This window comes from Cervus canadensis, chromosome 9, assembly GCF_019320065.1.
Source record: "Cervus canadensis isolate Bull #8, Minnesota chromosome 9, ASM1932006v1, whole genome shotgun sequence".
Taxonomy (NCBI): domain Eukaryota; kingdom Metazoa; phylum Chordata; class Mammalia; order Artiodactyla; family Cervidae; genus Cervus; species Cervus canadensis.
The window spans coordinates 1842393-1905824 of NC_057394.1; the positions used below are offsets into that span (position 1 = coordinate 1842393).

Here is a 63432-nt window from a genome sequence, read left to right on the forward strand (position 1 = left end):
TTTTTTCCAGTTGAAATACAGTTGACATACAATATCATGTTAGTTTCAAGTGTGCTGCATAGAGGCTTGACATTTGCATATGTTATGATCGTCAGGATAAGTCTATTAACCATCTGTCCCTAAACAGTCATTACAGTATTATTATGCATATTCTTTACCTTGTTTATTACAGCCCCAAGGCTTAATTACCTTATAACCGGAGGTTTGCACTTCTCAATCCCCTTCAACTATTTTGCCAACTCCCCTCCCCTCTGGCAATCCCTCCTTCACTCTCTGTATCGATGAGACTGTCTTCATTTTGTTATGTTTGCTTTGTTTTTTTTTAGGTTCGACATGTAAATGAGATCATACAATATTTATCTTTTCTCCATCTGACTTATTTCACTTAGCACAATACCATTATAGTGCCTGCCTTCTTATCCAGTGTGTATTAAGCCACTGTATTGAGCTATGATCATGAACGTTTTCTCGTTCCCTCCTCTTTCTTACATGAAGTCTAGCACACGGGAGGGATTTCACTTCCCTTCTTTTAACATAACAGCATACACTGTAAAGCTCTCTAGGTCCGTTTGTAGGAAGCTTCCTCATTGTCTGTCTTTTTTACAGCTGCATGGTTATCCACTGTGTGGACATCATGTAGGTGATTCAACCACCCTTCTATGCATGGGCATTCAGCCTCTTTCCAACATTTTGCAAACAGTGCTGAGATGGGTAACTGATGCACATGTATTTTCATATTGTCAGAAGGAGTCCTTCAGGACAGATAGCAACTGTGGAGAGAGAAAAACACTGTGGAATTAAACCACAGTTGTGCAGCAAATCTTGATCACTGTGCTTACTTTTTCCTGCAGACGAGGACAAAGAAATACTTTATCAGATTAAAAGCTTAGCGGCTCTGGAAAGAATCATTGAAAGTCTCCGGAAATCTTTAGGTAAAGGGAACCAGGGGCCACCTTGGCTATAGATGAGTGTGGAGGATCGGTCCTTGAGCTGGGGCTGTCCCCCCTGGTGAGAAGGGAGGTACCTCATCCACTCCAGGGACCCGTGTGAGCCGTGAGCAGCTCTGGACAAGCAAGTGACTCTATCCTGGGGGACCCTGTAAGCCCCACTCACGAGTCTACAGTCCAGGAGTCACCGGGCCGCTAGCAGGCTTCCCGCACTTCTCAGCTGAACTGAACTGAGCAAGGCCGAGCCTCTTTCCCAGGAGTGATGCGGAGGAGGGCTTCACACACACCCCTCCCCAAGCCCGCCCTGTCCCCGGTGACCAGGCCCAGGAAGGCAGACACGCCCCTCTCCACAGGCACCTTCCCCTGGGGGCCGGCCTCCCGCCCCTCCTGGGCCGCAGCCTCCTCACTGCTGAAGTCACCCGCGCTGTCCCTCTCCGCTTCTGCCTCCGGCCCCACTCTTGTCCCTGGAACTCTCCAGAACACCTCCGAGCCTCTCCCAGGACGGCCTCGGGCCTCCTGGCCTCTCTGAGTCAGACCTGGCCACCACGCTGAAGGTTCCAGGCAACTCCTGCAGCATCACACGCGCCACGCACCCACCCGCATTCAACCTCATCTCCCGTGGACCGAGCCCGTGCCCCGCGCCAGGCGCTGGGCTCAGCTCCCGGGATTATCTGCCCCCTCCCCACCCACACGCAGAAGGGCTTCCCCGCTGGCTCGGCTCTAAGAATCAGCCTGCAAAGCAGGAGACGCAGGAGACGTGGGTTCAATCCCTGAGTCGGAGAGATCCCCTGGAGGAGGGCATGGCCACCCACTCCAGTATTCTTGCCTGGGCAATGTCATGAACAGAGGAGCCGTGTGGGCTACAGTCCACAGGACCACAAACAGTCAGACACGCCTGAAGAGACGGAGCCCGCGCCCGCACACACACACACACACACACACACACACACACACACACAGCCCCACCGGGAACTGCTGGGTGGTGACGTGTACTATGGCTGCTCTTCCAGGGCCTTACTGTCCTCCGGCAGCAAGACTGCCGTCCTGTCCTTGGCTCAGCGCCCACGAGGACAGGGTCTAGGCTCAGCACTGCGACCTCCCAGGGGTTCAGGGTGAGGCAGGGCCTTCCCTCCTTGGACTTTATCAAATTAAAAGCCGCTGGAGGCCAGAGCTGGTCCCGAGGCTCCTCCCAGACCTCGGCCAAGGCCTCTTATTCCCCCAAAGTTGCTGGTTCTCCATCCGATCCTCGCTCTCTGACAACCTCCCCTAAATCCACGTTTCCCGCTTTCCCTCCAAACAAACATGCCCCATAATCTGGGGCTCTGTCCCGCATCTGTGACACCCTCTGAGGCCGACAGGGCTGGTGCCCAGCCCAGCACTGGAAACTCGGAAGGCCCGGGCCGCCTCTGTCCCCCTCCCGGGACCTGCTCTTCCCCTGTCTCTTTCCAGCCATCTGGTTCCTCTGGGGAAACTGAGCGGGACCCTGCCCTTCCCTGAGGGCCTGGCCCAGCTGCCAGCCCTCGGGCCTTGTCTGCAGCTAAGAATGCAGGATTTGAAGCTCCCTGACCTGGGTCAAATCCCCTTTGGGCACCCAGTGACTTGGGTGACCTTGGGGTGACTTTGGGCAATAGACAGCACACAGGAAGCCTCAGCATCTTTGTCCTCCAAGTGGGTTCTTCAGGGCAGCTGCCTCCTTGGTGGGGCAGGGGGCTGAGGGGGCTGATGCTGGCTGAGCGTTTAGCCCAGGGTCTGACACGTACCCGCTCGACTGGACCAGTGGGAGGGCCGCACCGCTGGCGACCCCAGGAAGGCATCTGTCCTGGGTCAGGGACCACAGGCGAGGGGATCCAGCACCGCCCTGCAGCCCTCTGCCCCATCAATGAACCGGGAGCCCTATCTCTCGGCCCGGGCTCTCCTGGGTGAGTGAGCCATAGGGGGCGGGTCTGAAATGCAGGCTCACAGGAATACCTAGAATTTCTCAAGAAAATCTCCTCTTTCCAAACAGGGAGCTCACTCATGAAAAGAAGAAAGAAGTATAAACATTTGTTCAGGGGAGGCAAATATCGCAAGCGGAGAGAGAGCCTCTACTGAAAAACCAGGACTGCCCGAGGGACTGCCCACTCCCCTCCACCGCTAGGAAGGAAGAAGGAGTAGAGTTACTAACCATTCTGTATAAAGAAGAACCGTTTATTCAAGGAGTGCCAAATAAAATGAACCTATTTAAATATTAAGTTAGAGGCAATGTGGTTTTTTTTTCCTTAAACAAAAAAAGAAATGAAAATCTAATTGAGCCTGAAATATAGGAGCGTCCAAAGCTTCTATTGCCTACCAGGAGGAGCTTTGGAAAAAAAACGTAACCTCAGAGACTGTGCCACCATCAGTTTCCTCCAGAGGAGCAGAACCTGCAAGATGGGAGTATAAACGTAGAAAGATCGTAAAAGAGTCATGAAGCGTTGGATCACGTGATCGTGGAGGCTGACAAGTCCCCAGAGCTGCATCCAGGAGAGACGACGGTGTGGTTTTAGTCTGAGACTGAAGCCTGACAGCCTGGAGACCCAGGAAGAGCCCATGTGTCAGTTCAAGTCCAAAGGCAGGAAAAGGCTGGTATCCTGGTTGGAAGGCCATCTGGCGGGAGGAGTCCTCTCCTACTCTGGAGAGGATCAGATTTCTGTTCTATCTGGGCCTTCTGCTGTTCAGACCAGGCCCTCCCACTTCATCCAGAAACAACCTCATAGAAACACCCAGGATAATGTTTGACCAAGTGTCTGGGCACCCCAAGGCCCAGTCAAGCTAACGCATGAAATTAACATTCACATCTGTCCATGAAGACCAGAACCTATGACGTCCTGACAACCAGCCCTTCCACGCCCCGCTCCTGCCCAGCATCATGCAATCCATGAAGACCAGAATCTATGAAGTCCTGACAACCAGCCCTTCCATGCCCCCCTCCTGCCCAGCATCATGCAAGGGGCACGGCCGGGTATACAATGTGTGCACCCCATGGCCTCGTGAAGGATCAGAAAACACACTCTGGGTTTCTGTGACGATGAACCCACGTTCCAGGGAGCCGTGTGGTTTGACCCTCACGGGGGGCCGAGCCGATACCGCACCTCCCCGGGGCCAGCTGGTTCACGGCCACGTCCAACCCGAAGGGTGCCTAACTGTTTTGAATCTGATCCCTGAGTGAAACCAAGATCCCTACAGAGAGGAAAGCTTTCAGGTCCCGAATGACCCAAGTCCACGTAAATTTCACTGCATTGGAACTCTGTTTTATCAGAATGCAGGTGGCTGTGGCACAGAGACCGAACACGCTCCAGGAGCCGGCGACCCTCGAGACAGTAAGGCTTGTCACCACCACGGCTTCAGCTGCAGAGGTCTTGTCCCACCAGTGTTTTCTGGGAGATGGTGAAAATTTTTTCTCAGCAGCTGTCAACACGTCTTCAGTGGTTTTTTGTCCAAATAGGTTTTGGTTGTGGGCAAGATCAGCACTGTGAGGTGAGCAGGCTGGAAAGGGAGATTGCCGCATTTCTCCAGGAAGGCAGGTTTGGGGAAAGTTTATGAAGCTTGTCTTAAAAACAGCCACGGAGAGAGAACTTCTGGTCCAAGGTGCAGACTTGGCAGCAGACTGATGTTGGTTCTAAAACACCACTTTCAAAGGCAGCTGGAGACAGAATCATTGATGTTTTCGAACTGTGGTGCTGGAGAAGACTCTTGAGAGTCCCATGGAGAGTAAGGAGATCAAACCAGTCCATCCTAAGGGAAATCAGCCCTGAATATTCTTTGGAAGAACTGATGCTGAAGCTGAAGCTCCATACTTTGGTCACCTGATACAAAGAGCCAACTCATTGGAAAAGACCCTGATGCTGGGAAAGATTGAGGGCAGGAGGAGACGGGGGCAACAGAGGATGAGTTGTTTGGATGGCATCAGCGACTCATGGACATGAGCTTGAGCAAACTCCAGGAGGTGGCGAAGGACAGGGGAAGCCTGGCATGCTGCAGTCCATGGGGTCGCAGAGCTGGACATGACTTAGCGACTGAACAACAACAGAGATAGAATCAAACTAAACCATCTTATTTGTGATTTGCTGGCTGTATGCTTTTCTCAGTCAGACAAGACCCTTACCCCCTCTTTCCCAGATGTCATCAAGATGACTGTAAAACGGAGGACTGGGGGACTGGAGTCAGAGAACAAGGCCTTAATCCAACCCTGAGTTCTCAGACGAGGAAGCTGAGGCAGAGAGAGGTCCCAAGACTCGCTGGTCACCAAGTAAGTCGGTGGCCAAGCAGGAAGCAAAGAGCTCTGATTTCCAGCCTCTCTCGTTTCCACAGCCCCATTCTGCAGCCCCCTGATAATAAATGGACACTTCACAGACATTACTTCTGCTTCTGTTTCCCACGTGACTCCCGTATCAGCTTACTCGGATTGCCACCCCAGCATCGGATGGTGGGGCGGCCTACACAGCAGCAGTGTTCTGTCTCCCAGCCTGGCGTCTGGACGTCCCAGGTCAGGGGCAGCACTGGTTCCTTCTGAGGCCGCTCTCTGGCCTGCAGATGGCCGTCTTCTCCCTGCGTCCTCCCATGGTCTTTCCCCCGTATGTGTCCAAACCTGTTAGAATGGATTAGAGCCCACCCTAATGATTACTCCTTTAAGACCCCATCTTCAGATACAGTCACATTCTGAGTTCCTGGGTGTTAGGGCTTCAGCATGTGAACTTCGAGGGGACACAGCTCTGCCCAGAACCCCCCATTTGTGGCATATTCTGAGGTTTGTGCACTGTCTGCAGGCACAGAGTGCCATCCAGCCCTCATCACAGCGTCTGGGAGGGAGAAGTCACACTGACTCAGAGACATTAAGTGACTTTCCCATTGTCACAGCATCAAACGGCCCGCGGTGGACCCCACACGCCAGCAGGCCTTCTAATCTGGAGGCCAGGGTCTTCTCACTAAATGTTTTGAAATCACGCCCATCACTGTTTGCCCATCAGGACATATTGATATAATCACTTTCCTCAGCACTGCTGCCCCCAGGTAGGGAAGATATTATAAAGCCCCTTTCATGACCTTCTGCAGATGAAACTCAAGTTTGACCTCGACCTTCCCCGGTCCACCTCTGAACCTTATGTTGTCTTTATTGTTCAGTCGCTAAGTCATGTCCAGCTTTCTGTGACCCATGGACTGCAGTATGCCAGGCTTCCCGTCCTTCACTGTCTCCCAAAGTTTGCTCACACTCATGTCCATCGAGTTGGTGATGCCATCCAGCCATCTCATCCTCTGTCACTCACTTCTCTTTTTTTTTTTTTTTTCATTTATTTATATTAGTTGGAGGCTAATTACTTTACAATACTGTAGTGGTTTTTGCCATACATTGACATGAATCAGCCATGGATTTACATGTGTTCCCCACCTGAACCCCCCTCCCACCTCCCTCCCCATCCAAACCCTCTGAGTCATCCCAGTGCACCAGCCCCGAGCACTTGTCTCATGCATCAAACCTGGACTGGCGATCTGTTTCACAATTGATAATATACATGTTTCAATGCTATTCTCTCAGATCATCCCACCCTCGCCTTCTCCCACAGAGTCCAAAAGTCTGTTCTATACATCTGTGTCTCTTTTTCTGTCTTGCATATAGGGTTATCGTTACCATCTTTCTAAATTCCATATATATGTGTTAGTATACTGTATTGGTCTTTATCTTTCTGGCTTACTTCACTCTGTATAATGGGCTCCAGTTTCATCCATCTCATTAGAACTGATTCAAATGAATTATTTTTAATGGCTGAGTAATATTCCATGGTGTATATGTACCACAGCTCCCTTATCCATTCATCTGCTGATGGGCATCTAGGTTGCTTCCATGTCCTGGCTATTATAAACAGTGCTGCGAAGAACACTGGGGAGCACGTGTCTCTTTCAGATCTGGTTTCCTCAGTGTGTATGCCCAGAAGTGGGATTGCTGGGTCATATGGCAGTTCTATTTCCAGTTTTTTAAGGAATCTCCACACTGTTCTCCATAGTGGCTGTACTAGTTTGCATTCCCACCAGCAGTGTAAGAGGGTTCCCTTTTCTCCACACCCTCTCCAGCATTTATTGCTTGTAGACTTTTGGATAGCAGCCATCCTGACTGGTGTGAAATGGTACCTCATTTTGGTTTTGATTTGCATGTCTCTAATAATGTCACTCATTTCTCTTGCACTCAGTCTTTCCCAGCATCAGGGTCTTTTCCAATGACTCTGCTTTTTGCATCAAGTGGCCAAAGTATTGGAGCTTCAACTTCAGCATCAATCCTAATCCTTTTAACATCTCTCAGTACAGCAGTTTTAGGATCCTGCAAGTGCCATGATTTAATATTTTGACCACACAAAACTGTCCCCAATCTAAGTGACAATATCCACAACAGCTGAGACAGCACATTGGGCCCCCAGCACAGAGTTGAGCTCCCGTTCCCTGGAGATCTGCTGTCCAACAGCGTAAATACACTCAACGTACAGAGTTGTACACTTAAAAGGGGTTAAGCTGGTAAATTCAATGCTATGGTTTTTCTAACACAATAAAAAAAAAAAAAAACAATACCTTAAAGTGTATAGCCACAGCTGCACTGTGAAGAAAGTGAAAAGAGCGTCCACAGAATAAAAAAAATGTTTTGTGATCACATATCTGATAAGTGACTTGTATCTAAAACATAAAAAGATCTATTTGTTGCTCACTCCATCGCTTAGTCACATCCGACTCCGCGACCCCGTGGACTGCAGCACATCAGGCTTTCCTGTCCATCACCGACTCCCAGAGCATATTCAAACTCATGTCCGCTGAGTCAGTGCTGCCGGCCATCCATCTCATCCCTTCTCCTCTTGCCTTCAATCTTTTCCAGCATCAGGGTCTTTTCCAATGTGTTGACTTCTCGTATCAGGTGACCAAAGACTGGAGCTTCAGCTTCAGCATCAATCCTTCCAGTAAATTTTCAGGACTGATCTCCTTTAGGATTGACTGGTGGGATCTCCTTGCAGTCCAAGAGACTCTCAAGAGTCTTCTCTAACACCACAGTTCAAAAGCATCAATTCTGCGGCGATCAGTTTTCTTTAGGGTCCAACTCTCACATCCATACATGACCACTGGAAAAACCATAGCCTTGACTAGATGGACCTTTGTTGGCAAAGTAAAGTCTTTGCTTTTTAGCATGCTGCTTTTTAGATCTATTTGTGGGGAGGGATAAATTAGGAGATTGGGATTAACATATATACAGTACCATATTTAAAACAGATAACCAACAAAGACCTACTTATGGCACAAGAAACTCTGCTCAATATTCTATAATAACTGAAGTGGGAAAATAATTTTAAAAAGAGTGGATGTGTGTGTATGTGTAACTGAATCACTTTGCAGTACACCTGAACTGATGGCATTGTTAATCAGCTGTGCGCCAACATAAAACAAAGATTAAAAGATAAATAAAAGATCTATTACAACTCAATAATAGAAAGACAAGTGACCCGAAAAAAATGGACAAAACCTCTGAACACACAGTTTTCCAAAGAAAACAGGCCTTCAGTCAAGCCTAGTACTCAGAGGGATGGTTAGACTTCCCTCAGTAGGAAAAAAACCTCAACTAGTCATGCTGACTTATTGTTACATGATATATTAGCTTCCAGCTTGCCAGAGCTGACCAACAGACACGAAATACAGGGTACATAAATGTAATTTAAAATTTTCCACTAGCCACACTAAAAATAAATAAAAATAAACCTTGATATCAACTTGAATAATGTTTTTTATTTAACCCAATGTAACCAAAATATTTCCACCTACAATGCGGGACACCGGGGTTCGATCCCTGGGTCAGGAAGATCCCCTGGAGGAGAACATGGTACCCCACTCCAGGACTCTTGCCTGAAGAATCCCCACAGACAGAGGAGCCTGGTGGGCTACAGTCCATGGGGTCACAACGTGTCAGACACGCTGAGCGACTAAGCACAGCACAGCACATACAAAACATAAGTCTGACATGCACTCAATGGTAAAAACTACCGGTAAGATATTTCATATTCTTCTATTCTTACCAAGTTTTTACAGCATGCACTTAACCGTTACAGCGCATCTCAACTGGAGCATTCGGTTTCCACTGGGAATACCTGGTCTGTATTTAGGTTTCAGAATAAGAAAGAAAAGAAAAGAATGTAAGTTGCTCAGTCATGTCCGACTCTTTGCGACCCCGTGGACTCTAGCATACCGGGCTCCTCCTTCCATGGGATTCTCCAGGCAAGAATACTAGAGTGGGTTGCCATTTCCTTCTCCAGGGGATCATTTCAGAATATTTACAGTTAAAACAGAAGCCACTCGTCCCCAAGTTGTTTTCAGGCTGTTTAAAAATATTTAACATTTTTTCCAATCACAGAATCAAGTTTAAGATTTTAAATTCAAATTGACAATACCAAAGGCTTTGACTGTGTGGATCACAATAAACTGTGGAAAATTCTGAAAGAGATGGGAATACCAGACCACCTGACCTGACTCTTGAGACACCTATATGCAGGTCAGGAAGCAACAATTAGAACTGGACATGGAACAACAGACTGTTTCCAAATAGGAAGAGGAGTACGTCAAGGCTGTGTATTGTCACCCTGCTTATTTAACTTCTATGCAGAGTACATCATGAGAAACGCTGGGCTGGAAGAAGCACAAGCTGGAATCAAGATTGCCGGGAGAAATATCAATAACCTCAGATATGCAGATGACACCACCCTTATGGCAGAAAGTGAAGAAGAACTAAAGAGCCTCTTCATGAAAGTGAAAGAGGAGAGTGAAAAAATTGGCTTAAAGCTCAACATTCAGAAAACTGAGATCATGGCATCTGGTCCCATCACTTCATGGCAAATAGATGGGGCAATAGTGGAAACAGTGTCAGACTTTATTTTTTGGGGGCTGCAAAATCACTGCAGATGGTGATTGCAGCCATGAAATTAAAAGATGCTTACTCCTGGGAAGGAAAGTTATGACCAACCTAGATAGCATATTAAAAAGCAGAGACATTACTTTGCCAACCAAGGTTCGTCTAGTCAAGGCTATGGTTTTTCCAGTGGTCATGTATGGATGTGAGAGTTGGACTGTAAAGAAAGCTGAGTGCCGAAGAATTGATGCTTTTGAACTGTGGCGTTCGAGAAGACTCTTGAGAGTCCCTTGGACTGCAAGGAGATCCAACCAGTCCATCCTAAAGGACATCAGTCCTGGGTGTTCATTGGAAGGACTGATGCTGAAGCTGAAACTCCAGTACTTTGACCACCTGATGCGGAGAGCTGACTCATTGGAAAAGACCCTGATGCTGGGAGGGATTGGGGGCAGGAGGAGAAGGGGACGACAGAGGATGAGATGGTTGGACGGCATCACCGACTCGATGGACATGAGTTTGAGTAAACTCCGGGAGTTGGTGATGGACAGGGAGGCCTGGTGTGCTGCGATTCATGTGGTCGCAAAGAGTCGGACACGACTGAGCGACTGAACTGAACTGATGAAGATTAAGTACTGTTGAACGTTTTTAAGTCTGTGCCATTTGGATCTTAAGTTCAATGAAAAGGTACTGGCTGGCAGTGCTGTTAGCTTTGCACGTTGAGAAGATCTAGGAGAAGTGAAGAAGCCATCAGGCTGGTTTAAGCAAGAGACTGATTGTAGATAAAGAAGCAGCGGTGGGGAGTGGGGGGTGGGGAAGGAGAAGGACCTGGCCCCTGCAGGCACCGCTGGGCGCAGGGCCACCAGGACCTGTGTGGGGATGCAAGCCGGAGGGGAAAGTGCTGACCCAGTGCTGGGTGTGAGCCAAGGCAGAGACATGGGGGTCCTCTGAGAAGAGAGGCAGAGAGCCCAGCCAGGGTGGGGGGTGAGTAGGGGTAGCACGTGTGGGGCACCCCAAGCATCTCAGCTGGGGCCAAGCAGAGACACCTGGCAGATTGCCAAACGCAGCCGCAAACTGGATTTAAACCCCAACTGGGGTCAGGGTGGGAGAGGTGAATTTAGGAACCATCTTCCTGGTCTTCCCTGGTGGTAAAGAATTCTGCCTGCAGTGCAGGAGACTCTGGTTCAATCCCTGGGTCAGGAAGATCCCTAGAGGAGGGAATGACAACCCACTCCAGTATCCTTGCCTGGAGAATTCCATGGACAGAGGAGCCTGGAGGGCAATAGCCTGCAGAGTGGCAAAGAGCTGGACACGACTGAGCGACCAACACTTTCACTTTTACTTCAGAAGGGCACAGGATGCGATGACATCCCAGGAAGAGAGCAGGGAGAGCAATGGATGACCCAGGACCCAGGACTGGGATCCTTGAACATCTGGAGGTGCGACGGAGAGCTGGGGAGTCCCTGAAGCCAGGTGGTCAGGGCCAACCTGCCGAGCGTCCGTGGAGGAAGAGTAGGATGGAGGGTTGATCACGGGCTTGGCGACAGGAAGGTCTGTGCTGTCACGGGGTGGGGGGGGGGCGCGGCATGCCGGGGGCTGACGCCCGGCTGGAACACTCGGAGGAGGGAACACGGGGCTTCTCTGACGTTGGACCCGGTTCGCAGCAGCTGAGAGGGTACACCTAGTGAAGCGCTGCCGTCCCAGGGCAGAGCGTCCCGGCTCACCCGTAGACCGTGTTGCCCCAGGTAGCAGGGCTGGAGCAACGCCGACCACGCGCTTATGGGATACTTCCACTTCCTGTCGGCCAACCGCCTGTCCACGGCCTTTGCCGGCTTCCTTTTGCTGTTCATCTTTCTCTTGTGGACTCTGTGTGTGCTGAATACCAATGCTTTGTCGAATGACTTGCAAACTCTTTCCTTCTGTCTGCTGCTTACCTTTCACTTTGTGTCTGGTGACTTTTGTCAAAATGAAGTTATCGATTATAATGTAGTCATGTGTGTTCTTCTTTGTAGGTAGCTTTGTGGGTCTTGTTAAGAAATCTTTCACTACTCTAACGCCATAAAGATGGTCTGCTGTCTGCTTGTGAACCATTTTCACTTTTGCTTCCACATTTCTAGTCCACACGGACCAGATTTTGAGTGTGGCATGACTCTCTGACTTACCCTCTTCTCACCCCTGGGGCATGGAGGCAGGCAGGGTCCAGTGAGCGACAGTGACGCCAGCTTCTGGTCCCCAACTCTTCTTGGGAGAGGAGCAAGCCCTCGCCACTGTCTCCGAACCTTTGGCAAGTGCCTCTCACATGACAGCCTGCTCTGCGCTGTGCTTCGGGGCGTGAGGAGGAAGGGGCCACCCTGCACCGGGGACGAGGGGGTCAGGGAAGGGCAGTGTCCAGGAGGGGCCATCTCCCAAGCGCCGGCGGTGCCGGGAGCCAGGCAGGCTCCAAGGGGACACTTGGAGTGGCTGGCTCACACCCTGAGCGGTGCCCGTGTCTGACAACAAGAGCCCTGGGTGCCTTGTCACTGTGACTCGGTCTCCAAGAGAAAAGACACACCTAACAGCAACGGCTCATGCCAGGGACACTGCGTCACTGAAATTTTATAAACTGTTGGTGGCGGGGCGGGGCAGGGGCAGGATAACACAGAGGCTTTGGAGAACAGTGAGTAACCTAGAGCCTCTCCATCTAAAACCCCTCCACACCCACAGCCTCTCTGACCCTGACCGGGACCCTTGTGCAGAACCAGAGGTAATAATGTTGATCTTCTTTAATGAATAAGCAGATCATGCCAACAGGCTGAGAAACATTCCTGCAACCAAGTGCGAAGTGTTAGCTGCTCAGTCATGTCCATGGACGGTCGCCCACCAGGCTCTAATGTCTATGGAATTCTCCGGGCAAGAACACTGGAGTGAGTTGGCATTCCCTTCTCCAGGGGATCTTCCCAACCCAGGGATCAAACCCACGTCTCCTGCATTGCAGGCAGATTCTTTACCATTGGAGCTGCCAGGGAAGCCCAGGGAGACCCCTGAACCGAGCTGAACCTTTCTTCAGCCTGAGTTGGGGGAGACGGGGCAGGGCTGGAGGACCGGCCACCGCGCCCTGGGCCGCCGCTCCGTCCACCCTGCCTGTCTCTGGCCGCCTCCCCCACCCCCAGCCCCACGTGGCCAGGAAGGGGTGCAGGGCTCCAGCAGAGTGGGACGACAGTGGCGTCCACGCGGTAGTCTTCCCGGTAGACACCTGGGGATCAAGAGACAGGAGCTTTTCTCTCCCACCTCGCCTCCGGGGCAAGGGTGCTTTTACTGTGACAGCCTCCCTCCAGTTATTTCATCAGGGGGCTAGGATCCCACTCTCCTCGGTAACAGAGATTCCCAGGCTGGCTGTGTCCTCTTGCTTCTGGAACATTCTTAAAGAACACATTCAGGGGTGGGCGTGTCAGGATGGGCGAGGATGACATGACAGACAGCAGGTGCCCATGGTCAGTCCAGCCCACAGCTGTCAGCAGCCTCTGCCCAAGGGCTCTGCCCACAGGGTGGCCTCCCGGGGACTTCCGGGCCACTCAGCCCCCCCACCCCCCTGCCAGGAATGGCCAGCACATTTAATAATAGCTGGGGCTCACTGGGGCTCTTCTCTCCCACGAGTTGGCAAGTTAAAGGTCAAGCAGTCGGGAGGGGCCTGCGGTCACTCTCAGCGGCGAGCGGGGCCCTGACCCCGAGCAGCCCGACCCAGCTGCCCATCTCTGGGCGCCAGCCCGCCAGCCCGCTGTTCCCCTTTCCTTCGGCAAACCTTCACCCTCCGTCCCCCACGGTTCTGCTTTCACGTTCTGCTTCTAGGGGAGCACAGAACTTCTGTTTCTATTTCATTGCAAGGGGACTTGTGCTAATCACTTTTCTAAAAAGATTTAAGGCAAACAGGACAATCGGTAAGATTCCAGAGCCTTCATGCTGTTTGTAGCGGAGATCCCTGGCCCAGGGCAAGGCTCTGTTTCTGAAAAGGAGGGGCCATCCATCAGATCTGAGTCTCAGCCTGCACTTCACGGAGCTCGCCCGGCTCCCGGGACTGCTGGCCCTTGGGAGACGGCCCCTCCTGGACACTGCCCCTTCCACAGGGTGGCCCCTTCCTCCTAGCGCCCCAAAGCACAGTAGAGAGCAGGCTGTCACTGAGAGCGGCACTTGCCAAGCTCAGCAAGTCTGTACTGAGGGTTTATAGGAATGGGGCGACTGTCCATGGTGTAAGGACAAGGCCTCTGAACCGGGCGGAGATGCCTGCCTCCCTGGATTCCACAGTGCTGGCACCCGGACCCGGACGCCCAGAGCTGCAGGAAACACATCTCTGCCGTCTGAGCCAGGCAGATGCAGCAGTTCTGATGGCAGTCCTTGAGTGGACTGAGGCTCTCAAGGCCAAGTTCACGCAGACTTGCCGTCTCCACAGGCGGACCTGGCAGCGTGGTGGGAGGCGGAGGGGCGGGGAGAAGGGGCTGCAGGGAGAACAGGACAGTAGGGGCTCTGATCCCGCTCTTAGGCCTTGGCGAGGCACCACCGCAGTGGGCCCTCCCGCCCCTCCCGAGCCACTGCACCCCCTCTTCGTCCCCCGTCTGCACCCCACCCCTCCCGTACTCAACACAGCAGAGCCCTCGAGGACTGACACTTTGAGGAACCACAGAGGCTCTGCGTGTGGTGGACAGCGCCGCCCACCTCCTCTCCAGCCTCGACTCCTGAGACACCCCATCCACTGGGTCCAGTTTCCAGGGTGACCACAGCGCCCAGAAGAGGCTCGCCGCTGCCCACCAAGGCTGTGGACTCCTCTGTGCATCTCTCACGGGAACTTTCCTCCTCTGAGCCCGGCCTGTGCGAGCAGTTCCTCACACACACAATCCCCTTTAGGAAAACACAATGCCAATCCTAAAGGTAGGGCTGGGTTTGGCTTTGTTTCTAATACATATACTGAGTTTTGGATCTTCCTTTTTTTCATCACATCTTCAAATACCCAATTTTGCTTACATTAAAGAAAAAAACTACCAAAAAAAGAAAAAAATTCTTTCAAATTGTTAAAGAAGACATTATTCAAAGACACTTGTTAAAGTGTAGAAAGGCAGACTTAATTCAACGGGAGCCTTCAAATGGGTGCAGGGGTCACCACAATGGGACTGGGGAGATCTCTTTTTTTCTTGCAGTCCAGAAGGATTGGACTGAACTCTGAATATGTCAAGGGTAAGTGGGGACTCAGGCCAAGGAGCAGGGAGGGTGTCAGTGGATGGGGAATTACTAAGAGGAGGATAACTAAGAGGTCAACTAAACGTCCAGGATTCTGGCTAAACTGACCTAACAGGATTCTTGCTGAAGGCAGGCCAGGGAGAGCAGATGTCACCTGGGGGGAGGATGAAGAACCCGGTTAGATATAGATGGTTATCAGAGATGGGGGAGTCTAGCCAAACCAACTTACATTCTCACTAAAATCGGACAATGCAGAGATGAACACACAAGTCCAAATGCTGAGGCCTTGCTGAAATTAAGGGGAGCCTGAGTAGAGTTCAGTCAAGGAGAGAACCCTTGTCATTTATATACAGTTGCTTTATCAAATAAAATCAAAGGATGTGAGTTATGAATATACTTTTCTCCTCCTAGGACATTTTAAAAACAACAGCCCTAAAGAAAATCCGTAATTAGTAATAATTGTAAGAGTTGGGCAAAACCTGGGACCAAACAACTGGACTATTGGCTTCAGCAGGACTCCCAAGACCACCCCTTATCTTTCTCATATCCACAGCCACCATGTGGCATGTCTTAGGCAGTCATCATCCTTTTGGCCTATTTCGGGACAGCTACTTAAATGTGTATGTGTGCTTAGCAGCTCAGTCCTGTGGGACTACTTGCAATCCCCTGGTTCAGTGATAAAGAATCTGCCTGCAGTGCAGGAGACCGGGGTTCGATCCCTGGGTTGGGAAGACCCCCTGGAGAAGGAAACGGCAACCCACTCCAGTATTCTTGCTTGGGAAATTCCATGGACAGAGGAGCCTGGTGGGCTACAGTCCATGGGGTCGCAGAGTCAGACACGACTAAGCAGGAACACACGTTAAAAGAGGTTGCACTCAGTCGCTCAGTCGTGTCCGTGACTGCCCTAAGGTCTGGGCAGGAGACGCAAGCCCACCCGCAGGGCCCGAGAAGGGCCTAGCCCCGCCCCGCCCCTCCAGCGTCGGCAGCGGCCCCGCCCCCAGGGATCCTGGCCCCACCCCCGACGCTTCAGGCCACGCCCCCAGCCCGCGCCGCAGGCCACGCCCCCGCGCCGCCCCGCCCCGTCCCTGTGCTCTCTCGGCTCGGCAGCGGGCGGGACGCGGCGGCCGCGCTGCTCTTGCTCCTTTGTGCTCGGACGGCGGCGGTGGCCTCTCGGGTCCTCCCTGAGGCGTCTTCTCTGCTCGCCAGTCCGCGATCTTACGTGACGGACCATGTCGGCGGTGGGAGCGGGCGCGGGCGTGGAGGCGGGCTTCTCCAGCGAGGAGCTGCTGTCGCTCCGCTTCCCGCTGCACCGCGCCTGCCGCGACGGGGACCTGGCCACGCTCTGCTCGCTGCTGCAGCAGACGCCGCGCGCCCACCTGGCCGCTGAGGACTCCTTCTACGGCTGGACGCCAGTGCACTGGGCCGCGCACTTCGGCAAGGTGGGCGCGGGCCCTTTAAGGCGCCATCTTCCGCGGCTTTGCTGCGGGGACCGGGGAGAAGGGGTCGGGGGCCGGGGCTTGGGGGTCGCAGGGCGTATCGGGGACGGGGGGCGGAAACCGGGGGTGCCGCGGCGGCGCCCCGAGGGGCCCGGGCGTTTGGTCGGCGGCGCGGGGGGGCGACCGCGGCCGCGAGGGGCGCGCGGGGCGCGCCGGGAGCGCCGGCGGAAACGGGCCCGGGGTGCGCGGCGCATGTGCGGCGGCGCAAGTTTCGGACGCGGGCTGCCGCCGGGAGGCGCCACCCTGGCGGCGAGGTTAGTCCGCAGCAGGCGAGGCCAAGGGCCGGGCAGCCCGTGATGGAGACGCGGCGCGCCGGCGCGAGTGTCTCTTGAGGGGAACTTCTCCCAGCGGAGCCTCCTCGCGCCGCTGTGACACGCCGCCCGGGAGCGTCTCTGAGGGAAGGTTCTCTGAGGGGAACTTCTCCGAGCGGAGCCTCTGCCGGGCCTCCTCGCGCCCGGGGGGGGAGCCGCCCTCAGTTCACGAGGCGGGGCCGCCACCAGAGCGCCGAGTTGGAGGGTTTCGAGGTCAGGCGGCCGCGTCCCCGGCAGCCTGTCGGACGCGGCGCTCGAAGCTTCTGGGGGCTCCGTGCCGCGTGTTGCCCGGGTTGGTCACGTCCACGGCTCGTCAGTTACCTCGGGACTGGGCGGAGCGGATGGTGATTTAGTCGCTCAGTCGTGTCCGACTCTCGCGACCCCATGGACTGTAGCCTGTCAGGCTCCTCTGTCCATGGGATTCTCCAGGCAAGAGTACTGGCGCCGCTTTAAATCTGACGAGAGGCACCGGCGTGCCCCGTCCGCGCGGTCCGTGGGGTTGCTTGACCCGAGGAGTGCTCGTCCAGGGAGGTCCGCCAAGCTTCTCAGAAGCGGCCGTAATGACTTATTTGTGCCCGCTGCGGTCACAGCCCAGCGAGAACTTTTGGGAAGCAGCTTCCCGGCCTCCAGGAAAACGAAGTCGGGTTTATTTCAGTGAGAGAAGTGAGAGGGAGTCACGACGGCGGGGCGAGGAGGCTAGTCGTCCGGGACCGTGAGATTCTCCGACACCCCGCGTGCCCGGGGGAAATCAGTGTCAACAAACAAGAATAAAAGCGCCTTCCGGTGCTTCTCCCTTCTGCCTGGAATGTGGATTTCCCCAGCCGGTCAATTAGCTAGGGAGCCATGTCCCTGCTGAGCGCATCTTGCTTCATTTTTACATTAAACTATAAAGCATTGGTTCTCGACATCTTAGTGTTGGGGGTGGGGGGTGAAGACACCCTGGTAACGGGCCTCCTAGGTGGCCCAAGGATAAGGAATTCGGCTGCCAATGCAGGGGACGGTTCCATCCCGGGTTGGGAAGATACCCTGGAGAAGGAAATGGCAACTCCCTCCAGTATTCTTGTCTGGGAAATCCCGTGGACAGAGGAGCCTGGCAGGCTACAGTCAGTGGGGTCCGAAAGTGTCGGACTCGACTTAGGGACTAAACAGAACCACCACCACCCTTGTAATAGGCAAGGCAGATTTTGGGGGGAAAGGTTCCCCTATTGATTCTGACCCTCGCTAGCCTGGTTGAGAAGACACAGCAGGGCAACCCCAAACGTTCTGTAAAACGCTTAGGGACTCTTCACAAAGGGCTGTTTGGAGTGTTTACCAAGGCACAGGTACCTTCAGGTATCTAGGAATTAAAAATAGCCATAACTGGAGGATGGCTATGATGATGGAGATGGTGAATTTCATGCATGTGTATTTTTTTATGCATGTGTGTTTGTTTTTTTTTTAAATTTATTTATTTATTTTTTTTATTAGTTGGAGGCTAATTACTTCACAGCATTTCAGTGGGTTTTGTCATACATTGATATGAGTCAGCCATAGGTTTACACGTATTCCCCATCCCGATCCCCCCTCCCACCTCCCTCTCCACCGGATTCCTCTGGGTCTTCCCAGTGCACCAGGCCCGAGCACTTGTCTCATGCATCCCACCTGGGCTGGTGATCTGTTTCACCATAGATAGTATACATGCTGTTCTTTTGAAATATCCCACCCTCACATTCTCCCACAGAGTTCAAAAGTCTGTTTTGTATTTCTGTGTCTCTTTTTCTGTTTTGCATATAGGGTTATCGTTACCATCTTTCTCAATTCCATATATATGTGTTAGTATGCTGTAATGTTCTTTATGCATGTGTGTTTTGTAATAAAAATGAAACCAGCTGAATTCACCAAGTCTCTACTTCTACAGAACATGAGTAGTACACTTTGGACACCAAGTAGTAGATGACCCTCAGAGACCGAAAGTTGTAACTGGAGCCTTTTATTTTAGTGCCTTCCCTTGTCTTTACTCTGACTGTTGGGTCTTAGATACAGAAGGGGCCGTGAGAAAAGGCTGTTAGGGCAGAAGTTAGGCCAGGACTCCGGACTGAGGGTTCTCAGCCCTGTCTCCCCCCACCCTGCCAGCAGCTTCCCTCCTTTGGTGTACACACAAGCCTTCACTATTCTCTGCCTGTGCAAAAGCCAGCCAACCATTTAGCATGTTGCGAACTACTCTCAGGGCATCGCAGGTGGCTCAGTGGTAAAGAACCACCCACCCCACCCCTATCCCGCCAATGCAGGAGACGTGGGTTCCATCCCTGGGTTGGGAATAGTCCCTGGAGAAGAAAGTGGCAGCCCGTTTCAGTGTTCTTGCCTGGGAAATCCCATGGGCAGAGGAGCCTGGCGGGCTACAGTCCGTGGCGTTGCAAGAGTCAGATGCAACTGAGCATGCACGCAAGCCTTCATTGTTCTCTCTGCGAGAGAGCCAGCTGAGCACTTAGCGCGTCGTGAACTGCTCTCAGCCCTCAATGTGTTCCTAGAAATGTGCCAACTGCGCACAAATTACCTAACCATTTTATGAGGCTTGTTCACTCCAGAGGACTAAACCAGATATCATTTAAAAACTATAATTACACCTTGTTTTTACAAGATGTCGTATTGAACAGTATCTTTACAAAATTCCAAAGCTGGTTTCCTTCGTCAAACCGCGGTTAACAAATTTAAGTCCGGGGACCTCTCAGTTCATACTAAGATTAACCACATTTGGCATGTCAAGCTATTTTTATTCTTGTTTCATTTTTGTTGACTTTGAGACCTGCTCATCTTGTTACTATTATTGGCCTTCATTTTTCACTCAGTACATTAATAAAAGCAATATATAAAAATATACCAAAATAGCACCTCTTTTTCAGCCTTTAATCTGATTCAGGTTTCTTGAAGACAAATCATATTTTAAATCTATACCACCAACTGTGAGTTCATCCTCACAAAATCATTGATGGCAGTGCTCTGTGCTTTGGAAGGTAACAGTGAAATTGCTGAAAGAGGATAAGAGACACGGGGTGAGACCCTTCCCCGCTGACTTCTGCGTGGTGGTTGGGGAGGAGAAACAGGCGATCGTCCTCGATCTGAGGACACACTGGGTGGAACAGTGGGCGTCTCTGAGGACAGAGGACCTTCCCTCACAGTGCTGGGCACAGCGTGGGCACTTGCTGAATACTAGAGTGTGATACTGGTGCCTGGCTGCAGAGTCTCATCTTGACTCCCGCCCGTCTGTCTGTCTGAGTCACCTGCCTGGGCAGAGCTCACCTGTGCCCCTCTCGGCCAGTTTCATCCTTGATGGGGGGAGGGGTCCTTACAGACGACGACAAGATGAAGTGCTCCCGTCTCGCCTGCCCTGCTCCGTCTTCTCCCTGAGATCTGGAGCTGGGCCTGAGTGTGGCCTGTGCAGGATGCAGAAAATCCAACCAACCACTCTTAACTGTTTATAATTTGTTAGAATAGTTCGTGAAGGTGGCAAAGCTTAGCTCTGATCAAAATCCTTGAATATACAATCTAGTCTCTTCTGATTTGGGCTTTTTTAAAAATCAAATTATAGTTGATTTACAGCATTATATTGGTTTTGTTAGTTGTAGGAAAAACATTTAAATTTGTATTGTGTCCGTCATTTTGACTTCCTATTCCTGTGTACCAGCTTTTTTACAAGAAGAGAAAAAATGTGTTTTTAAATAGGTCTTTTAAATTTTGTGATATTGGGAAGGCATGACTTTGTTAAATAGAAAAAAGTTTAGCAAAACACCACTCATCCCCACCATAGAATTTAGATTGAGTTATGTTACTAGTGTACTGACTCTTGTGCCTGTTTCATCCTCCCCTGCTCTTCCCCAAGTTGGAATGCTTGATACAGTTGGTGAGAGCCGGAGCCACCCTGGACGTCTCCACCACCCGTTACTCACAGACCCCAGCCCACATCGCTGCTTTTGGGGGACACCCTCAGTGCCTCGTCTGGTTGATCCAAGCAGGAGCCAGCATTAACAAACCGGTAAGGGAGTGCCTGTGATTGACGTGGTTTGTTTTTGTTTTCTCCTTCCAGCTGTAATTACACAGTGTTGAGTTTTACATTGAGGCCTTAATTAGAGTTTGAGATCTTTACCTGTGGGCCAACTGGAACTTAAGTTTATTAAACTATTTGTGGATAATTGGCCTTCACATAGCAATGCTTTCTGTTCAGAGTGCTTTCACCTGTTGTGTGGCCTACTGTGATCCACAGCGAGCTGCCCAAGGTCACAGATGGTGACGGAAGGAGTCTGGTCTTGAGCCTAGGTTTCCTGGCTCCCTCGCTCACAGCTGCCTTAGCTTCATGTCCACCATTAGTTGTGAGAACACACCTGTTTGAGCAGGAGAATGGCTGTGAAGTCATCGACAATCATCTGGTTACGTTAGCTTTGGCAGGTTTACCACCTGAGTTATGTCACTCCGGGTACTAGGTGGGGATGATGCCCAGACGGAGGGAGGTAGTCCGGTGTCGTGTAGAAAGTGACTCCTGGACACCAGATTGAGGAAAGGTGTTGTAGCAGTCGTTTAAGTCAAGGGTCAGTGAGAAAGGGGAGTGAGGGGTGAGGGCTGTTTATTCTCTTTGTGAGACTGGGTAGGAAGGAAGGGCTACGAGGAGAGCCTGGATTTAGGCCCATTTCTTGCTGTTCTGCTTACCTGTTACCCTCCACGCCGCCTCCTCTCAGACATGGTCCTTCTGTGCCTTGTTGCCGTTGTCCGAGAATTCAGGAGTTCCAAGTGGGCAGCCGTGTGTGGTTGTGGCGCTAGGCGTTGCCTGTCCCCACTGGTCTCCTTCCTGCTCCTGGACTCTCCTCCCTCTTCCTCCTGGTGGAAAGGGCGCGCCCTGCCTCCTGTCTCTCTGGCCTTGGGCAAGCTGTTTCCTTGGTTGTGACTCATTTTCCTTATCAGTGAGATAGGATAGTGTGAATAGCAGTAATTACTGTTTAGTATATATGTGGAGTTTTAAGTGTAGAACATTCTTTATGATGATTTTAATTTAGTTGTTACATAACATTTAATTTGGAGAGCTCTAGCGATGTCGTCGAATGCTGTGTTTCAAAGATTTTTAAGCCCAGAAGCCCCCTTTTCATATAATGATTTATAGCAGCTTGGTATTTTCCACAGACACCCCTTCCCTGAGCTGCACTGGATGGTACTGTGTGGAAGCCCTCCTCAGTTCTGCTCCCAGGGCAGACGTCCCCAGATCCCAGTCTCCTTGCAGCTCTCCTCTAGTGTTGAAACAGCCCACCTGGCTCCACACCCCCAGTCCTCTCACGGGCGGGGGTATTGCTCGGGTTTCTTAAGTGTCCTGACATGGCTCTTGGGAGGGCCTTGGCTGACTGGTCTCACATGTGGAACTTCGACCCGTCTGAGGCGCGGCTGCCAGGCTGGGCTGCGGTGACCGGCATCCCGAGGCCCAGGAGGCTTCCTGTTGGATCATCTCAAGGTAGACGGTTTTTCCTCAGTTCCCACATAAACATACATAGCTAGATCCAACTTTTTCTTATTGTTTGTGTGCATATGATTTTTGGAACCTAGTCTTCTTAATAAATTTTGTTTTAACTCATGTTTTAGTCTTAATCTTTTGGCATGTTAGTTACTAACCTTTCTAAGTTCATTTTCCTCAAGTTTAATGGAGACTTTGGCTGCCATCGCTAAGATTGGCACGAGTGGTTACTGAAGCATGGACGTGCTGTCTCGAGGCTCAGTGCTCTGAGATTACCCGAAAAGGAAGTGAAGTTAGTTTTTAAGTGGTATTTTTGTAGTCCATAAGTCACCTCTTTAATACCCCTTCTAGAATGGTGCTGGTGTTTGACACTGCCTTTAGTTTCTTACAACTAGATTAGAAATGAGAATTTTTTTTTTTTCCAATTAAAATTCAAGGTGACTTGTCTGCTTCAGATTTCTGGCACTTCTCCCTCTGTCTTTTGTGACTCAGAGTTTGCCAGCAGTAGTTCTAGAGTCATGTTACAAGCTGTTTGGTATTTTTGAAATATGACTGGTCTGAACTTGAGATGTGAGTAACCATAAAATGGCTCTTGACTCTCGTTCTGTTGTTGCAGTTTTCTTTAAATAGTGTTCATTCTGCCCTTCCCAGCTTATGTGGTCTCCTCGTATAACACAGAGTAGAAGCAGGGTAGTTTTGCTTTCTTCTCTGGCTTCTGTTGCTATCCCACCATCTTCTTGAAATAACATAGAAAACCTTTTTTCTTGTACTAAAGATAGTTTTTAAAATCCTTTTTTGTTTTCTTTAGTTTCTGTGTTATTTGGCAAAATCTCATCTAAATCTTAGTTCTGCTTTTCCTGGCAATACACGTAGGAGATTTTTTTACATGTCCTCCTTTTTACATGTCCTTAGTATGTGCCTCCTCTCCCCTCCCTTCCCTTTTCAGAGAATAGGGGTAGGTTTTTGTAGTTGTTTTAAGTCTGACTTTACCAAATAGTTTACTGTATAGCCTCATGATTTTCTGCTTCTTTCTTCAAAAATGGGACTATTCTGCTGGGAATTTTTATGTCGCTTTTGAACTTAAATACACATGCTTTTGCCTCCAGTAAGCAGCTGAGTCTTTCACGTTATGTTTTTTAATAAAATGCTCTACCCCTCTTTCTACTCCAGCCCTCACCTAGTTTCCCCCGTGCTGCGCACCATGAGCAGTTGCCCCACTCCTGCTTTGCGCCTTTTCCCTTACCTATGTGTGGTCTTCTGTACCAAGTTCACATTCAGTGATGATGGGATATGATGGTGTTTCTGAGGCAGAAAGTCCTAAATCAGTTGTTCTAATGGAAACAGCTTCTCTTGATTGCTGTCTTTCTTGACCTTTTATTTTACCCCAGAGTCTATGAATGAAATTGTATTTCAGATTTGTTTGGTTCTTTCATACAGTGTAGAATAATTCTTTTTTTTAATGACTGTATTATTCTTCAGAGTCATTTCCCTGAGTTGCTCACTTCTCTGCCTCCTTCAATGTTGTTTTCTGAAGGGTCAGTCAGGTTCTAATGCAGCCTTTCTGAAAGTCCTTAAACAAAGTTGCCTGTCACAAACAGCCTAAATTGTGTACGGAGCTGCCTGCGTCTGACTCCCGTGTTCTCTCTTCCTATTTTTTCTCGACCCTTTATCTCAGCAGTCTTGTCTAAAGTGTAGTCCTGATTGGCTCTCAGGATAAAACATCCGGGGCAGTGAGGGCACTGGGTGTGCCTGAGATGATGTGTGGCCTCTGGCTGTCCTGTGGGAGACTTAGATGAACGTGGGTAGACTAGACCAGACGTTGGATGTTAGGCCTGAATTACTAGCTTTGTCTGAGGACAATGATTTTGGGCTGTATATGCATTCGCACAGTGAAGACTTCCCTGGTGGCTCAGACAATAAAAGCATCTGCCTACAATGGGGGAGACCCAGGTTCAATCCCTGGGTCGGAAAGATCCCCTGGAGAAGGAAATGGCAACCCACTCCAGTACTCTTGCCTGGAAAATCCCATGGATGGAGGAGCCTGGTAGGCTACAGTCCATGGGGTCGTAAAGGGTCGGACATGCCTGAGCGACTTCACTTTCTTTCACCGTAAGAATTATTTCTAAATGGTGCCTATAGTGTCCATGCTGTCATTGCTGCGAAGGCCCCTTGATTGTTTTGTTCTCGTCCTCAGAGTCCAGCAGTGTGCTCCTTCCTTGGTCTGCTCTGCTCTTTGATCTACATTTCTTTGTGTTTTGCATCAAATTCGGCTCACCTTATTCTGTTTCAAAGAAGGCTGAGATGGTCCATGGCCTTCATTAATGACTCTAGAATGTGGATCTGAATGTCTTCACTGTTGTGTATCATTTTGTCATTTCAGGACTGTGAGGGCGAGACTCCTATTCACAAGGCGGCTCGCTCTGGGAGCCTGGACTGCATTAGTGCCCTGGTGGCTAACGGGGCTCAAGTCGAGTAAGCATCTTCATTTATTCATGCCAACCAAATATGTAGTCAGGGGTGCTGTGTTTAGAGACAGGCTTAGAGCAAGCACAAGTTCTGAGCTTTGTTTTTAACATTAGTAATATAGTTCTGCTTTTTAGATCAGTTGGCGGTAGTAAGCAGGTTGTTGTGTGGGTAAAGTTGACCACTAGCAGAAGGGGCCTTGATCACAGCAGCCTTGGAATTCCTGGCATGAGAGAGAGAGAGAGTGAGCGAGGGTACTAGGGTGGAGATGACAGTTAACTCGTTAAGTTTGGAGCCTGGCATTGTTGACTTTACCACCACCTAGCTGTGTCACTGTGGGTGAGTCTTCAAGCTTTGCCAAGTTTTAATTTCCAAATGAGTGCCTTGAATTGGATTACGTTATCTTTTCAGGCCTCTCTGGCTCAAAATATCTTGCAGACAATTAGCTTTTCTAAATTTTTATTTCCTCATCTATTATTAGATGTGAGAACATTTTATGTTTTAAAACCTAACTATGATTTTTAATGATTTTATAATTCCATGTAATATGGAACTATATACAATAAAGACTTCAAGCTCGTTCTGAGTTTTTGATACTGATGTCATTATTTTAGAATATCCTTGTCTTAGCCCAGTTTACATCAACTGGTCTATTTATAGCTTCATAGAACAATATTAGCATTTAAGTGTATTAATTTTAAAATGTGATTGTGTATGCAAATCATTAGCTAGACATGGCATTATACATTTATTTTAGTATTAAATTCATTTGTATTAACTTTCTCTTAAAGATTTATTATAAAAATTTTTCTTCTGCAGTTCACAGCATTAACAAAATGGATGCGGTTTTCACCCTTAAATGTTGAGTGTAAGCTATAGAGCTGTAATAACCAAAATAACTGTGATAATATCAGCTTTTTTGTTTTACCTTGAGTGTATTGAATATTTCATAAAAATTAATTACAAATCACTTTATTCTAATTGGAAATGTGAAAATTTAGACTTTGGGAAAAATAAAACCCACAAAACTAACTTAGTTTAACCCTTTGGTTTCCACTTCATTGTTTTGACTCTGTGTTATAATAAATATTGAAAATAGATCCTGGACAGCAGAACCATATACATTAATGTAAGGCCTGTCTAATACCAAGGGCTATCATTAGGCTCTTAGTATCTTAGCTTCTGTTTCATTAAGTATTATATTGTTAAGATTGGACATTAGTATGGGCTTGGATCATTTACGTATATAACCATTTAGTGTTATAACTATGACCTGTATTAACTGTTACATTGCAGGGAGCCTTGTGACTTCATATGTAGTTATAACTTAAGGTAATGTAAAAACAATTGATGATTCCCTAATGAATATATTACACAGTTTTAAAAAGCACTGAGCTGATTCTCAATGCATTGCTTTAAAGCAAAGTTATAGATGCCATTTTGTTAGCTGTTTTTAGCTTTAAAACTCTGATCTTTAATTTTAATAACAGAAGCTTTGATTATGAAATACAGAGTCATAATAATTGATTAAATTCCTTAATTGTCATTTATTAAAATAATGAATAATCAGAAGCTGATCTTCTCAATGACTTGTTTTTCTAAACAATATATTGGTCCTGAGCATTTTATTGCTAAGATATTAGTTTTATTCACTTTAATGGATAGCTTAATCCTTTGAACCAATAAATATCTCTCTTTTCGCTATGTCCTTTTTTTTAATAGGTGTCTTTTTTAAATGAGATCGTTTTATTTACAGTTCTGTCCTTGTTCCAGGACCCTCGAGTGTCTCTTTCCCACCAAGTGTGACAGAGCATGGCCTCGAGTGCCAGCTTGCTTCCCTTCTCAGTATAAGCCGCCCCCGGCTCCCTGCACGTGGCGACTTCCCTGTCTGAGCTTCCACATAGTTTCACAGCAAATACTTAGCCCGAGCCACCTAGCCAAAAGCAGTTTTTACAGTTATAAGTCTCTGGCCTGGAGATAGAGCACAAGTGGTCATTGTTAATTGCTGTTGTGTATGTGGTTGTTCAGCTTTAACATACAGATAAAATGTCAATTTTGCCAGTAAGCCAAACTGTAAGTTGCTTTTTAATGTCTATTCTGCACATTTATATAGTGTAACACTTTTAGTCTACCAACAAATAATAGTTTGATTCCCCCCCCAAATTATGATACTTAGGTCTTTTGTTTTCTGTTAGGCTGCCCATATGGTAAGGTGCAGTCCTGACCAGTGCCTTTTTGTTTTAAGAGCATCAAGGGGCACAAAATTAACTTCCTTAAAGTTACTAATTTTTCCCCCAGTCCGGACTGAACTGGAGTGTTAACTTTAACATCACATGCTGCAGACGCAGTCGTGGAAATTTTCCTTTTTCTGTGATTAGATTAAGAGCTATCTTGTATCAGTGATTTATCACACTTGGTGGTAATTAATAATTTTGTTATTAACTCCTACTTTGCTTTTTATATATCTGCTACATAAAGTGGCCAAAATCTGAAGTTGCTGCTTTTTTGGTCATGGGGTAGATAATGGTGAGGGCCCGCGGGCCAGGCGATCGTGGCTAGAGCGGTTTGTTACATAACCTACTTGTCAATGTAGGCCGCGTCCGTAAGGTAACGCTTGCCGCTGCCGTGCACTGCGGCGCACTTTCTAGCACCACACGTGAGTATGTTGATGGAGTTTCTTTCTCTTCTCTTATTTTACATCTTGAGTTTTGGTGCCAAGTTTTCTTTTTCATGTGACGTTTTGTTTCTGCTTATATGATTGTCGTTGCTATTTGCCACTGTTTACATCCACAACTAAGAACCAACAGGATTGTGGTGGTTCTGTGGCCAGATTAAATATGTGTATGCTTTAAATGAACCAAACCTCTACAGATGCTTCTCACTCATTTTTTTCTCAAGTAAGTTTTCATGAAGCTAAACTGTCACCATCTTTAACTTTGCTTATGTGACAGTTCAGTTCTTTGCAGTCACAATTTGAATGCTGCTTGCTACACATAGAGGGTGTTTGATTGGAAGAAGGGCGAATCATAACATGGAAAAGTTGATTCTTCTTTTGGATGATTAAATAAGTAACAATACAAAATTAAGTTTTAATGTGATTCCAAGAAAGAATCTTGAACATTTGCTGTCTGCTGATAGTTAAGATGACCTTTTACTACCAATTTTGTAATCTACGGATTTCTACCCTTGAATTAGCTTTACTTCAGTACTTTGACACTGATTGATTTTTAATATTTTTATTGTCTTGAGAGATAATGGAGAATGTTTCCATATCAGTCTATAAAAGTAGATTTTTTAATGCCTCAGAGTAGAAAAATAGATTTAATAAGATTTAGAGATTCAGAATTGCTTGCATTGAAGGCCAGTTTGCTAGTCTATTTTCATATCACTTTATACAGGTGCTAGTGTTTAATTATGTTGTGACAGAGTCCCACAGCTTTCTATAAGAGAGTATTTCATAAAAGCCATTGGTTCTCTGGTGACTGGATAGATCTTCCAATGAGCTACATATATTTTAACTTAATTATTTTGATCCCAAGAGAAAGTTGGTTATGATCATCAGATAGGGAGAGACGCATCATGGCCTTATATAGGCAAGTTCAGTGATTCACTCTGAAAAAGTCTTTCTTGCCTGATTTAGAAAATGGACACAGGTGATTATAGTTACAAAAGTCTTCACATGGGATCTTAATAGATTTTTCAGTGTTGGGAAAAAAAAGTGTTTTGCTGAACTTTTAAGAATTCATAATTGAAATGGAGTTGGTTTAGTATGGTCCAGGTTTATAACCCACCTTTATTTGTTGACCCATAGAGCTCTGTCTAGAAGCAAAATTTTTTCATTGGGGCAAATCATGTGACAAGCATATTTAATATTAGTGTTGAAAGTTGGTTTGCCACTTTTGCCCTTGGCAAAATGTAATCTGTATTTACTTTATTAGACATTTATTCACATTTGAAGTTTCATTTGTTCACCTATTTGCCCTTGAGAGTAATAGTGCAAATATGAAATGTAGGAGAAGTGTCATCTGAGTTACTAGTTTCTGATCTTGGGATCCTGTGTGTTCCGTTCTGACCTTGTCACTGCAGCACACTGGGTTTCCTGACTCTGGTTTCCTTTATTAAGCGACTGCAGGCAGGTGGAGGGATCACTCCGAGGCAGCTGCTGGGATCTGCTTGCTGGGAAGGAGCAGGTAGATGGGGGGTGTCTGTGGTGCTCTAGACTTGTCACAGCAGCCTGATTAGTACCCATGTTTCAATATTTGTTTAATTGCTGCTTTTATAAATAGTGCTTTCAAATAAAATCAGTGATTTCTAAATTCAGATGTCTTTTCCTTTGCCAAATTACAGTGGGAGCCTGTTAACTATTTTGTCAGACTCTTTGAATGATGCTGTTGTATTTTAATGTATGCAAACATAGTTGGGGTTCAGTTGCAAATTAAAACTATCCCCAGTAGTGTTGAACTTGAAATGAAAACTTGGCACCAAATTTATTCAAGTAGAAACTTTAAAAAATAGTTTCTTCCTATTGTTACCTGAAAAATATATTTATGAACGTTTTCATAATTACTTATTTAAGAGTTTGGATACCAAAGGGTTAAAAATACACGTTTTTCTTTTATTGAAGACATTTTAGATGTTTGTAATGTTCTGTCTGTACAAATGGGCATTTAGTAATGTTTTCTTTTTTTTTTTTTTTTTTAATGATTCCATGTATTTGCTTATTTCCATCTAGGAATAGTTACTAATGTATTTGAGATACAGCATACCAAATTTTAAAGTAACCAGAATCGTGAGTTAATGGTTTTTAGTCCATACTGTTAAACTTTTGTTGAAATACTGACATAATTAAATTGGCTTCATGCTAAAAATTACTAGAAGTAATTGAAAAGGCAGTGTTTTAGAGCGATCGCTCTTGGTCAAGGTGGTCACATGACAATGGCTTACGCTCAGTAAATGTGCTTCTGCACCTTATGTATGTATATGTATTTTTAATCAAAATGTTGCCTGCAAATATGTGATCCCTTATTATTTAAGTTTCCTGTTTTATGAACCATTGCCCGTTTTAAATCACGTAGAAGATTCTGAATCTGTAAAAACTACACATGTCAATGTTTTACAGCTACGTAATTCGAATTGACTTGATTTTTTCAAGTAATCCTAGAAAGGGGGAGCATTCCATATAGAAACTGCTGAGACTGCCACAGGTGCTTCTCCGAACCCTTACAGCTGTGGCATTGAATATGCTCAGTATGGCTTCCTTTCTCCGCGAGGCATGGTACTGTTGAGGTATTTGTTGCGGTGATTGGTTTTAATGCTACTCTAGGGGTTCAGACGTAGATTCTTTAGACTTGCATGCTTTGCTTACCCTAATTTATGATCTCTACCTTTTTATTTGTAAACTAACAGTAGTTAAGTTGAGATCAGAATTTTAACAGAAATACTATTTATATAAACATTGTGGTTATCTTTTATTGTCACATGGCATTAACTAAAAAGAAAACATCCTGAAGGTGATGTGACAACTCAGATTCTAAATATATTTCAGATACTTTGGATCCGTGGTTTTTCAAATTAAAAAAAAAAAAACTTTATTAGAACAGTTTCTCATATTCTGATACTGTGACACTATAAGTGGAAAATAGATGGGGGATTAGCTGGCAGCAGTGTGGAGCTTTGTTTTAAAGTTCTTTGGGGATATATGTTAGGTATAATAAGCTGTAATAAACCATTCAGAATTTTATTACAGAAAATAGAGTATATGAGCATTTATGTTTAAACTTTAGTAGAGTTTTAAAAGTTTGGTTTATTTTGCCAGTTATTCAGCAGAATAATTCACAGCAGATGTTATTCTTTGTCTTCCCATGTTTTCATATTCCAATTTTGAAACAACACTAGGAACTATTGGGAGAATATGGGTAGAATGACTCTGTAGTCTCAGTGAAAGCTACAGGAACCAAAGTCTGTCGACACAAGACAGTTGTCTTAGCTTTCGTAATGAATTGTAGCAGATTGATTTTACTAGCCTCCGAATCTGATCGTGTCAGCTTTTAAAGAAAGTCAGTTTTAAAACTTCAACAGAGTAGACCCAGTTTGAACACCCAGGTTGACTGATGTCTGATTTTTTAAAATCTCTGCCCATTTTCAAAGACTTTTCAGTTGGATACCAGAGGGGGCCAGAGAGGTGAAGTAGAATTTGAACAGCCTCACAGCACATTCCATGTGTGGCATTTTGCTTTCAGAAAAGGGCACAGGTAAATTTTAGATCAGGTTTAGTCTGTTTGCCCAAGTACAATCAACCAAAGACATTGAATTGGTATGTATGTTTAATGGTTTAATGCAGAGCATAGTTCTTTAGAGTAATTTTGCACAGTATCTGCCAGATACTGTGAATTTCCCTTTGGACTGGTGTGTGCGGGCTGCAGTCCAGAATAACTGTCTTCAGCAGTCTCTCGTGGGGTTGGTAGGCGTGGTCAGCATAAGTGTAGTGAATACCTCAGGATTGAAGAGTTAAGACCTGACTGTTTAAAAAGAACCGTAACAGAACAAGAGACCACATTCAAATGTAAAATTATCCTAGAGCCTGTAAATGCTAAATCACATTCATGTTCCCAGCTCCTATTGGATTTTTAGCAAAATCACTAGGTTTAAAATCTGCTTACACTTGGAACACTAGAATTTGAAGGCTTCATAAATTGAGGATACATTGTAACCAGGGCAACTGTTTCAACTCTTAAAATGTCAAAATTGAAACATGCTCAAGAAAGCGTATATTAAAAAATGAATTTAAAGACCTGAGCCTGTTTTGTTAAAGTGTCTTGGGAACTACCCTACTTAATTATTATTTATTCTAGTCTTTAGCAAAAAACCAGCATGATTTTTAGCCTCTGTGGAGTACACTTGAAAGCCCTTTACTTAGGAAGTATAAAGAGGTGGTTTGAGGATTCAGACCTATAAAGGCAGTTTCACCTTCATCACATTAAGCACTTTGCCTGATTCAGTTGTGAGACACTCTGAACTTTCAACTGAAAACACTCAAATAGGAATGATTGTATTACTTCTGCGAGCTCTCTGAGAGCCTTTTATTTTTACATTCTTCTGAAGTTTACCTTTAGATATTTTTCTTGGTATTTGACATTGTGGTTTAACAGATTTGGCAGCCTTTTAAAAAAGTTTGATTTTGTTTGAATTGAACAGTGTGCAAAATTACCAGAGAGACATTTTTCAGGAACCAATAGACATCTCTTATTAAGGGTTAGAGGGCTAGTTGGAGAAAGACAGAGACCATAAACGATACCACTTGTATGTGGAACCAAAACAGGACACAGGTGAACTTACCTACAGAACAGAAACAGATGCACAGAGAGAACAGACCCCGTGCCTAGGGTAAGAGGGGTGGGGAAGGCAAGGATTGGGAGTTTGGGGTTGGCTGGTGTAAACTCTTAGATCCAGGATGGATAAACAACAAGGTCCCACTACAGCACAAGAAACTGCAGTATCATACGTTCAATTATGACAAACCATAATGGAAGAGAATGTGAAAAAGAATGTATATAGAACTGAGCTGCTTTGCTGCACACCAGAAATTAACCTTGTGGGTCTGCTGCACAGAATTTTAAAACAGTAGAAGACTAGTTACTGATACCATCTGTTGGTTAGATGTTACTCAGCTGGTCCAGCCCACTGTTTGTTTCTATATGGCCCATAAACTAAGAGTGGTTTTTACGTTTTTTAAATGATTGAGTGAAAATCAAAAGAATAATATTTAATTTCACGATATGTGAAAATATATGAAACTCAGATTCCAGTGCCTGTAGCTAAAGGTTTATTAGAGCATAGCCAGCACTGTATTGCTCACCTATCTCAGGCTGCTTTCAGGCGACAGCGAGAGCGTGGAGTCCGGCCTGGAAAGCTTGGCCAGCCCTTTACAGAAAAAGTGCCTGCTCCCTGAATCGGTGGTCCCATCCATTCTTTCCCACCCACTTTTTGTGCACCATACAATTGCACGGCCAGTAGAGCAGGTTTTAAGTGTGAGCGGAGCAGAGGAGCGTGTTAAACTAGGTGGAGAAAGGAGGCGTGAGTGTGGGCACGTAGGAAAGTCGCACGGGAGGAAGGCACTGGGAGGTCAGAGAGGGAAAGGGAGGTTTGCTGTCCTCTGCGGGGTCAGGTATTCACAGATCTCTTTGCTTTAGAGGAACACGAGCACTATTAAACTGGACGTTGCATTCAGTCCTTAGGAACTGAGAGATCACATAGTTGAAGTCTTCCGTAGTTTCACCAGAAGTGGAGAAAGGATACTATATGTCCCCATTTCTAATAACACTGCACAGATAATGCCGACATTATGATTCCAGTAGTTCTTCCACAGCTACCGTGTGTCCCAGGTTCTGATGTCTGTCCGTATGTCTTCTGAAATGTTTGGAACTCCCTTTTGGATCACTCATCAACCGCTCAGAGTTATTTGAGGAGTCAGTTGAAGTTCAGCTTGGCTTATGATTGCTCTTTCTTTCTTGGTCCACACATGGGGGCACATAGCATGAGTTGACTCTGGTGACTGTTCTTTGGAGTTGTGAAGGTACTACGTCACCCCACCTGGAAATTTGGTGGGCTCCAGCCAAGCCGAGTGACGTGCTAGTGTTGGACCCCCCATGGTGGCAGGAGACCCTGCCTGTGTTCCCTCAGCTGCGCCCCCTCAGACACAGACAGTCTCTGTGATCTCTAGGTGCCGGCCTTACTTGTTGTGTTTCTTTGTATTTCCTTGGAAGAACAGTAAACTTGCTATTCCAACTCAGACTCGGGGCTGCTTAGGAGTGAAGGAACTGAATGTAATTTGGATAGCTTTGTTTTCAATGACTTTAAAAAGTTGGCATGCTCCCTGAGCATCTCAGCTTTCTTTGGTGAACTGGCATTTATGGTGTAAATGCCATTTTAAAAGTCTGTGTGCTGTTCTTTATTTTATCATCCACTGGAGGAGTAATTTTTACTGACAACTTTGTGTGTCCTCATTTTAAGCAACGGTTTCTCGTTTTCTGCATTTGATTTCGGAGAGCAAGTTCATATTTATGTCTATAGAAATCATTTTATAATCTCTGCTTATTCTAGGTCTTCATCTTTTCAAATTTTGTTGAGTTAAATTTTTTTTTTTAATTGTGGCAACTTACTCTGTTCACATTCTTGATAGAGTAGACCTTTTTGGACCCTTCACTCATGGTATCTTCTGAAAAGGAAATACACCCTTTAAAAAAATTATTCAGTCTTAGTTACTTGAGTGTTAAATTTCTATAGCATGCTGATACTAAAAATCAAGTATATGATTATTTTATATGCAGATAACTAATGTAATTAACTCTGCCAAAATTTTGGTATTTCCTTTTTTTATATGTCAAAATTAAAACATTATGAAATTTTAGAATAATATTTATCAGAAATCATAGCCACGAAGCAAATGTCAGTTTTAGTTCCCAGTAGTCCTACATCCAATGCCTCTCATTTTTAAGAAAATATCGTTGGTTTGGGGGATTCTCAAGTCTTGTCTCATTTATATCTGACCAAATTGAGTTCAGGCTTTTTCCTTTCTTCAAACTGTATAAATCATTTCTTTTTTTCGTGCTTTTAAACATGGAAACATATCTAATGATTGTCCAAAAGTGTATGGATGTTTCATTCCTGAATTTGGACTGTCTTATGTATTATGGCTGGAACTAGGAATACAGGGCTTATCGTTATCTTTAAAATGGAAGATCCTTATTTGTCCCTGATTCTGTAGTTTTCTCTCTGAAATGGTTTTTTCCCCCCATTAACATGTTAATCTAGGAAACAAGCATCCAGGGCTGTGCATTGTTCTTTCGAGACAAGGCGAGGCCTGTGTTTGGTCAGAGCTGAGCCGTCTGCCATGAGGTGTGGGTGCTTCCTCGGCTTCTCCAGTTTCTGTATCAGCCTGCAGCTGACAGCCTGATTTGCTACTGATTCATTTCACAGAGCAGTGTATTTTCTTGTCTTCCAGGGGAACTTCATAGTGGAGTTGCTTTTGTTCCCTTGATTTTTATTGTTTCCTAATTAAGACTTACAGTTTCAACGGGTTCTTTCCATCTTACTCAGAGCCTTCATTTATACTCTGCCACCCCTCCTGACTAGTCTGAATCTTAGCTGGTGCAGAGACATCAGGCCTGTGCTTGTCAGTGGGATGAACCACAGGGTGATGTTGATTCTTGGTGGTAGGACTTGGCCTCAGGGATGAGCTCCTAGGACAGTATTAGAAGAAGACATCCACTCACATGCTTTCAAATGCCAAAATCTAAACTCCTGCAAGTTTTCCTATGGCCAAAATATCAAAATCTCAAAGAACTCAGCTTTTCAGATCTCCAGGCTGACAATAAATCAATTTCAGGGCATCCGTCTAAACTTCCACTTATGGTGTCACATGTCAGCACAAATTCTGGCTTGTCATTAAGCCACTTGTCTTTGCTTTTAGGAAGTCAATTGTTATGAATGCCATGGACAATTCAGTAAATGTTTGTTTGTTATGATTTTATTGGAGCTAAAGGAATGAATTATTAAGTGCAGATAATATAGAATTCAGTTTCAGGTTAAGTCTGAAGTTAGCATAAATTTTCATTCTTCAGACTAACATAAAACATGATTTTGAGACGTTAAATAGGAAGATGCCTTTTATTTTTTTAAGTTTAGTATGTTGATTTTTAAATTAACTATCTCCCAAATCTTGTTTAGTAATCAAATGTGCGTAAGAGAGAAGTTAGTTACGGAGATAGGAAGAGCAGCCCCTTCTTTACTGAAGACTTGCCGTAAATCTGTATGCCCTCTCATGTCACCTTCAGATAGTCAGTCAGTGCGCAGGAGCAGAGACCCGACGCGCGCTGACGGGACGTAATCCAGTGTTTTTGTGTCGCACAGCCTGAGAAGTGCCAGTGGCCTGACGGCAGCAGACATTGCTCAAACCCAGGGTTTCCGAGAGTGTGCCCAGTTTCTCTTGAACCTCCAGAATTGTCATCTGACTCGTTTCTGTCACAATGGCACCTTAAACGGAGGCCATCTGAGTGTATTTCCCAATCACGTTAGTGTGGGAACAAACCGCAAGAGATGCTTGGAAGATGCGGAACCCTTTGGAGTGAAGAAAGCTAGAACCGCAGGTGAGACCGCGTTGTGGGTGGGCGAGCACACCTGTCTCCTCCTCTAACGTGTTTTCTCTTTTACTGCTGAGCGCGCCTTGGAGATGACTCCCTCACTAAGGGTATGTGCCCGGAGGACTCTGGTGCAGTGATCGAGGAGGTTTTCCTGTGTTGCTTCTTGGAAGATTGGCCATTTAACGAGAGGGGAGGATGTGAGAGGGCAGTTACCGCCCAAGTGTAAATGTGTGTGTGTAACTTTCTGCACACCCAGGTTTACCTGCCATGAATTAGAGTCTTCTCATTTGTTGTACCTGTTTGAAATATAACTATTAAAAAAATCTGCCCCTGTGCCTCATTTTTTTTTTCCTGTGAATTTTCCTGGACTTACAACAGTTGTTGGTCTGATAGTAAAATACAGTTTCACATCGGGGAAGGTAGGTGTTTGCGCTTGCACTGCTGCGTGGCCTCAGCTGGCCTCAGCACCCCGGTGTGGTGTGTGTCACAGCAGGGCCTAGCGTGCCGCTTCCACACTGAGGGGCTCAGTCTCCAAGGTAAGTTGTTTCAGTTCTCTGTCCTTCCAGTTTTTTATCTCTAGGTGGTTTCAGGACGTGTAAATAAACAGAGTCGGCTGGTCACTCTTTGAGGTTCCCCTTTCATTTAGGGGGAAAAAGTTAATATATATAATCAGAAGACATTAGTAGCTTGGCAGGAATGTTTAGCAAACTTACATGGAAAGGGAAGTTTAGAGGTGACTGTGAAAGTAATCACTGAAATTATGTGCTCAGATAAGATTTGCCAAGGATAAATACAAAATCATGCCCTTTGGCTTTAAAAAAGAAAGCAACTGTTCAAGTATAGTCTGAGTGGCTCGTGCCTTTAAATTTGATGTGTCAGCCTGACCCTCCCAGCGCTGTGCCTCTTTAGTGTAACTGGCACGTATCCAGACAAAAGCATTTCTCCCAGAGCCAATAAAAAGTGAATTATCTCCTTCACAACATTTAAGATGTTGGCACTGTGAAAAGTTGTGATTATGCAACTTTTCCATAGAAATGAATATATGACCTTAATAGTTTCTAAAATTCATAACTTGTATAAATTATGGGCCTAATTTTTAGAAAGATGTTGTAAAAGTCATACCCAGAACATGAAGATACGTCTAAACTTCAAAAACTATTCCCTGTTTTATTTAATGCCTGGTTCATATTTTGGAATGGTATCATTAGTTTCACTGTGCCCTGGTGCAGGAATCACACGTGTCCATGTCAGGATACAGGATAGCATACAGGATAAATCTTAAATTCTGTTCAGCTTTTTAAAAGAGATACCACTTAACATTCTATGACGATTCAAATATACCTAAAGAGTTTTAAACTAGTCTCTTCAGGTTTCAAGTTCAGTTGCATTGGCCAGTATCTCATTATTGAAGTGTCTGGAAGAGTCTTTCCAAGGGTTCCTGGAAACTTAAGAATTTACATCCTAGGCCCTGTTGCTGCACAAATTGGGTTTGAAGAATTATACAGGTGTTAGGGGATTTTATTTTCCTCTTCCAGACAAGGATTCATCTTGGTCAGCTGGGTTAGAGATTCATGCTCTGCACGTTCAGCTCAAGGCACAACTTTCCCTTCCTGCCGCATTCCTAGCAGCCAGCTCAAGGAAGCCAGTTAAGAAAATGAGGCTGGAGCCTGGCATTTGAGTTCACAGGTGGTTACACACACCTAAGGCTGGGCGTTAAATCTCTTTTACCTTTTTAAAAACATGCCTGAAGTATCTTGGCTACATAAATACATAACTTGGACCTTATCAATAAATTTAGTCTGTTCTATATTCCTAGAATTTAATAAATTACACATACTGATGTTTTTAGTGTGGAGTATACCCAAAAGCTATTAATTCCAGAGATTTTTCTGGCTAAGCCAACTCTTAAAAGATGGATGTATCCTGTAAAATTGACTCAAGTTTGGTGTCACGATTGTGAAAGTTACCTACTCTAATCCATAGAGAGTAGGATCTCTTCCTTAATAAATTGTTTTTAAATATTTTAAGGTAATTGGAGTGGTTTTTCCTTTGAAAACCATATGATGTAAAAGAATTTAAGGCACTGATATTTGTATGGCTCAAATACAAACTATCCTTTGAAAGCAAGTTGTCCAGCAGACATGGATACTTGAAGATGTCTTTGCAGTCGTTCACACCAGGGTCAGCATGCACCCTGGTCAGGAGGGTGAGTTAAAATCCAAGATTGATACTGATGAAAAGTATTTCAATAGGGTAATATTTTCCCTGGTGTGGGAGATTTGGTTCACTTAGGACAATGCAAGGAAATATCAGTTCATAATAGCTAGGTTTGGGGTTTTTTTCTGTCCCTTCCACGTTGACCAACCATTTGCTCAGGATAGAGTGACAGGTGGGCCTCAGGACTTCAACTGTGGCTGTTGAATAAAATGCGTTAGGTCTGTTAGCATTCTAGCTTATAGGAGTAACAGTACAATTGTTCACAAGTGTACTCCTTGGAAACTTGTCCAAATTATCAATGATCTAGGATAGAGAAAAACGCCACTCCCACCCATGAGAGAAGCCTCATCTTGTTTTTAATCTTTAGTACTTTGGGTGCAGCTCCAGAGCCTTGACTGGGGAGAGGCAGTGAGTGACAGACTGACCCAGGTACCTAGTTTTGTTTGGGTGAACAGTTGCCATCCCCAGGAGGCTATGGTGGTGCCAGGTCAATCTCAGATGTTAAGTTGACTTCATGGTTTTTGTTTTAATAAGTATGTTACTGAGCTTAGCATCTCATGTATAACATGTTAGGTATTGAAAAACACTGTTTAGGAAAAATACAGGTTGACTGCTTAAAATCAGTCATAGGAAGTTGCTCAGCCCACATTCCTGAGGATGAAATAACAAAGAATCTCCACCTTCTGTTCTTAATTGTTCATGGATAACCAGGCTTAAAAAGACAAGGAGAAAGGAGGATGGATGTGACTTGAGATAGCTGAGTGATCATGCTCAGTCACCAAGTCTGTCCACCTCTGTGGCCCCATGGACTAGCCCACCAGGCTCCCCTGTCCATGAGATTTCCCAGGCAAGAATACTGGAGTGAGTTGCCATTTCCTTCTCCAGAAATCAAATTTGTAATGTAGTTCCTTCTAGTTTAGGTCCATGTATCTGACCGCAAAAGACTTTAACCTTTGATGTGTCCTTAGTGTTCTCCAACTTGCAGTAAATGGCTGTATTTGCTTTTTAAAATTTGACCAAACGTTTGCAATTGTGTTCCAGTTAAAAGATGATTCTAATCTCCAAAGATATAGTGTTTTATATACATACATAACCTGAATGAATTACATTTAAAAGCCCAGTCTTTTTCGGGTTAGTCTTGAGCTCAGCAGAGCTCAACAGGCCCATCTGTCTTCCGCGCGTACAGTGGCTGCGGCTCGCTTCGGCCAGGAGCGGGTCCTCTGTGTCACGCGCACCTTCCCCTCCATCCTCTGTTAACAAGACCCCAGCTCCCTGCTCAGTGTTTCTGCAGCAGTCACTCCTCTGTAGTTGGCGCCTTCCTTCACCTGCCCCCTTAAACCCCCCCACCCCCGTCTGCCGCAGTGTGGGCTCTGGTGGGAGTCCCGGGAGAGGCCGCAGGTAGAAAGGACCGCCTTCCTGCCGGCCTTTTGCAGTGTTCAGGTTCTGACGGGGCCTTTCCTTTAAAGGGGTCTGGGTAAAAGGTGCTGTGTAGGAGAAGAGGACAGTCTAGTTAGTAACGGAGGGAAGCCATTCCTTGGGGAATGGGGTTTCATCAGTGGGGAGGCCGGAGGGGTGGGAGTGACCTTGGCTGTGGTTCAGCTTTTAGGACTTCGCTTCAAGAGGCACAGAAGGCAGGAGGTCGCTACTCTGACCCCAGGCTTCCCTGGGCTCCACACGGGCACGTGCCTGGCAGTGCGTGCACATCAGGTGGTGTCTAGAGGATGGCGCCCCGTGAGCTAACTGAAGCACTTAACATCAAGTACAGGACAGGGTAGACTAGGTTTTGCCTACTGAGAGATTTCTCTGCCTTTAAAGTTAAAAGAAGCCTGATGAGGTGTTCTTCATAAGCCCTAGGTACCTTTGTAAGTGTGCCTGGCGATCAGTCTTGCGTACACGTTCTGCATCAGGATTTCGGGCACATCTCCCCGAGCTGACCCAGCCAGCACAGAGGGAAGCTTCCTTGGTGGTACAGTGGCTATGGTGCTGCAGACCCCTGTCTTTGAAAGCTAAGGAAGGTTTTCCCGATGTTTTCTTAAATCCTTGATCAGGAATAGTTTTGTAGTTTTAGATTCACTCTGGTACCTGGCTTTAGTTTTATTCAGCTCTCTGGTTTATATGAAAATTCAAGGGCAGGTTTCCATGCTGCCCCAGGGCACCTTCCCGAATGGAACATCTTTCCTAGCCCCAGCGTCAACAACAGGAGGCTTCTTGGGCAGTGGTCACACCTGGTCCTGGCTACCTCTGAGAGAAGAAAACCGGATTTATTCTGAGGCGATCCTAGGTGATGTTCTGTCATAAGTATGCCTTGTCTGACATGTATCAGAGTCATGTCGATAACTGCTTTGGAAGTCAAAGGCTAAGGACACTTAACAAGTGTTTGGTCATTTTTCCTTTTAACTGGAGTAGGAAGATAGGGAAATACTTCTTTTCTAAAACATAGAATCAAGCATTTTGGAAGAAAGTCTTTTTCTGAAGTGTCTACAAGACACCTTTCTCAGAGGCAGCATGAGGCGTTGCGGTATTTGCGTTGGTGATGGCGGTAGCAACGTGTGGGAGAGGGGAGTCAAGTCCAGATCCGTGTTCTTCCAGTGCTGCAAGGCTGGGTTTAATGTCGTGAGTTTTCATGCAATTTTGAAAGGTAAGTGGTGACACCCTCTGCTCCCGGGGCACTGTCTGAGCCCTTCCTAATTCCAGGTGCTGGGAAGACAGACACGGAGACGGTATAAGGTGCATTACCAGGGGTTCTAGGCAGCTGGGGTAGCAGGCAAGTGGTTGCGTATCCTGGCAGATAGATCCTTCATGGGGAAAACGCCTCACAAAGGATGTCTATGGAGAAAGTAATTGTAGCCTGTCCACGTTTGCATGTATGCCTCCCACGTTTAGTAGAGTTTCATTACTTAAAATCTGAAAGCCTTTAGTCTGTCTCATTGTTACATTTTTATCCTGCTCTGCTGGTGAGAAACTGCATTAACAAGACGCACCCAAAAGGAGAGCCTTGGGAGGAGCACCCTGGTGCCCCGCGTAGGTGTCTAGTTAAGGGGTCAGCTTCTGCTTTAAAGTGGCGCTGGGTCTTGCTCCTTTCTGTATGCATTTTTCCTTTGAATGTCCTCTGGCTCCCTCCGCCACCAGCTCTTCTGGCCCCCTAGTGGCAGGTCTCCCATCCTGTCCTGCTTCATTTCGTTGCCAGTCTCGATTACCTGTTCTTGATGGTGTTGCCTGCTCTCTCTGCCTGTCCCCTTTCTGGCTACAAAGGGCTTTGTTCACTAATAGACACTCCAGGCGCTGGGCTTGGGGCGTGAAGGGACAGTTTACCTGCTTTCGTGAAGCTGTTCTGTCGTGCTTTTTGGGGAGGAGGGGGTCCACGTGTGGTACCTGTCCGCTTTTCTTTTTAAAACCTGCTAGATATCTGAAGTTGCAGCTGAAACTTAGATGTCCCTTTCCCTGAGGAGCACTGGCCCTGAGTTCCAGAACAAAGCCAGGCATTGGGAGGATGGCCATGTCAAGCTGCTGTGTCCCCAGTGAGGTCTGACCTTTCACTCGAGGCCGTCTGTGGCTTTGCCCAGTAGCCCACACTGCTTCCCAGTCAACTGCCTGGTCTGGCTTGTCAGCCGTGGGTCCCACGTCACTGCGGAGACAGAATCGGAGGTTGGGAGGGTTTTGTCAGCTGCTACCTGAACTTCCCTCCCCCAACCACCCCCACTCTTTTTTTTTTCTTTAAGAAAAGATGGTCTGTCTACCACTGATTTCTTGAAAGTACCTTGTTTGATAGTGAAGCTGGAACCTAGCCTATCACTGACCTCAGTGGGGCCTGTGGAGGATTAAGAAAAGCTCTGAAGACCATTGAGGTCCTCAGTTTGTTGCGTCTGGTTTTAAAGCACTTCTGTTTCTCGGGTGTCTGCGGCCTCATGTCTGCACATTTCTGTTTTTTCTTATCGGCACAAGTCACACCATTCTGTTGGTTTCTTCCGCATACTAATCATCGAGAATTTGTGTTTCTCTTGTTAAGACTGTCCTCTAAAACTTAGCAGTTTGGGGATACCCTGAAACTGATAACGTTCATTCCGATATTGAAAATGATTCATGTGCCTCTAGGAGTAGTTGAAGCTGCAAAGTTCAAGTCTTTCTGTTTTTAAATGTTTATTTGTAAGAAAAAGCACTGAATGTTTTTACTTACTTGTTGTATATATCCTGTGACCCAGAAACCATTCTAGTTTATCTTGGTGAAGAAGCAGAAGTGTGTGCAAAAGTGCGTTTATAGGGATGGTAGTTAATTACGGTGTTCATGATGGAAAAGGAGCCCCACTCAGGCAGCAGTGGGGAGCTGGGTGGCGGGTGAGCTGTTGGTGGTCCAGCCATTCAGGGAGCTGTTACTCAGCTTTAAGGATCCTTTTGAATTTAGTTGTTGGGATGTGTTCATTTCATGGTAAATGAATATAGGCAAGATGTGCAAGTGACCTTTCGGATCCAATGCTGTAAAAATGCCTGGTTCTTCAGCCTGGAGAGCCACGCACAGCGTGGCAGTGGCTGCCCCTGAGAAGTAGGGGCCCCCGGGTTAGCAGGAGGTATCTCTACACAGAGTGTGTGACCCCCACAGGAAGGGGTACCAAGTGTGCACACTCGCTGTTCTGCACGATGTGAGCGTGGGCGTGCCCTGAGGCGTGTGCCTAGCTTCGGACCCTGACGTCCTGGAGCCCAGAAGCTTACTGGGTGTTTCCAGTTGCGTCACATCTTGGGGCACAGGGCCAGAGCTGCTCTCAGCCCGTATCGGACGAGCTTGTCTTGATCTTGGGATTTACTTTGTTTTCTATTAATGAAATCACTGATTTTTTAATTTGAGGATCATTGTAATGGTTTTTTGTTACTCAAGAATTATCATTTCTTTATGAAAACTGAAGGAACATTTGGGGGTGTGTGTGTAACAGAGCGTCCTGAATCTTATTTAAAAGTATTTAGAAATACTTCTAGTTATGTAACTTCGAGTTACATAACTGCTTTATGTTGCCCAAATACCAGCCTAAATGAGAATTTACACCAGCAAGTAAATCTCAAGTAGGTGTCTGAATTGCCATGATTTCATCAAAGCTGCACGTTTCAGAAATTACTCTCTGTTGTGGGAAAGTAAGTTTCTTCGTAGTGTGCCAAGCTCATTGGTAATCCATAGATTATTAAGCCACTTGACAGTTTGGGAGCATCCAGTGCTCTGACAACAAGGAGTGAGACGCATCTGTCTTGAAGTTCTCTGCGTAGGTGCAAGGAACCTAAACTTGTCTGTTTTCTGTGCAGCCCACAGTCTGGATGAGTCCATGCCGCTTGCGAGTGGTGAGGCGGAAGACGACCCCGACAAGATGCACGTGGACAGAGACCTTGTCACAGGTGGGGGCGGACAGTTTCCCGTTAGCCGCAGCCACGGTCCAACGGTCGAAGACACCAAACTGCCGGAGGGTGGTTCCGTTGGACCAAAAGAAATAGAAATCTATACTGTTTCGGCAATGCAGACCCCCTGTCGTTGCAAGAACCAGTATGCGTGTTATTTCTAACATGAGTTGGCTCAGACAGTTTTTGCACTTTGTCCAGCGTTTTAACGAATGTTATGCTATGATTTGGACAAGTTTGTAGATACAAGAATTAAGTGTTTTGGTGCGTTTTATGGATATGAAAAATATAAGTGCAATCTTTCTATTTTGATTTGAGGCTTTTGCTTAATGTGCCTTGTTTGATTTTAGTGAGGTTTAACATTTTTCATTTTCTGATACAGGACCTTGGGGTGAATTTATCAAACAAATAGCTATTGCTAGTAGTTTCAAAGGGATAAACAGCGAAAGGAATGGCTGGCTGTAAACACTGAGAACTAGCTGATGTCATGGTTTTGACCTGTAACCAGTCAGGCCAGTGTGGAATCTTCCTCTCAACCCTCCTGGTTGCTTTGGTTTGTGTGACATTCACTCTGAATCTACTAAAATGCTGAGGACCATGTCAGCACAAAACACATTTTTCACTAAAATCCTTAGTATATTAAAACAGTTGATAGTCACTTTTGGTTTTTAAAAGGTAAGGGCTCTGTTCCTGTTAGTATTTAGAGTAAACATTTAGCCATTTAGTTAATGCTTTTTTCTATCATTCTTTTATTTAGATGAGCATGAAAACATTTCAGCCATTCTCCTAATGTTTTAATGCATTTGGAAATAGATACTGTTTTTTTTTACAATTTTATTATTATGTCTGTATGCTAAATTCTTTACTTGAGATAAAAGATTATACATTTTGTTTCCCAGGGGTACATGAAAAAATCATATTTGTTCATATAATGAAAATGTGTGCATCTTTTTAGAAGCTACAGAACTGTTACGGGTAGAGTCACCATTTTGCCGGGTAATTAAATGAAGTGGGTAGATTTTCCAAGGGAAGTTCTGATTGAAAAATACATTTAAAAATCTTGGCTAAAGATAAAGAACAAAACTCAAAGCCAGCTTTAAAGAAAAAATGGCATTCCTACATGCTTTTAAAAAGACAGAAGTAATCACTCTTTGATCTTCAAACATTTTATTTCCCTGGGTTTTGAAGTTAAATTTAATGCCACACTTGAACCTGACGTTGAACAGGCCATTATTTAAACTCAGCTCATCCCATGTAACGGGTATCAAGTAAGCATTCTCCATATTTTTAATCATTTCATTTATAACACTTTCAATAAACAAAATTAAATTGCTAGAGATTACCTGCAGTGGGTGGACAGGGGGGAGGGGCGAGTCCTGGGAGGCAGACTGGAGCAGAGTTTGCAGGGTCCCAGGCCAGCGGTACCGGAGGCCGTCAGCAGGCAGGTCTGGCCCAGCGGCGTTAGTCTCAGCCTGTCTTTGGGATGCTTGCCGTTTTCACACTCAGTTTTACTAGATGTTCCATAATGATGTTAGGTTCCTCTAACCTTGGTTTTGAAGTTGCAAAATGGAATTAGTGTACTCTAACTGGTCAGCAGAGAGCAGTGCACACACAGAGAACGTTAAACGAAGCAACACCAGCCGAGCTAACCCGGACTCCTGAGGCCCAGTCCCCTGAAAATACAACTTCCATCTCTGTTAGCAGTGGCATGGTTGTCTTAATAACTATCAAGGTCACCATCCTACCCATGAGTTTTATTACCCAGGAAAAGCTTCTGGTTTTTGAAAAAACAAATACTCCTCTGAGAATAGTTTGTGTTATTTTTAATTTTACCTCATGTTTAGTTTTTGAAAGACTTGTTCTCCAGCCTTGAGTTTAACTAAATAGAAAAGCGTCATTTAATTTGAAAAGAAATAATCCACAATCTTCTGAAGAATTTATAGAACTTCTTAAACTATCACTTAAACTGCCAGAAAATTGAAAATTAGTGACACATTTAGATGTTTTTGTTCATTGAATGAGCCATGATTTTCCGTCATCAGGAAAACTTGCGGGACACACAGAAACCTATCTGAGTGCAAATGCAGGGGGCGGGGTAACGGTGTGGGGGCTGTGATAAGGTCAGGGGACACACAGCAATCTGTCCTCACTCTGACAGAGTCCGTGCTTCTGTAGTTAATGTCACGCCTTGCTTTAATAGTGCAGGACACTGGGGTAAAATTTAACATCATCAAGCAAGTCATAATCTTAGATCGTTTCTGTACTGTTGTGTGAATTCCTGTGAATGTGAATTAATCCTCGAGTTTTGTTATACAGAAAAATACCTTGTCATTGCCTGTTCCCATGTGGCCAAATGTTTTGTGACTGACTTTTTTTTCCCATAAGACATCCCTTCTTAACGGATGTCTGTATATGCAGATTATGGGTTTTGACAGTGGATCCTTGGACACCATAGTCACTGTAATTGCTGAACCCAGAGGACACTTCAGGACGTGCTCGGGACTCGGGACTGCACGCATGGGATCTTGGGGTTCGTGGTCTTCTGCGGTCTGCCCGTGCTGCTCTGGCATCTTTCAGAAATGCTGTGTGATCCGGGTGTTGCTAAGGAGCCACAGCCCCGCTCCCACTCCTGTGGGCTCCCCCGCCTTGGAGGAGGCACGGTGAGGAGCTCCGGTGACGCTGTCAACGTCATCCTGGGAGCTTCCTTAATTCACACGCTTCATCAATTGCTTTGCTGTTCTTTTTTTTTTCCTTAAAAAAAAAAAAAAAAGCTTGAAGTTTTCTGTTTTTTTAACCCTTTGTTGGGAACACTTAAACGTTCATTTCTGACGGACTTTTTCGAGGGTCATGATTTTTAAAACTGCTCTCCAAACCTAGTCTTAAACTGAGAACAGTTCAATGCTATTGGTATTTTTCACGTGGCATATTTGTCAGCTGGTTTTTTTCCATTTGGTTCCCCTACGCTAGTGAAATTTCTGAGTTTCCTATCTTACCGGGCAAGTGCAACTGGTTACATTTTATTTTTAAATCACTTACGCACAGTTTTTTTGCCTTGCAAAAGAAACTGGTTTGTGTAAAGAAAAGAAGCTAAATAAATCCTGTAAAACAGTAGCAGCAAGGAAGCGTTTTATAGTCTCTCCTCCCTTCTGGTTCTGAATTTTGGTGACAGGTGTATTTCTTAATGCAGATATGAAAAACAGTAGCTCCGTATCGAATACACTGACAAATGGATGTGTCGCCAATGGACACTTGGACTTCCCCTCCACGGCCCAGCCCGGTGGGATGGAGAGCAGGCGTGGCCAGTGCGCGGCAGGACTTGGCGGAGTCGGCACTGGCCCGGTTCCAGGGCCGCCTTTCCGGAGCAGCCAGGGCGCCCCCGGCGTTCCCGGGCCTGAGGAGCCGGAAACGAGCGCGCGCATCGGCCCGGAGACGTGCGGCTCTCTGCACCTCAACGGGAGCCCGAGCAGCTGCGTGGCCAGCAGGCCGTGCTGGGCGGAGGAGAGTCTGCAGTACGGACACTACCACGGCTTCGGGGACACGGCCGAGAGCATCCCCGAGCTCAGCAGCGTGGTGGAGCACGCCAGCTCCGTCAGGGTGGAGCAGGGCTACCACAGCGCCGTGCTGGGCGCCGCGCACCTGTCCCACGGCTCCTAGGGCGCGGGCCTCCGCCGCGGCGCCCCGGCCCGACGGCGCTTTCCGGAAAAGCGCGCTCCGCGCGGCAGGCCGAGGCCTAACGCGAGGGCCGGCAGGGCTCACTCAGCGCACGGCTGTCTCTCCGCCGGACCGGGGGCCTCTTTCAGGACGCGCTTTTGGAACTCACGTTTTCTGCTGCCAGTCTCAATATTCTCTTTTGAATAACGTCACCATAAATTGCTGTTTTACCTTCTGTCAAATTAAATTTTATCTGATGAAGAATCGGAGACAGTGAGTGAGGTGCCTGGTAAACCCGCCCCTTGGCACGTGGGTATCATTTTGAAGAGCTCGCTTTTCCTCTTCCCTGTAGAATTTTTGACAGAAGACAACTCTTTCCCTATGCAAGGTACAGCCTTACACAGATTTCTTGCAGTGATTTGTATGAAGAAAAGAGCGTTTGTCTTTTTCAAAGCCTTTTCCTGGAAAGTTTGCTGCCCGCCGCGGGGTGAAGATCTTCCTTGTGGAACACGCAGTGGTCTGAGGACAGCCGCGGTGCCTCCTCCAATGGTGGCGGTCGCCGCCCTGATTTCACCGACAGCGCGTGCGGCCTGGGCCTGATTGCCGAGCTGATGCGTTTTTACCCACGTTTCCTACTCGCGCTTGAGGATTTTTACCACAGATAACGGTTTCCTCTATATGCAGTGGAAGTTACTCTTTGTAGGGACTGTCAGGTCAACATATTTAACTGACTCTTTCGATCTATACTTTGTTTTTTCCTTGCTTTTGTTTCTTGGGGTTTTCTGCTTTAAAATATATACCACTATGTGTATCCAGTTAACTGAGAGAATTTTGAATCTCTCTTAATAAAGCTGCATTAAGTTTATGGTTTTATAGAAATTAGCTTTTGTTTAGGCAACTAGTGGTTACACTGTGTGACTGTTGTCATGAATTTTTACTTTTCTGATTTTTGTAATAAAAATTGGTGAAGATAGAAGATGTGTCAGATGAACAAAACCAGTGTTCTCTGAGTGTCACTAACATTTTGTTTTTAAACTGTCCTTTACAGATTGAATAAAAAACTCTCACACTCAATGTGCTTCTGGGTGTGCCTGCCCGCGTGTGGGGGCCTTGGGGCCTGTGGCAGGAACTGTTGGCTTGCGTTCTGCTGGTGAGCTGTGATTCCCTCTTCTGATTGCCCGTGGAGCACGCCCGTGGGAAACCTGTTACCACCTCCCGTTTGTCCCTGCTTTCCGTTTACAGGCACACTGGCGCTCTCTTGGGAGACACTGGGTCTCTCTTGGGAGGAGAGTAGGGGGCGTTATGAATTGCTGTCGGCTGACAGTACTGTCCCTGCAGGCTTCTTTTCACAAAGAACCACAGCCATAGCTTCCTCAACTTCTTTGAGCCAGCACATATTAATACATGGAAGCCTTTTAAATACAGAAATCTTAGTTAACAAGTGGCAACAGAATAGCCATTCTGGCATACCTGGTGTGTCATTTAACACGTTCAGTCCTCTCTGTACGTTAGGAAAAAGCGCCCTGGGCCGCTGTTCGGAAGTGTCCCAGAAGTCACTGTGTGCCGAGTCCCTGCCACCTTCTCCCGGGCGGGCACCTGTCATCATGCCCGAGCCCAGGTGCCCTCGGAAGCCATTTCAAGGGATTGATCCTGAAGTCACCAGGATGGCCGAGTTGCAAGAGAGGGGAAACTTAATGCCATTCGCTCATTCCCTCTGCGGACTGTGTCTTAGAGAATCTCAAAGACTTCATGGTGAACCGCTAATGACAGTTACTGGAAAGCATTAACTGAATCTGCTAAAATCTGCTAAAGATCAGGACATCTGGTTTGTCCTGGAATTGCACAGAATTCGACTGTTTCTTGGGGGTGAGAATGCTTCATAGAAGCTCTGCCTGGGCAGCCTCCTCACTTCCCTGGGTGATTGATACATTGTGGTTCAAAGCCATGACACTGAATTGTTACACTGGAATTCTATTTTGCCTGGAATCGGCTTCAGAATAATATAGATGGGGAAGAAATGTTTAAATTAGGACTTTTAAGAAGAAAACGAATGTTCTCATTAATACTTTTTTTTTTAAACGTGGGCGTCATTTTCACACTGACTAGGAATACGCTCAGATTTTCCTCTGCTTAACTCACCAAAATCAAGTTCATGCCGAACTGTCACTGGTTCTGTGTTTGATCTGAAGAGCCTTATCGGCCCTTGTGTTAAATACCAGTGGCAAGCAGCTGGAAAATGAAATAAAGAAATGCACTTACAGTAACATCAAAACCATAAGCCGCCTAGGAATTTGCCTTTCAAGGTGGGGTATGCGGCTAGGCAAGGGCCCTGGGGGAGGGGGATGAGGTGACAGCAACCACGAGCAGAGTGACCCGGGCAGCCTCGGCCGGGAGGGAGGGATTGCGGAGGGGGCGAGACTGCGTGGGCCAGGCGGTGTGAGAGCGCCCAGCGCCGAGCGTCCGGGGCGGGGAGGGGGGGACCCCGGCCCGGAGAAGGCACTCCGCGTGTGCTCCAGTGACCCGTCGGGCCGCAGAGGCGGAGGGCGGCAGAGGCGCCGGCCGCGGAGTCCAAGGGGCCGTCACTTCCGCTAAGGCCGCAGCGCCCGAGCAGGCAGGGGAGAAACGAGGCCCTCCGCGCAGGGAGCTCACGGCGGCGCAAGGGAGCGTGCGAGAGGGCGGCCCCCAGGCTCCTCGCCCACGCCGCCGTCTCCCTAGAAGCCCCCGGACCGTCTCAGACACTGTGCGACCCCGACACATCCAAGGATGTTCATCGTAAGAGCGAACAATCAGAGGCGACCTACGCGTCCAGCCGTGGCAGCTGGACTCACGGACCGCTGTGACCATGAACCGTGACCCTGCGTGGCCATCCGTGGACACGAGCCGGGGCTTCCCGGGGGTCGGGGGGACCAAAAGGCGTGACCTGGACGGCAGGGCGCAGTGCAAGGTGGCGCCTACAGCGCAGGTGCGTGCGTGCACGTTTAAAGGTGCAGACCCACCCTGCGAGCCGCTGGTGGAGACACGCACACGTGCAGGAGAGGAGTGGACCTCGGGGCCGGGAGGGACGTCCACCCCCTCCCAGCAACACCGGAGGGCCGGAGGGCTGGGGGCGATGGGGGAGCAGACGAAGGAGACAGCCACCTTTTCATTTCATTGCTGTTGTGGGTTTCTTTGTTTGTTTAGGAAGATCTGAGACAAAGACATTAAAATGTTCTAAGGATAAAATAAGAGATCAGATTAGAACAACTTGACTGGGTTATCCTAAGCCCACTGCCCAAGCTTTCTACCTACCACCCCCTCCCCGGCACCTCCCTCAACGTCAAGACTCCCGTGCAGCTGGAAAGCTGGAAAAAATTTAGGTTTTTCTGTTTCACCGTTGACCACCGCCACAGCGCTGTCACCAGCGAATTCATCTCCAGTGTTTTCAGAAACAGCTACAAAAATCGCAGCAGACTTCTCAGCGAGCTGGTCCCGCCCCCTCCTGCTAAAAGAATCCTCTCATGCCCTGCTTTAGGGCTTTCCTGACAGTTCCTGTAACTCAGAATAGCCTGAGCTGATTTTGCCAGCAAAACAACATGGGCCCAGACATCAAACGACATTAACTCTCCAGCTCACAACAATGACACGACTCTGTATTCCCGGCGCTTGGAACTCTGGAAAAGGAGAGGACGTGAAGGGCCCCGACAGCACAGGGCAGCTTTCACCCCCAGAGACTGACCGTCTGCCCGGAGCCGGCGACGCCCGGGCCTGGGATTGCAGCCGTGGCCGCTGCTGCAGTGGGAGATGAGGGTGAGGTCCCGGAAGAGGACAAAGCTCTGATCCACGTGCCAGCGATGGCCCCGTGCCCCACGGCCTTCCGCGGGCAGCCGGGTCTCAGGACGGCAGAGCTCAGGACTCTTGGGGTTGACTTGGAGGGAGGGGTCCCCTCAGGGGACGTGCCGGCTCGGGCTGGTGGAGGCTGACTGCAGGGACACGCGCAGCTTGCGAGGCAGAGGAGCCTCAGCCTTGTTGGAGGCAGCAGCTTCTCCCAGCGGCGGGACACGGGACGAGAGCACGCCCGGCTGGGGGGACCGGGAGAGCCTGGCCAGGCCGTGCTGCGGGCGCGTGCAGCTGACTCCTCACTCCTCCCGAACCTTCTCTGCCTGCCTCTCTTCTCTTAGAGCAACCGGCTATTTGCGCCCTCACGGGCCCTGGCCGACAAGCCCAGGAGGCCCTGCTCACCTGTGTTCCCCACCAACCTTCCAGAAACAGGAAAGGCCCTCCGAGCCGCCAGCCCGCCCCGCAGACAAGCCGTTCCCAGTCCCAGGTGGAGTCTCTGCCTTGACCCCACGCGCAGACGCCGCACACGGTGGTGATGTGAGCCAGTCTCCCATTTGACCGGGATCCGGGAGGCCCCTGACAGACGGCGGCCTTCCTGACCCCCCCCCAGCGTTTCTCGGGGGCTTCCCGGGATGGGGGGGTTCAGCAGTCGGCCCCCCAGGCTCCAGCCGAGAGCAGCAGCAGGAAGAGGGAGGGGACGCGGGAGAGAGGGGCCCCCTGAGCCGCAGGAAACCGGGCTGAGAGCTGTGCTCACAGGGGGCGGCGGATGGAGCGTTAGTGGATCAGAGTCAGGGAGCCTGGAGGCCGACCCCCCTCACCCCCAGGGAGTCAGGCAGGAAAGGCGCTGTCACAGGAGTTGCTCCAAACTTCATTTATCTGAGTGGTTTCTGCTGGATGTGAACTGAAGCGCTCACTTTGATGAATGTGCTTTATCCTCTCTGGAGTGCCTAAGTCTAAGTGTGCTAAGTCGCTTCAGTCGTGTCTGACTCTGTGACCCCACGGACTGTAGCCCGCCAGGCTCCTCCGTCCATGGGATTCTCCAGGCAAGAACACTGGAGTGGGTTGCCATGCCCTCCTCCAGGGGATCGTCCCGACCCAGGGATCAAGCCCGCGCTTCCTGCATTGGCAGGCAGATGCTTTAGCGCTGAACCACTCAGGAAGCCCACCATGTGGGGACCTGACACCTAACACCCGCCTGAGGGCGCCCTCCCTGAACACATGAGCAAAGCCCACGCCCCTCAGAGTGGGAAGAGAGACTAGACCAGACCGTGGCCCCGAGCCGATCAGGAGGCGTCCCTGTGAACGCAGTAGATACCAAAGCAGATCCGGGTGTGACTGCGCATGCACCCCAGCGTGCACACACACATCCCCGTCCAGGGTGCAGGTGGGAGCAGGGAAGACCAGGCAGCTCACACAGGCCCCAGGAAGGGACCGCGGATGCAGTATCTCCAGGTTCTGGGTATACATGACCCACTTAACCTCAAAGAGGAAGATGGGGTTAAATTCTGCAATGCTCGTGGGGGAGGGGAGGGGTTGGGAACCGAGGTGTCAGGGGTCATTTGGCGGAAACTGTAGGAGGCCCTGAAGATAAGCAAGGCCAGTCTATGCCCAGAGCGTCCGCAGGTACCTGGTTAGTGTTTGTGGTTGAAAATTAAGCGACACCAGTAATGACGTCTTAGAAAGAGGCTGAGAGCCCCTCCTTCCTCCCTGAATATAACGAGGGCTCACCTGTCTGATGAAAAAAATGTATACAGCCAAGTCACAGGAGAGATCTCTCTGGAAAAGCTGAAAACTGGCACAGAGAAACGGGGAATGAGATGACAGAGAAATTAGCATTTCATAGGACGTCTGGGACCCGACGGAGCCAAGTTTAATTTTGCTTCTAGCATCACAGAGTCAAGAACAAGACCCTCCGTGGGGGCCACGGGGCGCCTTGCTCCTGATTAACCAACAGCGCTCCCCGGAAAGCCTTCGGGAATGGCCATCTCTGATTTATCCCAGATGCTCACCGTGGTCGGGTCTGCCTTTAATTTCACCATCTGATTCAAATTACTTGAGATTGAGTAAATTGGCTCGTTGACTGGGTGGGGATTTTTTTAAAGCCGGAATGGGGATATTTAAAGTATCTGAGGCTGGTTTTGAAACTGGAAAGGGAGTAGTTGCTTCACCTTGAGAGAGGCTGCCCATAGCAAAGAAGTTAGAATACAGTAAAAAGGAATTGAAAACACAGCTTCGGTGGAGTGTAGATTTGCCTGAGTTACACACGCTGCCACATGCAAGTCATCACCCAAGCCCTCCTGCCCCGCCTTTAATTTCTGAATGTGAAGCACACAAACTCGTCTCAGAAATTTACTTATGGAGTGCGACAGAATATATCTGCCAAATTCAGGAGTGCTCCTGCAAAGTGACGAGACAGCTCTGCCGATCAGTCTGCATAATGAATAAAGATATGCAAATTTAAGAGACAAAACAGGAACTGTCTCTAGCGCCTGTCAGACTTGATCAAATGCGAAAATGAGGAGTCATGGACCCCGGTCAGGGGGCAGCTGGAGCAGCCCCAGACCATAAGCTGCTTCTGTCTCAGGGTCCCCAGAATCCGTGTCTTAAAGCTTCAGTATGTTTCTCTGGGACAAAACATTTTCAACTGAATTCAAACAAGGACTTGGCCATAATTCGAAGCCAGTTTCAATACAGAGAGATCTCAGTAACAATCCTTTTATAAGCGTATCGGTCATCTAAATTACTTTTTCTGTGACTTGTATGCTCTATGTACGTTTCTACTGGATTGCCGTTTTTATTGATTTATATCAGCTTTTGTATCAATCTTCTATGTATGGCACATTTTGGCCCTTCTATCTCTTGTTTTTTAACTTTGTTCTGCTGTCTTTAAACTATAGAAGGTTTTTGCCAAATTTGTCCTCCTGTTTGAATTTAACTTCTTAGATAAAATTGCTTTCCCAGCCACAGGATTTCAATAATACTGTGCTGTGTGTTCCTTTAATGCTTTTATGATCTTGTTTTTCTATGTTGTTCTTCAGTTCTGTTCAGTCGCTCAGTCGTGTCCGACTCTTTGCGACCCCATGAATCACAGCACGCCAGGCCTCCCTGTCCATCACCAACTCCTGGAGTTTACTCAAACTCATGTCCACTGAGTCAGTGATGCCATCCAGCCATCTCATCCTCTGTCGTCCCCTTCTCCTCCTGCCCTCAATCCCTCCCAGCATCAGGGTCTTTTCCAACGAGTCAGCTCTTCGCATGAGGTGGCCAAAGTACTGGAGTTTCAGCTTCAGCATCAGTCCTTCCAGTGAACACCCAGGACTGATCTCCTTTAGGATGGACTGGTTGGGTCTCCTTACAGTTGCTCTTAATCCAGTTGAAATTTATTTTTGCATATGGGATGAGACCAGCACCAACGTCTGTTTTCTCCTACGTATCCAGGCACCATGCCACAGACACTGACAGAGTGGCTTCCTTTCACGCGGGTTTGCGACGTGACCTTTGTCCGAGAGTAAGTTCCGGTGCTTGGAAGGGCACCCGGGTTCTGTCCTGCTCTCTGGCCATTAGACGGTGTTCACGCCCCTTTTCACTGTTTCCTCTCTATTCCTCACCGTTTCTGTTCTTGATCCTCTTATGCGCTTACTTTTCCTGCCGTACATGAGAATTGAGTGACCAGCTGCATTGCATCTCTGTGTTAACTGAAAAAGAACTGGCCTTTTCACGTGACTGTCGTCCCATTCAGCACGTGCCGCTCCAGCCTGGCTCTGCGGTGATGCTGGTTATTCCTGAGTATGTAAACTACGGAGGCAGACGCGGCTGAGCGACTAACGCCCACACACACAAACTGCGTCCCGTAGACACTCGCTATACTTCTTCTTGGATGTTTCTTGGTTTTGGCTGCCGTTACAAATGGGATTTCTTCCAGTTCATTTTCTAACAATAATGTCAATATGAAAGTTTTTTTGCATAAATTTGCCCCGTGTCCAGTCATCTTGCTGAATTCCCTTGGTCTAATACTTTTCTCTGACAATATTCTTATCCTCAGCTCTCTTGCTTTGCGGCTTTGATTGAAACGTCTGCGGTGATGTTACATAAACGGGCTTCTCGCGCCATCAGAGTCTCCTCAGTTGAGATATTTGTTGCTGCTTTCCGGAAGATACTCTTCTTATAGTCTTTAAGTTCTCTTGTGTTTCTCTTGACACCCGCCTTGTGATTAGGAAACATGAGGTCACCAGATACGCGTCGGGCGTGCGGTGATCAGATCCCAGGACTGCTCTCGAAGGTGGGGTGTGCTGAGTGGCGTTGGCGGGTCGCTCAGTGAGAAAGCGGCCTGCGTGCTCTGGACCAGTGTGTGCTGAGCGTGTCACGGCCGGGTCCAGCCTGCTCACCGTTCCCGTGGTGTGTGTGCTCGTCCGGAGGAAGGATGGTTCCTACGGTGTGGGGGTGGCGGGGATCTTTGTTAGGCTGTTTGTGAAGGTTTTATAAGTGATTGGTGCCCCATTCTCCTCTGTTCTGGAACAGTTTGTGTAAGCAGGGACGGTGTGAGTGTTCCCTGGATATCTGGTAAAGTCACCTGAGAAACGGGCTGGCTTTGGCAGCTCTTCACCTCTATCTGACGGAGAGTCTTTGCTCTGCTCTTCACGGGATCACAGGGTGGTCAGGCTACCCACCCGGGCTCACTCCCACCCCGAGGGTGAGTCTCCACAGAGTCATTAATTTCATCCACACTGACAGAAAGGTATCCAGACAGAGATTACAGCTCTCGCCTCTCTGCGCACATTTCTCGACTGGATTGTGTGTGTTCCCTCTCAGTTTTCCTAAAAGTCAGGCTTGCCAGGAACTTCTCTTTCCTAATATATATATTTTTAAATAGCCAGGTTTAGGTATTTTTATTAGTTCAGGGATTTTTGACACTCTATTAATTTTATCACTCTTAATTTTATCCTTCTTAGCCTCTTTTGTTCGTTCTTTTTCTGGTTTCTTATAATGAATGCTTAACTTGTTCATTTCAAACTTTCCTGCTCAACAGTGAAATTATGGATAAAGCTACAAAATCTTCTCTGTTTATGACATTAGCTTCATCTTAAAGGTTTTAAGATGCAATATACTCACCTTGAGGTTTCCCTGGTGGCTCAGCTGGTAAAGAATCCACCTGCAATGATGGAGACCCAGGTTCGATCCCTGGGTCGGGCAGATCCCCTGGAGAAGGGATAGGCTCCCACTCCAATGTTCCTTGGCTTCCCTTGTGGCTCGGATGGTAAAGAATCCGCCTGCAATGCGGGAGACCTGGGTTCAATCCCTGGGTCGGGAAGATCCCCTGGAGGAGGGCGTGGCAACCCACTCCAGCATTCTTGCCTGGAGAATCCCAGGGGCAGAGGAGCCTGGAGGGCTACGGTCCATCGAGTCGCAAAGAGTCAGACACAGCTGAAACGGCTAAGCACACACGCACGTACTCACCTCACAGATTTCTATATAACTAGTCACTTATAAGTTATTTGCCTTTTGATCTGGGAATCACTTTTTAAAGTGTTTCTCAGACTCACACGCGTAGAGAACAGACTTATGGTTGTCAAGGCAGAGGAGAGGTAAGGGAGCGAAGTATTTGGAGTTTGGGGTTCACAGATATAAGCTATCATATATAAGATGGATAAACAAGGTCCTACATACACAGGGAACTATATTCAAAATGTTTTTTTTTTTCAAATTTCCAAGTAGATAATTGCTTTGGCTTTTTATTATTAATTTCCAGATTACTGTGGTCTGTAAGAACTCTATTTTTCGCAATTTATGGAAAAGTCCTTTGATATCAAAGAAATTAGGAAATTTCTGTTTTCACAAGAAGAGAGTGTCTTACGCACACACACTCCCTGATTCCTATTTGCATCTTTTTATTTTTTTCCTATTTGCATCTTGAATGTCTGTTTATTTCCTTCTTAACTGGTCAGATTCTGAGAGGGGGTGTTATGGCTTCCCACTGGAACCAAGATTTACAAATTCTCCCTGGTGTCTTAGCCTGATGTGTGTGGTTTGGTGCGCTGGCTGTTGACCTTTTTGCACGGACTCTTCCTTTATCCCCTGGACAGGGTGGTCTGGTGGGTCAGAGGGGGAGCAGAAAGGCTGTAGCGCAGCTCTGGGGGCCCGTGCAGCCTGGGGCTTCCTTCACAGCCTCAGTCTTCCCAGCTGAGAAATGGGGAAACGGCCTCTGCTTCACCAGCTGGTGAGGATTTTATTGGTTAACGCCTGGAACAGACTTCAAGGGCCCTTGGCTCCCGGAAAGATGTTACCTATGTTATATATAATGTAACAAAGTGCCGCAAACTGGAGGCTCAGACAACGGAAGGATCGTCTCCAGTTCTGCAGCCCAGATGTCTGACAGGAAGGTGCCCGAGGGCTGGTGCCTTGTGGGCAGGGGAGGCCCTGTTCCAGACCCCGGTCCTCGGCTTGTGAGCCCCGCCCTCACCCTCACAGGCGTTCTCCCGGGGAGGCAGCTGCCTCCGTGTCCAACCCTCCGCTTTTTATAAAAACACAGGGGTCTGGGACCGTGGCCCGCCCGGTGAGCTCAGGCTGGCCTGGATCTCTCCGAAGATGATTTCCAAATCAGGTCCCGTGAGCAACTGGCGGGGCTTGGGGCCACAGGCGCTTCCAGGGGGGCCCGGGTAACCCGTCACGCGGGCACGAAGGGTACCAGCCACCGGTGCAGGCGCAGGGCTTTGGGTCCGAGCCTCGGCAAGATCTAGTAAGGCGGAGCTTGAGATGCGCTTAGCTGGTGGTGGTGGGAAGGGTGACCTCACCCAGAGAGGTGTGTGGGGAGAGAAGACAGGGAGACGTCTCTGTGTGAAGGATGCCAGAGGACGGGGACCCGAGCAGAGAAGACGTGGGCAGACTGCCGGAGGAGCGCGGAGAGCCGGCTGACTGGACGCGGGGAGCGAGCCTTCAGGAAGGAGGGGTGCTCGGCTGGGCCGGAGCTGCGTCAGAAGGGGGCACGCGAGCCTCAAGCCGGGGCGGGGAGGGACAGGGGCCCCACGTGCGATCGGGCTGTGGAAGAGGGGCCACGGCAGACAGCAAGGCTGGGGAGCGCGGGGGGCAGCTCCCCGTAACCTGCCTGCACATGGAGCGGGGAGCCTTAGCGGAGAGGACCGCATACACGGCTGCAGGGGGCAGGGGGCCTTTGGCCTTCAGGACAGGAGGGGCGCGGCCAGGGTCTGCCTGAGGGGAGGGGGCGGTGGGGGGCGACCCCCGCCACCGGAGACTGAAGGGGCGGCTGATGATCAGGTCTTACCGTCAGGGAGCGTGGTGGTGTGGGTCACTCAGCCGTGTCCGGCTCTGCGACCCCGCGGACTGCAGCCCACCAGGCCCTTCTGTCCATGGGACTCTCCAGGGTAGAACACTGGGGTGGGGAGCCGTTCCCTCCTCCAGGGGATCTTCCCCACCCAGGGATGGAACCTGGGTCTCCCGCATTGCAGGCGGAGTCTTTACCGACTGAGCCACCAGGGAAGACACGTTAGGAAAGTCCAACCTAGACGGAAGTTCAGATTCAGCGTGTCAGCGACGGAGCGCTGCCCCGAGGGAGAGAAACAGGCCAGAGACAGGCAGCGCCCACGCAGCTGCAGAGACGGCCGGGGAGACAGACCTCAGCCCCGCGCCTCAGACGCGGAGGGGCCTGACAGTTTACACTTCAGGCGCCTAGACCCCCGGTCACACGGCAGTGCAGGTCACTAATTAGAGTTTGTGCGTGGAGGGCTATTCCAGACAGACCACCTCCGGAGGGCCCCGGGTGTGATGGGAGGAGACTTGGAGGTCTCTGTGTTTCCAAGGGCCCTGGGTGTGATGGGAGGAGACTTTGGGGTCTCAGAGCTCCCGAGGGCCCCGGGTTTGAGGTAATGGGGGTCACTCACCACCCTCACCCTGTCCGTCGGCTCTGACCCTTGTGGACAGCTCTGAGGACCGTCTGACCGGGTGTTGTCCGGTTGAATTCCACTTTGTTCAGTCGGGCCTGCCGACTGCCCCGTCCTTGGCAGCCTGGCCTATGTGCTTGACTGTACCCGCCCCCAGGATGCCCCCGTCCCTCCCCCCTGCCACCCCAGGAGGCCCCCCTGGGATGGGCCCCGGGCCCCCTGATCAGACTCTTCTCTGCCGTCTCTTAGCTGTCCCCGGAGGCAGGACGGCGTCTCCCCGAGGGGCCCGGGGCCCAGGGCAGGGAGGGCGTGCGGGGTCTGGGGGGGCCCCGGGTTCACACCCCGCCCCAGCACATCTCCCTGCTCAGGGCCTTGCTGTCTGTCCAGGACGTGTGGCGGGTGCGCCCAGGGGATGGGAGGGGACGGCAGGGCAGCAGGACCGTGTGGCCTGTCCCCCAGCCCTGCCCGTCCACAGTGAAGCCCCACAGAAGGGTCTCCTCGCGCCACTAGGCACCCCAGCCAGAGAAAAGTACCAGGTTTCTGGCTTGAGCTTTGTACCAAAGCGAAACGGGAGACCCGCGTTTCGGGGGCAGGAGGAAACAGCTGGGAGCGTCCGTGTCCCGGCAGAACCAGTGCTTCAGGCCTCCCCACTGTCCCTGACCCCGCAGTGGGAGGACGCAACAGGAGGGGGCGGCGTGGGGGGCTCCGGGGGCCCAGCCCCAGCCCAGAGCACGCTCCCGGGCCGGCCCCGCGGTCGTGGGAAGGCAGGACGAGGAGGAACCCTGCCCAGGAGAGGGCCGGGGGCACATGGGAGGGTGAGGCAGTCGTCCCGGGCACAGGGCCTGAAGGGGCACTGTCCTGCCGGCCTCCTGGCCCCTTGGTCCTGGCCGGAGGCACTGACAGGTCCCGGGATTGAAGCGCTTTGCTGTCGTCTGAGCCTGCGGGCCGTGAACGCCTGATCGCCTCACCTTTCTTTGAGAGAAGTGACACCGTCTGGCATCGCGGGGTTGGACAAACGACAGGGCCGGCATGTGGTCACACAGGAGCGGGAACCTGCCTCCAGCCGGAGGACCGCAGGCAGGAATCAGATGAAGCTTCGGGAAGCAGCGGCTTCCCTGTGGCTCGGATGGTAAGACTCTGCCTGCAATGCAGGAGCCCCGGGTTCAATCCCTGGGCCGGGAAGGCCCCCTGCAGAAGGGAAAGGCAGCCTGCCCCAGGGTTCTAACCTGGGAGATCCCGTGGACTGGGGAGCCCGGCGGGCTATAGTCCACGGGGTCACAGACCGTTGGACACGACTGAGCGACTGACAATTTCACTCTCGGGACAGCAGCGCCCAGAGGCCCTGGCGGTCAACCCGGAGGGTCCCTGATGACGACCCTGCCCCGAGAGGGCGGATGACAGAGCAGCCCCGCCGGGCCACGCAGGGACGAAGCCTGGCCCCCTGCACCTGTCTGCTCGTCGGGACCCAGAGGTGCCCCCGCCACCCGCCCCCGCTCGACTTCGGGTCAGGAGCCCCCAGCGCTGATGTGACGCAGGGGGACGCACCGCGCGGCCTCAGCAGCAGGGACCCCCACGGTCTGGAGGCGCGACGGGCAGCGTCCTGCCTGCCTTCTGCAGCTCCTGGGGGCCCCCAGCCATCCTGGCCCATGGCTGGCAGGAGCATCACCCCAACCTCCGCTTCAGACTCCAGAGCCTTCAATGGGGCCGGCACCTGGGCAACCCGCAATTCAGCCAAAGACAAACCCTGGCCTCTGGCCATGGCACCGGCTCATTCACGACTCGGCCCCAGAGGACCAGCTTCCTTTGTGTGGGGGCAGCAGAGCAGCCTTGGGGCTCAGAGGCTGTACGCAGCCGGGAGAAGCCTCGCTGGGCCCCCAAGCTGGTCTCTCTGGTGCCCCAGCAGCTGAGGCTTTGTGGGCGATGACGGCAGGAAGGAGGGACCACGCGGGGAGCTGCAGGGAGACCGCGTCTGCAGCTCTCATCACACGGAGCGTGTTTGCTTCTGGCTTCAATTTTCAATGAGGTGTTGAGTGAGATTCATGTTTGACCTCCCTGAAGCTCAGTCGGTAAAGAATCTGCCGGCAATGAAGGAGACCCGGGTTCGAGCCCTGGGTCAGGAAGATCCCCTGGAGAAGGAAATGGCAGCCCACTTCAGTATTCCCGTGGACAGAGGAGCCTGGCGGGCTACAGTCCTTGGGGTCGCAAAGAGTCAGACACGACTAAGCAAGTAACACTCATATACACATACATGTTGGATCAGTGAGTTGGCTTGAAAGGTAAATATGTTTACAAAGTAAGTTGTAAACTATCAAACCTGATCCCTCTCTCAACCTGAAAACTGCCCTTCAGGAAATTACCAGCAGGAAACCCAAAGGTTTGGGGGCACTGAAGTCCTGGTAGGGCAGAGGCGTCCGCTGGGGAGCTTTCAGGGTGCTGAGGAAGGGCGAGCTCTGCAGTGAGGAGGGAGCCTGGGGCCTGCACGTGACTCCATCTTCCCCAGACTTGGCTCCTTCTTCACATATTTATCCAGCATCGACTCCCCCGAGTATGGCTGGGGTGGGGGCGGCCGGGGGGCAGGACGCTGCAAAGACGCCCTCTTCATGTGTGGGGTGGCTTCTCCCCAGGCCCCAGGGCCTTGGTGGGAAGGGGCTGCAGTTCCTCTCCCTGAGGCCGGCTCCCCTTTGCCGAGCAGGAGGGTCCAAGGAGCCCTCACACCGAGGAGGTGCAGGGAAGTGTTTCCGGGGCAGGAGGAGGGGAGGGGCTCTGGGCCAAGTCTCTTTCCTGGAGGCTCTGGGAGGGGGCAGTGGACGGTCCCAGGAGAGGGGTGGGGGTCTGCAGGGGACCCTGGACTGGAGCCCCTCACTGCCCAGCTGAGAGGCTTCTCTGGGAAGGCAGCCCACCGTCAGGCCTGTCTGCCGGGCGGAGAGCAGCTGAGGAGCCAGTGAGTCTTCAGCCTTGCTGGGCTGCCCCAGGGGGCGTCTGTGTTTGCTAAGAGAAACGGTGGTGTTCAACCCAAGCCCGCTGCTGGCGGTGACCACAGGCCTGTGACCCTGGATGTGGGAGATCCAAGGGGTGGGGTCTCCCGGAAGCCAGCCACACCTGAACGGGGCTGGGGACCCGTGGGAGGGGTCGTGGACCTGATGGACCTCAGTCCCCGCCCCCCCCCCTGACCCCACCGCCCACCAGGGCTGGAAAGCGCCCAGAAGTGCTCGCGCTGGCTCTATTCTGCGCCCAGCCCCATTCCCGCACACCATGTCCTCTGCATGGCAGACGGAGGAACCATGATCACTTGAATGCAGTGTGAGGTCTGGGCTTTTCTGGGCATGTCCAGTGGTTTATGTACTTTGACAGGACCTTCCTTGGAAGAAAGGGCAGCTCCGATTCAACGGAGGAGACGCGCCTGCTGGACGTGCTTCAGCCAGCCACCCCCCTCCTGCTCAGCTCGCCGCAGGACTTGGGGGCCACCGCCTTTAAATGTCTTAACCCGTCACCGCGGTGTCAGCCGCAGCATGGGCGCCTTGAACCCTCCTTCCCACCGTGACGTGAGGAGGCCATCGGTGACTGCGGACAGCAGACCGCTCTGGATCCTGAAGCCCTCATTGCAGACGGGCGTGGGGCCCGGCCGCCAGCACCTCCCCAACACACCCTCCGCTGGGCGGGCTCCACAGGCGGGCTGAGAAGCTGGACGCCATCCCCCCGCCGGCACAGAAGTTCACTCAGGAGACTGACCTCTGGGAAAGCGGTCTCCCTCCAAGAGTGGGCGCGGAAGGAAGGAGTCGAGCTCTGTCCCTGGCGGCTGGACTCTGGGCCAGTGTCTCCCTGTGTCCCCCCACCCCGACTGACTTTCCTAGGTCTGATTTCCATGAACCCACGCAACTGCAGGCAGAGATGAGCTGGCGGAAGGGGCAGCCCGGTTCAGGGCCGGCAGGGTCCCCGCGTGCCACCCCCTGCAGCGGGGAGGGGGCCGTCGAGGGCGCGCGTGCACCCGGGCGGCGCGGTGGGGCCGGAACTCTGACCACAGCCTCGCCCTCCAGAGACGCCGGGGCATGTCCTCGGGGGTGAAGGCAATCTGCAGGCTTGTGTTCCCATCCTGTGTGTGCTTACAGCTACGGCCTTGGAGACAATAAATCCTTATTTCCCAAGATCTTCCTGGGGAAAGTGGCAGGAAGTGGCTGTCTCAGAGGAAACTTTTAACGGTGGCGTCACCTGCTACCGAGAGAGGCCGCCCCCAGAGTCCTTGACCCACAAAGGTCATTTATGTTCCCATCCTCGGCACGTCGTCAGCTCCCCGTCGTGACTACCACGGGGACAGCAGCCAATGACCCAACCCCACCCACATCCAGAATATGGGCTCCTGACGCAACAAGGACATTTTTTTGAAGCACAAAGTCTTCAGATTTTTTAAAAATCACTTACGTATTGAAAGCTAGTTTGAAGTGTTGTTATAGGAGTGAACATACATAGATAAAGTTATTCTGTACATTAGAATCCAGTTGGGATTCTTTAAATTAAATTCTTTAATTCTTTAAATTAGAATCCAGTTGGGATGTTTTCAATCACAGTAATTTAAACCTG

The 63432-nt window shown here is 48.9% G+C and overlaps 1 protein-coding gene and 1 long non-coding RNA gene across 4 annotated transcripts in view; both read left to right on the top strand.

The window, feature by feature from the left end:
• Positions 1–3898, top strand: part of LOC122447464 — a 9189-nt gene extending 5291 nt beyond the window's left edge. The window contains exons 2-3 of the long non-coding RNA XR_006271244.1: positions 852–932; positions 2953–3898. This is a non-coding gene — a long non-coding RNA (uncharacterized LOC122447464). The remainder of the gene's footprint in view (positions 1–851; positions 933–2952) is intronic.
• A 12203-nt stretch (positions 3899–16101) lies between these two features.
• ANKRD10 (ankyrin repeat domain 10) lies at positions 16102–48223 on the top strand. 3 transcript variants are annotated; one of them, XM_043478352.1, is made up of 6 exons: positions 16106–16472; positions 20697–20849; positions 24688–24779; positions 35679–35914; positions 43409–43498; positions 46686–48223. In XM_043478352.1, exons 1-6 carry the CDS (start codon positions 16263–16265, stop codon positions 47150–47152), a joined length of 1248 nt encoding a protein of 415 aa, XP_043334287.1. In that variant the 5' UTR covers positions 16106–16262; the 3' UTR covers positions 47153–48223. The 3 variants fall into 3 exon arrangements, with proteins under 3 accessions (XP_043334288.1, XP_043334289.1, XP_043334287.1); XM_043478353.1 differs by lacking the exons at positions 24688–24779; positions 35679–35914 and adding an exon at positions 45884–46028 and having other exon boundaries at positions 16102–16472; XM_043478354.1 differs by lacking the exons at positions 24688–24779; positions 35679–35914 and adding an exon at positions 45917–46028 and having other exon boundaries at positions 16103–16472.
• The last annotated feature ends 15209 nt before the right edge of the window (positions 48224–63432 follow it).

What these genes read in the sequence shown, in the direction of transcription:
- ANKRD10 (XM_043478352.1), top strand. Translation starts at nt 16,263, where the DNA reads ATGTCGGCGGTGGGAGCGGGCGCGGGCGTGGAGGCGGGCTTCTCCAGC. An exon ending in GGGCCGCGCACTTCGGCAAG is followed by an intron (nt 16,473 to 20,696) that starts GTGGGCGCGGGC and finishes CTCTTCCCCAAG; the next exon opens with TTGGAATGCTTGATACAGTT. An exon ending in GCTAACGGGGCTCAAGTCGA is followed by an intron (nt 24,780 to 35,678) that starts GTAAGCATCTTC and finishes TGTGTCGCACAG; the next exon opens with CCTGAGAAGTGCCAGTGGCC.